Below are 72,089 nucleotides of genomic sequence, written 5' to 3' on the forward strand. Positions count from 1 at the left end.
TAAAAAACACATTTTTAAAAAAGCATGACATACTGGAAATGATTCTCTGTGAAGCAAATTAAAGCTCTTAAAATTTGAAAAATAAGACTGATAGCTTTTCTGTGTAGGGGCCAGTAACCGTAGCAATTCCATGGTGTCCTGAAATGACATAAAACAGGTGGATCAGTGGTAAAGAATCTGCCTGCCAAGTAGGAGATACTTGTTTGATCCCTCGGTCAGGAAGATCCCTGGGAGAAGGAAATGGCAGCCTACTCCAGCATTCTTGCCTGGGGAATCCCTTGGACAGAGGAGCCTGGCAGGCTACAGTCCATGGAGTTGCAAAGACTTGGACGTGACTTAGCCACTAAACAGCAGCAGCAGCCTATATAAACAAGGATCAAAGAATACCACGGTATGTATTCAGTCTATCTAATAGGCTGCAATCTAACAATAATTCATATTTGCTTTGGATAATTACCTCTTATTACACGCCCCTATAAAATTGGGCTTTCCTTGTTCTTTGCTTAAGAACACATCCTTCCAATCCCCCATGCCATTTAGCACAAAGCTTAATTTGTAGTAGATCCTTGGTAGAGCATCTGTAGATTTGAGTTCACTAAGCTTATTCTCTAATTTAACAAATTACTCCTTTCATCTTTATGTATGTACAGCAATGTGTTGCTTATTTATTAACACTGTCAGTTGTTAGTACAGCTGGTACACTTAATATATATAGGTAGTCTTTTAATTAATTTTCACACTATTATGATTTAACTCTTTTTTATGATGATGTACAATATGCAAAAAAGGAAAATCAATCTTAAAGAGTTTAAATGACAGAACTGGGGCCAGATGCCCAGGGTCAATGCTTGTTACATTGTATCATATTCTAAAAAATTTTTAATACCTAAGGAATAAGCCCTTTGGATTCCTCCAGCTTGTCCTAAATAGGAAGCTGAATCATTCCAATTCAAAAATGAAGTCAGTAATTACTTGTAATTCAGTTTTAAGAATATCTACTCTATCCATCAGAGAAGGCAATGGCACTCCACTTCAGTACTCTTGCCTGGAAACTCCCATGGACAGAGGAGCCTGGTAGGCTGCAGTCCATGGGGTCTCGAAGAGTTGGACATGACTGAGCGACTTCACTTTCACTTTTCACTTTCATGCATTGGAGAAGGAAATGGCAACCCACTCCAGTGTTCTTGCCTGGAGAATCCCAGGGACAGGGGAGCCTGGTGGGCTGCCGTCTATGGGGTCACACAGAGTCGGACACGACTGAAGCAACTTAGCAGCAGCAGCAGCAGCAGCAGCAGCAGCACTCTAGCCATAGCATTTTTTTTAATCCATAGCATTGAATGTATATCCTGCTTAGAAGTCCAGTGGTAATAAAATGTTTAATTGAAGTCTGAGTTATTATATCATGAGAAATGCTGGGCTGGAAGAAGCACAAGCTGGAATCAAGATTGCCAGGAGAAATATCAATAACCTCAGATACGCAGATGAAGAGGCAGAAAGTGAAGAGGAACTAAAAAGCCTCTTGATGAAAGTGAAAGAGGAGAGTGAAAAAGTTGGCTTAAAACTCAACATTCAGAAAACAAAGATCATGGCATCTGGTCCCATCACTTCATGGGAAATAGATAGGGAAACAGTGGAAACAGTGTCAGACTTTGTTTTTTTGGGCTCCAAAATCACTGCAGATGGTGACTGCAGCCATGAAATTAAAAGACGCTTAGTCCTTGGAAGGAAAGTTATGACCAACCTAGATAGCATATTGAAAAGCAGAGACATTACTTTGCCAACAAAAGTCCGTCTAGTCAAGGCTATGGTTTTTCCAGTGGTCACGTATGGATGTGAGTTGGACTGTGAAGAAGGCTGAGCACTGAAGAATTGATGCTTTTGAACTGTGGTGTTGGAGAAGACTCTTGAGAGTCCCTTGGACTGCAAGGAGATCCAATCAGTCCATTCTGAAGGAGATCAGCCCTGGGATTTCTTTGGAAGGAATGATGCTAAAGCTGAAACTCCAGTACTTTGACCACCTCATGCGAAGAGTTGACTCATTGGAAAAGACTCTGATGCTGGAAGGGATTAGGGGCAGGAGGAGAAGAGGACAACAGAGGATGAGATGTCTGGATGGCATCACTGACTCGATGGATGTGAGTCTGGGTGAACTCCAGGAGTTGGTGATAGACAGGGAGGCCTGGCGTGCTGCAATTCATGGGGTCGCAAAGAGTTGGACACGACTGAGTGACTGAACTGAACTGAGTTATTATTAAGCATATAAGAAGGCATTTATTTATTGCTGTTGTTCAAAAAATTAGCATATACTTCAATTCTCCTCTTGCCCATTCCTTTCTTAGTTTTTTTTTTTTTTTTTGATAGGTAAGAAGTGGATTTGTTTAGAGAGAAACACACTCCACAGAATGTAAGCCATCACAAAGGGCGAGTGTGGCGGCCCCTTTCTTCTTTTTAAACAGACTTTATTTCTAAGAACAGTTTTAGATTAACAGGAAACTTGAGAATATAGTACAGATTCTCATTACCCACCCTGAGAGTCCCCTGTTATTAACAGGTCATATTTAATATGGTACATGTGTTATAGTTACCTATCCAGTATTGGTCACTATTATTACTTAAGGTCCAGAATTTATTTACATTTTCTTAGTTTTCAACCTGGTCTGCTTTTTCTCTTTCATGATTCCAGTCTTGATACCGCATTACATTTAGTTATCTCTTTAGGCTCCTCTTAGTTAGTTTCTCAGACTTTCCTTGTTTTGATAACCTTGAGTTTTGAGAAGTACAGGTCAGACATTTATTAGGGTTCCTCACTGTTGAAATTTGTATGATGTTTTTCTCAAGATAAGTTTGGATTTATAGGTTATTGGAAGGAAGACCACACAGGTAAAGTGCCATTTTCATCATACCATATCAAGTATATACAATATCAGCATGACTATTAATATTGACCTTGATCACATGGCTTAAATACTAATGGTCAGGTTTCTCCACTGTTAAGTTACTCTTTCCTCCACTCCTTAACATACTGTCCACTTTGGAAAGATGTCACTATGTCCAGCCTACACCTAAGGAATAGGGAGTTGTGTGTTATGCTTGCCCCTTCCTTTTTGTTTAATTCATATCATCTTACGTTTCTCTTTCAGATATTTTAAAGTAGTTCTTAAAAAAAAAACCATAAATCATAAGGAGCCCACACAAAGTTATTTTTTACATCCTAAGTTCAATCTCTAATCAAATTTTGAATCTGCCTTCAAAATATATGCAGAATCCAGTAACCTCTCACCACCTCCATTGCCACCATTCCAGTTCAAGCTGTCAATCTCTCCTTTATGTCATTGCAGCAGCTAACTAGTCTCCTTGCTTCTGCCTTTGCCCCCTACAGTTTATTCTCTATGTGGCAACCATCAGTTCAGTTCAGTTCAGTCGCTCAGTCGTGTCCGACTCTTTGCGACCCCATGAATCCCAGCGCGCCAGGCCTCCCTGTCCATCACCAACTCCCGGAGTTCACCCAGACTCACATCCATCGAGTCAGTGATGCCATCCAGCCATTTCATCCTCTTTCGTCCCCTTCCATAGTGATGCTTTTAAAACCTAAAATCAGATCTTGACAGTCCCCTATTTCAAATCTTCCTTTGGCTTCCTGTAGAACTCAAGACTGTAGCTAAGTCCTTGAAATGCCCCATGATCTACCAACACCTCCTGTCCTTCAACTGTTGACAGTCTTCTAACCCATTTTGCTCAGCACAGACTGGTCTCCTACCCTTCCTTGAAGATGTCAGAAAATGCTCACCCCAGGGCCTTTGCACTTAATGTAAACCATGGCAGCCATCAAAGTGTGTCACTTGGATCTATCTCTAGAAAGAACGTGACAATTAGCAGCAAACAATACACTTGGCTGGCAGCCTCTTGTTGTGGTCTTCCAGATCTGCCTTAACGATGGTGCTTGCTCTTTATGGTAAGTTCCAGGCAATGACTGGGCACAGCAAGGGTTCTGGTCATTTCTGCCTAATGTGGGATTCCTCTCATGGGCAATCTTTGCTGTAGAGTTCTCCACTGGGTCATCCAAGGCTTTGTCAGACATGCATCACTGTCTGAGGCTCTTCCTGCTCATACACCAGATCTGAGGAACTCACCAGCATTTCTCTTAAAATGTGTTCCCTAGATTCTAGGAATTTTTCCAGGAAAGCAGAGATTGACACTGGAGCACATATTTCTTGGCTTGTTTGATACATTTTTCAAGATAGTGTTTTCACTCTCTCAAAAGGGTGGATGCACAGTCATACAAAACAGCCTACAAGTGCAGTTCAGACATTAAGACACTCCCACATTGCTCAGGAAACTAACAAAAGTCTAGAGAAATGTAAGTGACATTTCAAATCTGGACTCTGCACTATCTACCTGTGTGATCTTCTACATGTCCTCCCTTGTTAAATAGGGACAATAATACCTACTTCTGCTATTCAGACAATCGATTAAGATAATGGCGGTGAAGGCGCGATTATCAACACTTGTGAAGATAACTATAAATCATCACACTAATACTAATATCATATGTCATATATACAATACCAATACCATACCTAATACCAATATTCATTATGGAGGGTGGTGGTTTAGTCACTTGTGTCCAACTCTTGCAACCCTATGGACTGTGGACTGCCAGGCTCCTCTGTCCATGGGATTTCCCAGGCAAGACTACTGGAGTAAGTGGCCATTTCCTTCTTCAGGGGATCTTCCCAACCCAGGGACTCCTGCATTGCTGACACATTCCTTACCAACCGAGCCATCAGAGAAGCCCATTCATTGTGAAGGTAAGTATAAATAGCTTACAAATGGCCACGTTCTTTTCGGTTCAAACAGGAAGGAATTAAAATCTTTTATGTTGAGAGGCGAGTATGATTCTTAGGAAAGAAATTGGAAGAAGTCGGAACTTCCCCTCTTTTTGTGCATTTAATCAAGGCGTTTGGTTCGCTTCTAGCCGCCGAGAGTGAACCAGAGAAGCCAGTACTTCCGGCTTCCTCTGCCATCTCATCCGCCCGGCGGGGCTTTTTCATTGCGCGTGCGCAAGTCCCGCCCCACCCCGGAACTTAACCGTTGACGAAATTGAAGTGTTTAAATCCTCCGGAATCTGATCCAGGAGCGCGGGTGGCGCCCTTCTTTCTCCACGGAGGTTTAGGATTGGTCGGCGTCGGACCGGTGCAGGGCGCTGATTGGCTGTTGCACCATAGCGTCGCGGAGACCGGGAGTGTCAAGTCCGGCACCGCCCCTTCTCCCTGATGGGTTGGGCTTCCGACCAGTCAGCAGGCGTGGCGCGGGCTTCGGTTTCGCGAGCTTGTATTTGCCGCCCCGGTTCCCGCGACCCTCAACGTCCCAGAGGCGGGGCGAGTTGGCAGAGGTTCTCCTTGGACTCTGTTCCGGCCCAGCAAACAAACCTCAACTCGGCGGAGATTGCGGTGAGTATTTTTGTGCTTCAGTTCCCCCGGGGGCCTCTGCGAGCCTGGGGGACGAGGGTGGGCAACCCTCTGCTGCCTGTTTTGGGTTCAGCGGACTAGGAGCCTGGACTAATGACGCAAAGGGAATCGGGACGATGAATTCCTTGGGAATCATTTGTACTTAGGTATGTGAACAAAGTTTTCAATCGATAACATGCTATCATATTAATTTTTTACTGTAAAAATGTCTGGACGGAAGCCCAGTATGCTCGGACAGCTACATAGTAATGAGTGATAGTTGCTCAATCTTGCCTGACTCTTTGCAACCCCATTGACTGTAGCCTGCCAGGCTCCTCTGTCCGTGGAATTCTCCAAGCAAGATTGCTGGAGTGGGTTGCCATTTCCTTCTCCAGCTACATAGTAAGGGATCGGTTAACGTTTAAAGTTCGTGGTCGGCTGGAAGTGATTTATAAATAACAAAGCGTGAAAATGCTGTGGGTGTGAACACAGTCGGTAGTAACACCACCATGGTATCTAGGAGACGGTTTCACAGAGGAGTTGATATTCGGATTGGATTGTGAAGGATGATGAGAGTTTACCAGGGCTTTCCCAATAAAAGGGACAGTAGGTGTGCGTGGATACTGCCAGTATCCACTGAATGTGATGTAGGAGTGAAGGGATGTGTGGGATAATAGGATGGGGCCAGGTTCTGAAAGTCCTTTATTCTGCAGAAGAGCCGGAGCTTCCCTGGTGGCTCAGACTGTAAAAAGTCTGCCTGCAAATCAGGAGACCTGGTTCAACCTCAGGGTCAAGGAGGATCCCCTGGAGAAGGGAATGGCAACCCACTCCAGTGTTCTTGCCTGAAGAATTCCATGGACAAAAGAGCCTGGCGGGCTAGTCCATGGGGGTCACAGAGTCGGACACGACTGAGTAATTGGATGGACATTGAAAGAAGACGTAAAGAAAGCTGAATGCTGAAGAATTGATGCTTTTGAATTGTGGTGTTGGAGAAAACTCTTTGAGAGTCCCTTGGACTGTAAGGAGATCCAGCCAGTCCATCCTAAAGGAAATCAGTCCTGAATATTCATTGGAAGGACTGATGTTGAAGCTGAAACTCCAATATTTTGGCCACCTGATGTGAAGAGCTGACTCATTTGAAAAAACCCTGATGCTGAGAAAGATTGAGGGCAGGAGGAGAAGGGGAAGACAGGGGATGAGATGGTTGGATGGCATCACTGACTCAATGGACATGGGTTTGGGTGAACTCCGGGAGTTGGTGATGGACAGGGAGGCCTGGCGTGCTGCAGTTCATGGGGTTGCACAGAGTTGGACAGACTGAATGATTGAACTGAACTGAATTGAAAGAAGAGCCATCAACTCTTTAAGCCAGAGAATAACTTGGTCAGATTTATATAGCAATAATTCCCCGGTGGCTCAAATGGTAAAGAATCTGCCAGCAGTGCAGGAGATCCAGGTTCCATCCCTGGGTCGGGAATGGCTACCCACTCCAGTTTTCTTGCCCGGAGAATTCCATAGACAGAGGAGCCTGGCTGGCTACAGTCCTTAGGGTCACAAAGAGTTGGACACGACTAAGCAACTAATGCTTTTCAACCCTTTTTGACTGAGCACAAAGGCAGCCCTTCTGGTAGCACTGTGGAGACTTTTCAGTAAATCTGGTGAGAGCTAATAAAGTCAGGAACTGAGGCAGTGGAGATGGACAGTTTATATTGGGGAAGAGGGGGAAAGGAGAGATAAGGATGACTTGATGGTTTCCATTTGATACACAACTATGCCATTATCCAGGGAGAATATGTTTTGCTAGGTATAAGTGTTACATGATATTACTTTCACTACATTAGCTTTAATTGCTTGTGTGTTACTATCAATTAACTGTCTCCTATGGGTTTTTTTTTGAAATGAGAAATAATAGGTCAACATTTTTTATTTATCTTAATGCATAAAGGAAGAAGAGACAGATAAGGAGTTTTAAGACTCTTGTTTAATAAAGAAAAACGGCACTTTATTACTTCTGAAAGTTACAACTATCAATCTGAATATTGTTGTCCATGACAACCAAGTAGCATAGAAGGACTTTAAAGTTTAAAACATGCATTCCATAGAAGCTGCATGAAGTCCAGATACCTCTAAGAGGGACATTTTATCAACCTTACAAGGGCACTTTAAATAGGATTTGGTTTTTGTAAATATTTCCAGATTCTGACTTTAACTTAAAAAATTTTCTGAATGACTTCTGCACCAGAATGAATAACTCTCTCCTTCCTTACCTTGCTTTTAAACAATTCTTGTTAGGATTGAAGTAGAATACACAGGGCCTAAAGATTCTAACTCTAAGATTTGATAAAAAAACATAGCAAATAATGAGCTGTGAAGAAAGGACTTTGGGGTCTGTGTTTTGCTTTTATAATATTTAGATGTCGATATCCAATGGGTAGGACTTCCCAGCGGCTCAGTGGTAAAGAATCTGCCTGCAATGCAGGAGACCTAGGGTCTGATTCCTGAGTGGGGAAGATCCCCTGGAGAAGGAAATGGGGACCCACTCCAGTGTTCTTGCCTGGGAAATCTCATGGACAGAGGAGGCTTGTGGGCTAGAGTCTACAGGGTTGCAGAGTCAGACTTGACTTAGTGACTAAACAGCAATAAGAATCCAGTAGGCAATTAGAAATACAGATGTGAAACTTGGAAGAGAGGCAGACAGAGTTTGGTATGTTTGCTTCGGAAGCAATGGGAGTGGATGAGATTGCCCAGAGAATGTATGAGGAGCCAAGAAAAGACCACTGACTTGGCACTAATACAGGTTAGTTTGTGGGTATGCAGTATTTGTCTCCTATCTCCACAAACTTGAAAATTTGTTGACTTTATTATAGACCAAATAAATATCTAGCCCAAATTGTTCCTATTTGCTGTTTTGTGGTTTTCTGACTATTATGAAGCTTTTGGTTAAAGTCTCATGTATTAAATACTACCTGCCCTACCCAGCTCACTAAATTAATACAAGGATCTTGGTGCAGAATCTTAATAAATAGATAGTTGGTGGGATTTGCTGCCTAGAATAAATATTAACATTAATTTATAGGCCAAATACTACAAAGTAGTGATCCGAATTCATAAGCACTTTATCTTATTCATCTATGGATGAAGACACTTCATATAAGTAACCTAATTTTGTCTGTTATTTTGCTAATATGTGGTTAAATCATGTTTCTTTTTATTTTTTGTCACTCATTAGTAATATTCTCTTTATTTCTTTAGGTTCCTGAGCATGTGAAATTGAATAAATCATTCACCAACTATCATGGAGTCTACATATCCTCTTGCAGGGCCCCAGATAAATACCAGGTATAGAAATATTTTTACAGAATGTGCTTTTCATAGTTACTCACATAATTTGGGTTGGAAGAGAGGAGAAAAAAATAATCTTTAGAATCAGGAAAATCTGGGTCCATATCCCAGCTTTACCATTTATTAGGTGGGTGACCATGATTAAGTTATTTAACTTCTCTAAGCTTCAATTTCCTCATCTGTAAATTGGGGACAGTAATCTCTATCAGAAGGTTATTGTGAAGGGTTAAATAAGACTACTAAACTAAAGGGTCTGGGACATTGTAGACATTCAGTAAATCTTAGTCTCATTTCCTCCTTTCCTTATTTTAGTTTCACAGAGGGTCTTTGTATTGATGAAAAATAATACCTGAACTTTTGAGGCTAAAGATCACATACATATTTATTTACATCCTAGACAAATGGGAAAACGGTTGAGTTCCTTCCCTCTTATAAACTCTAATTATTTGATCGGAAAAATTTCACACTGAATGTACCTAAGCCTTTTCCCACTCAGTGTGGTGTGAGGAGGAGGAGCTTGCCACCTGTCTCCTAATTTTCTCAGTCTGTCACTACTTTGAGGAGCAGACAAAATGGCTTGAGTTATTTGGCTCTTTGGATCATTTATTGTTCTTTTTTCCCCCTTGAGAAGAACAATTATTGCTGACATGTAAATTTCTTTTCTTCTAAACTAGAATTGCATCCATGAGTTACCTTTATTCTCTGTGTTATTTTTCTTTGTGCCAGATGTTCTTGATGAAGACAATGGGAAACATGACCCAAAGAGGCTATCATATTCTTTTGCTTAATTTTGGCCCTTCTGTTCTCTCCTGTTGCTACCTCTTACTCTTTGAAACTTTATCAGCCTTTGTTCTTCTCTTTAATTTTATTATTGGGTCAAATCCATTCCTTACATTCTAGGGAAAATAATTCATTTATTGAACTCTGGTTTTCAGTAATCTGTGGGCTTTTAGGGCAGCAGTTTTGAATTATTTTTGTTTACAAACCCCTTTGAATGTCTAATAGCCATGAATTTCATTCCCTAAGGAAAAGTACTTTTATACATACATGCAGAACTTTGCACCCAATTTCAAGGTGTTTTTATCTTTCTTGCCTCTCAAGTCTGTCTCCCTGTATACTTTAGATTAAGGAAAAAATTAATAACAACCAGGTTCTGTGCTAATAGGCACTTTGCATACATTATTTTTATTTAATCCTCACAACAAACCCATGAGGAATGGGTACTATTATTATCCCCCTCTTTTTTTTTTTTTTCAATGAAGAAACTAGCATAGAGATCTTAACCAACCCAAAGTTATACAGTTGGTAACTGGTATAGCCAGTATTTACAGCTGAAATGATTTCTACTGTGCACTATAAAGAAGTAAACCTGAAGTAGTGCAGGTTGGATTTTAAACCTGCACTACTGCTTACAGTGAAAAGAAATGGACTACTTACAACAAAAAGAAATAGCTAACCTTGAGCACTTACTGTAAGCCAGGATTTTTTCTGAGCATTTTATATATATTGACTCATTTAATAAGTATTCACTATAACTCTCCCAGGAGATACTGATATTATTTTGTTTAACAGTTGAAGAAACTCAGGCACAGAGACATTGATTGGATCATGGTCACAGAGCCAGCAAATTTTGAAGCCAGGTTCGAAAATCAAAGACCTAAGCAGCTGATAGCCAGGCTTTGCTTTTAACCCTTAAATCATTCTTCCTCTCTCCAACTGGTAAATAATAAATATATTAGATGTAGAGACATAGATAAATTGACAGTTTGTCACTTAACTACCTTTGTGACTTTGAACAAATTTCTTTTTTTTTTTTTTTTTTTAAATATTTATTCATTTATTTGGCTGCACCAGGTCTTAGTTGCAGCATATGGGATCTAGTTCCCTGACCAGGGATTGAACCTGGGCCTCCTGCATTGGGAGCTGAGAGTCTTAACCACTGGACCAGCAGGGAAGTCCCTAAACAAATTTCTTAATTTCAGATTGTGTCTTTATTTCAAATAAAGAGAGATTAAAAATCCTTATAAAGATTTGCAAGCACATAGCTAAGATCGATGGCATCCCACTCCAGTACTCTTGCCTGGAAAATCCCATAGACGGAGGAGCCTGATAGGCTGCAGTCCATGAGATCACTAAGAGTCAGACACGACTGAGCGACTTCTCTTTGACTTTTCACTTTCATGCATTGCAGAAGGAAATGGCAACCCACTCCAGTGTTTTTGCCTGGAGAATCCCAGGGACGGGGGAGCCTGGTGGGCTGCCGTCTATGGGGTCGCACAGAGTTGGACACGACTAAAGTGACTTAGCAGCAGCTAAGATCGTGGTAGAGCTAGACTGAACCATGGTCTAAAGCATTACATCATTCAGTTTCTAGTAGTACAAGCTTTGAAATCAGCCACACTTAGATACACATTCCAGCTCTGCTACTTAGTTGTTGTATCAAGTTGTAGAAGTTGGAGTTTGTTATCTCTAAAGTGGACAATAAAGTGTCTGAGAAAGTTTTAGTGAGAAATATTGTACATGTAAAGTGCCTAGTAGGATGCCTGGTACATAGCAGATGATCTGTGGATCTGTGATGATCTATGGATCATCATAGTAGATGACTGGGGCCAGTATTTTAGTTGGTGAGTTTTATCAGGTGATACCTGAAAGTAAGATCTAGAACAAGATATTCTTAGTGTGTGATATGATAAATAGTTTTTCAATTCAACTATTTAATAGTCTACCACCATGCAAATGCACTTTTGTACGTAGCTCACTGTCAGAGCTTTCTTGCTTTAATTACATGTGACTTTAGCTGATATTTTCTCCTAGTGCTTTCTTTGCATTATTTTTCTTATTGTAGTTTTCTCAAATTACTCACTTATACAAAATAAAAACTCTGTGATGGTACTCCATATGATTTAACATTGCTTTATGTTGCTTGCATGATCTTTGTTGAGGAATTATTGATGTTTTTCTGATGCTTCGGTAATTAAACATATGTGTGGGACTTCCCTGGAAGTCCAGTGGTTGAGACTCCACTGTAGGAGGCACAGGTTCAATCACTGGTCAGGGAACTAAGATCACGCATGCCATGTGATGCTGCAAAAAGAAAAGACCTCATGTGACAGGGCCTAAAATACCAAGTTTGAAAGCCCTGAAAAGGTTTTGTGTTTTTCATAATTTTTTAAGTGTTACCCTGAAATTAGTTCAGAAAGACAGATATTAATTTAAAATTTAAATTCACGGTTTATATTCATTTTCTGTTACTTAAAGAAGATTTTATAGAATTTATACTCAGTTCTTTTTTAAAAGGCTCATGTGTATATAAATGTATATGTGAATAGGAAAAAAAGGACATAACTTTTGAGTGTTTATTCACTTGATAGTAGAGTTAGAAGAGATTTTTCTTTTACTTTTTAAAAATGTTTTTCAAATCTTCTAAAGTTAAAAAAGTAATCAGAAAAGCCCTGTTATTTAAACTGTTTCTTGTAAGATTTGTCTGTTTCTCATTGTGCTTTGGTTTTTTTTAAGGTTTTCTTCAAGCAGGATGGTGCCTTTCTATTTTCCTCCATCAAAATGTGCACTTTGGAACCCAGTGCCAATTGGAGATTTCATCTACTTACATCTCCGTTACTACAGGTATAAGATGCTTCTATTTTCAAATTAAACCAGTATAAACAGGAATCTAAAGAATATGTAAGGCAGTGGTTACTATGAATAATTATTTTTTTAACGTTTCCATCTAGGCTCCCCTGAGGCAAAATATTCTTTCTACTTCTTCTTAAACCTGTTCCTTATGATTTTGAGAAGTAGTCCTAATTTCACAGTTAAAATATTCTGTAAATCTAAGGTACTAAGTATTATAGGACTTCAAGAAGCAAAATATAATAAAAACTGAGTTTTTCATCATACTTCAGCATGGTATTTGAATAACATTGAGAAAATTGAACTGATTTTGAGTGGATAGACCATTTAAAAGGAATGTAAAATATTAGAGTTATGACCAGGATTGTGAAAGAAAGACATAGAAGCTTAGGCTTCAAGTAATAGAAAATAGAGATCCATTGAAATATTGTATATAAGAGAGTTACTTGTTAAAAGCAGAGTTCTAAGAAGGATAGATCATAGTGGGGAGAGCTTAGAGTCAGCCCTAAGCGGGAGATGCTTTTCTGTAATCTAAGTGATAGATTTATACCATAGTGATTTAAGGTGTTAAACTAGAGCCAGACTTCTGGAGGGTCAGATCCTGATTTACCCTTTCTTATTAAGTGACCTCAGTAAAGTAGCCAAGGATCAGTTTCCTTATTTATAAAATGGGGGGCTTCCCTGGTAGCTCAGTGGATAGGCATCTGCCTGCCAATGCAGGGGACAGGGTTCGATCCCTGATCCGGGAAGATTCGGTATGCCATGGAACAACTAAGCCTGTGCGCTGCAACCACTGAACCCAGGCTCTAGGGCCCGCAAGTCTGTGTGCTGCAGCAACTGCAGCCTGCATGCCTGGAGCCTGTGCTCTGCGACAAAGAGAAGCTGCCGCAGCGAGAAGCCCAGGTACTCCAAGCAGAGTGGTCTCTGCTCACCACAACTAGAGAAAGCCAGTGCAAAAAACAACAAAAACCATTGCAGCCAAAACTAAACTAAAATAAAATGGGACTGTGACACTTGTTTCACAGTACTCTTATAAGTATTAAATGAGACAGGTTTTAAAGCAGCAGTTGGCACAATGCTTGGGCATAAGAGGTAGTCAATAAATGTTAGGTATTATAAGGGTTTAGAGCAGTGTAGCAGCATTGAGACCAAGAGGAAAGGATGAAACAAGGTGTTTTGAAGAAATGTTTTATAGCATTTGGTGATCAACTGAATAGAGGAACTAAAGGAAATTACATGTCAAAAAGTTTTTAAGTTTTAAACTAGTTGGCAGAGAAGGGTGATATCATTGAATATGTAAGGCAATGATTACTATAAATAATTTTTTAAACAATATCTTGTGGAAGTTCCGTTAAATATTTGTTAGACCTGTTGATTCTTTTCTACATGTCTCTTAACCTATGTTTTCTATTGCTATCTTTCTGTGCTACATTTTGGGTATTTCTTTTGTTCTTCAGCTCTCCTAATTTACTCTTTAGATGTGCTACTTATTAGTTGCCGTCTAACCTGTTCATTTAGGTTTTTAAATGTATATACTATACATGCCAAAGGTAATATATAATATATATACATATATATAGTTTATATACATATATAACATGTATATAACATATATATGTGTATGTATATAACGTGTATATAACATGTATATAACATATAGTTATATACATATATAACACATATAGTTTATATATACACATATATAGTTTATAGAATAATAAATTTGGTCTTTTTTAATAGCATCTTGTTTTTAATGTATATACTTGTATATACATTATATATGTATATACATTTATATACTTTTTTTATAGAATAATGTATAGAATTTTTATATAGAAGTTTATAGAATAATAAATTTGGTCTTTTTTAATAGCATCTTGTTCCTTGTTCATATTTTAGAGTCCTTTTGATATTTAAGCATGTGAATTGTATTTACATTTTGTATTCAGCAATGCTGGTAACTGAAGTTCATAGATAATATGTAAACAAATGGATGTGACTATTTCAATCAAAGTTTATTTACAAAAATAGGAGACCTCATAGTTTCTTGATCTCTGCTGTGGTTCATAAAATTAAGCAAATGCCTCAAGAATAACTGTAACCTCAGTGTCTGCTTATTGCAGTTTTGCTTTCCAGGCAGCCCTCCTTACACCTTGCCTTTGACCCTAGGATTTCCCAGCAGTGATCTTTCTGTACATTTTAAAAGATATATATAGTACCTTAGGCAACATTTCACTACAGAAGGATTTTTTAGGTATCAGATCCATCACATTCATAAAAGGCTTGTTATTTTTCAGAAATCCAAGGCTTGTGGTAACTGAAAAGACCATTCGACTTGCTTGTCGTCATGCTAAACAGAATAAAAACAACTTGCCATGCTTTTTACTTGGTTCTCTCACAGTAGATGAAGGTAACATACTTTGAAAAATTATTTTTATGACTATAATAGACTCTGTGTTTACTGCTTCAGCCAATTATTGTAATACACTTTGACCATTTTTTCTTTTTTTGCTGTATACCAATGTTAGGAAGATGAGTTAAAGTTGACACTGCTTATCATAGACGTTGCAGTCTGGTCATGTTGATGAATATATATGCAAGTTATTTTTTTTAAATGCAAGTTTACATATATATATATGTATGGCTGAGTCCCTATGCTATTCACCTGAAACTATCATATTACTTGTTAATCGGCTATACCACAATACAAAATAAAAAGTTAAAAAAAAGTTTTTTTTTTTAATTTAAAATGAGAGTTTAATGTACTGTTAGTATGAACAAAATGCTTTCCTATAATCTGGGCTTGCTTGGTTGATTTCACATTTCATAATTGGCGTTCTAAATAATAACTGCTGGGCTTCCCTAGTGGCTCAGTGGTAAAGAACCCACCTGCCAATGCAGGAGACGTGGGTTCAGTCCTTGGGTCAGGAAAATGCCCTGGAGGAGGAAATGGCAACCCACGCCAGTATTCTTGCCTGGGAAATCCCATGAACTCTAGCAGGCTACAGTTCATGGGGTCACAAAGAGTCAGACGCGACTTAGTGACTGAGCATGCATGCACACATAATAACTGCTGTTTTGTTCTACAGATGAAGAAAGTATGACATTGACAGTAGATCGTTTTGATCCTGGTCGAGAGGTACCTGAATTATTGGAAAGAATCCCTACTGCTTCTCTTCCTGGGGACTTTGTAATCCCATGCAAAATTCATACTCAAGGACTTTGTTCAAGAGAAATAATAACTCACAATGCAGATGACTTTAATTCATCTTTCAAGGTAAGATTTGTTGATAATGTGATTATTCCTAATTCAGCAAAGAATCAAATTATGTGTACTATGTTGTATTTTAATAAACCCATATTTAATAGATATTCATAAAAATTTCTGACTAAATGATTGTTGACCTAAAGTGCAATTAACTGTAGTTTCTGAGGATGGAAATTGTAGGTGGATAACATGGGTAGCATTCTGGAAGAGGAAGCAACATGACTAAGATAGCAAAGTACAAGGGTAACATTGAGGGTGGAGATTTTTGCTGGATTTGTGGGCAGTCAGACTTCAGAACTAGTGTGTCTAGATCAGAGAGAGCCCTGTCTGCCAAGCTAAGGAATTTTAACTTTGTCTAATGGGCTGTGTTTTTCATTGACAATTTCTGAAAAGGAGATACTGTTAAATCAAGGATGATTAATGTGATAGGGCAGGCTGAATAGAGTCAGAATAGTTAGGCCTTGCAATAGTCAGGGATGTATTTGCCAATAGTAGAGTGGTGGCAGTGAGACCAGAAAGGACAGTGTACATGAGCAACTACAGAGGAAGAACTAACTTGACCATATGGGGTAATAAGAACATAATCAAAGAGGAATGGGACTTCTTTATATAGATGGAGTATAGAAAATCTTGTACAGTATAGTAAATCTTATTTGATTTAACATCATTTTTCATGTAACCTTCTGGTCACATGGAAGAAATAAGAGAATTGAAATATTGCAAATCAGAAATTTTTTTGTTAATGCAAGATATATGAAACAAATACTTTAGAGATGTGTACAGATTTCAAAATTTTAGAATAATCGTGTGATGTTGATTCCTCAGGCTCTGCAGCATCATGTGTGTAGCAAAGAGCCCTTGGACTGTGGAAAACTACTTGCCCTGAGAGCTCATATCACTTCCAAGGAGAGTTTGGACACTGTGGATTTCGACTTGGATTGGGCAGCAGTAACTCTAGCAAACACCTTTAAGTGCACACCTGTGAAACCCATCTCCATCATTCCAACAGCTCTAGCAAGAAATTTGAGCAGTAATCTGAATATTTCTCAAATTCAAGGTACCTATAAATATGGGTAAGTAAAAGACATATTCATCCAGAATTTTAAATATTGGTCACATTAGTATATTTTCATGTTATTCATGTAATATGAAATAATTGTTCAGTCACTTTACATGCCTGATATGTGATGGCTAGAGAAATAACCAAGGAAGGTGATAAAGTGGTTATTTTTTTAAAAATTGCTAATTTTTTTTGCTTGTTTATTTGGCTACACCGGGTGGTAGTTTTGGCATATGGGACCTCCGATCTTTGTTGCGGGAGGAAGGATCTTTAGTTGAGTCATGCGAACTCTTAGTTGCAGTTTGTGGGATCTAGTTCCCTGAGGAGGGATCAAACCCAGGCTCCCTGCATTGGAAGTTTAGAGTCTTAGCTTCTAGACCACCAGGGAAGTCCCTAAAATTGTTAATTTTTGCTGAATTAATTATTTTTCTGATAATGAGCCTAACGGAGGCTAGAGAATTATTTGTAATATGCAGTTTTACTTGTGGATAATGAGCACAGCAGATAAAGGAGATAATTAAATTAAAATGTTACATACTCTTGCCTCCTAAATTGTCAACCACTTGAGGGTGGAGTTTCCTCACATTGCTGCAGCAGCATCCTCTCCAGCCTCCTATCCGCCACTCTTGGTTTCTTAGGAAATGCATGCCAAATTGCTTGCTTTCTGGTCCTCAGCAGGGCTGCTTCCCTGAATCCTCATCCACTTTCTTTAACCATTGTCTGCTGACCTAGGTCAGACAATGTAAGCACCCACTGCTTTAAAGTCTAAGCAATTCCTTTCTGGCTTCCTTTCCCACTGACTCCACCCTAGTTCCTGTTAGGTCTCCAGAGCTGAAACTGTTCGGCAAGGTAAACTCAACTCCAAGTCTTGTCTACCAAAATGCCTCTTCAAAAAAAGATAAGAAAAAGGTTTTTCTTCTCTGAGTGTCCCTGAAATAGCAAGAAAATGCCTACATACTGATCAGAGCACCTTTCTGGTTGTAGTGGCACAAAGGAAAAAGTGTTCCAAAATGATGGAATGGTCAAAAGACAAAGTGATTTTTAAGTGTTTGAACTAAATTGAACATTTAAATTCTCTTGGAGGAATAAAGTACTTCTCAATGGGGACACAGAAATGTGTGTTAAAATTAACCAAAAAATTAGTTTATTTTCTTTAATATCTGTGTCCATCTAGTAGTGAAGCAGAAATTTATCAGGTTGTCAAGGCAGAAGAGCTCTCAAAGCAGGTGTAAGTGTCATTTTACTAATGTAAAACTCTTGCCAACTCTGGCTTAATCATCATGGTTTGATACATTCATCATCTTTGTGTTTTAAGGTTATTATAGCAATAAAACCCACTCCAGTATTCTTGCCTGGAGAACCCCAGGGACAGGGGGAGCCTGGTGGGCTGCCGTCTGTGGGGTTGCACAGAGTCAGATACGACTGAAGTGACTTAGCAGCATAGCAATAAAATGTATCTTCTGTGGTATTGTCAAGACTTTACATCACAAATGGAATTGTTTTTACTTTGGTGTTTTAAAGCCATAACAGTAAAGTTAACTTTTTTTTTTTTTTTTAAACTTTACAATATTGTATTAGTTTTGCCAAATATCGAAATGAATCCGCCACAGGTATACCTGTGTTCCCCATCCTGAACCCTCTTCCCTCCTCCCTCCCCATACCCTCCCTCCGGGTTGTCCCAGTGCACCAGCCCCAAGCATCCAGTATCATGCATCGAACCTGGACTGGTGACTCGTTTCATACGTGATATTATACATGTTTCAATGCCATTCTCCCAAATCTCCCCACCCTCTCCCTCTCCCACAGAGTCCATAAGACTGGTCCATACATCAGTGTCTCTTTTGCTATCTCGTACACAGGGTTATTGTTAGCATCTTTCTAAATTCCATATATATGCGTTAGTATACTGTATTGGTGTTTTTCTTTCTGGCTTACTTCACTCTGTATAATAGGCTCCAGTTTCATCCACCTCATTAGAACTGATTCAAATGTATTCTTTTTAATGGCTGAGTAATACTCCATTGTGTATATGTACCACAGCTTTCTTATCCATTCATCTGCTGATGGGCATCTAGGGTGCTTCCATGTCCTGGCTATTATAAACAGTGCTGCGATGAACATGGGGTACACGTGTCTCTTTCCCTTCTGGTTTCCTCAGTGTGTATGCCCAGCAGTGGGATTGCTGGATCATAAGGCAGTTCTATTTCCAGTTTTTTAAGGAATCTCCACACTGTTCTCCATAGTGGCTGTACTAGTTCGCATTCCCACCAACAGTGTAAGAGGGTTCCCTTTTCTCCACACCCTCTCCAGCATTTATTGCGTGTAGACTTTTGGATCGCAGCCATTCTGACTGGCGTGAAATGGTACCTGATAAAGTTAACTCTTGACAGTTGTACTGTAGTTATCATATTCTTCAAACTTATTGTCAGTAAATAAGTACAATAATGAAGTATAAATGTAGTATAATGTCCTTTTAGGGAAAAGTGAGCTTTGGGGTTCTATCATGATTTGCAAAATTCTTTGATAGCAGTTGGAGGAATATAGTACAAGGAAGATTGAATACCGCTCACCTAATTCAGTGTCCTTCGTTGACAAGTCACATTTGTTGTAATCTTGTCAAGTCACCTGGATGCTTGATCACTTCCAGCAACAGGAAGTTCATTTCTCTCAAGGAAATCTATTTGGTTCTGAAATTGTCAGCCTTGATTTTAATACTTTTGATTTTTAAAAAGTTGACACTTTCAGAGCAAGCTTTTTCAAAAGATGTGTAATCTTCATTGACCATTTTAATAGATAGAAATTTTAAGATATTAAATCTGTTCTATTTTGTCCTTGGAATTGCTGGAGTCTTTTTCTACACTTTGAACTCTTTTCTTTGTGTGTACGTGAGAGAAATTATTCATTTGAATCCTTTTCTCTGCCTGAAATATACTTCTTTAGCATTCAGATGATTCTCTTTTAGGTAAAGTACATAGTTCCAATTGTTTTTATATGAATGTCTCTTGTTTAGATATCTCACCATGGATGAGACACGCAAGCTGTTACTTTTGCTGGAATCTGATCCCAAGGTCTATTCTCTACCATTAGTGGGAATGTAAGTATTGCATTATTTATAAAAACCTTTTCAGCCATATATGTATTTAAATATATATGATAAACATGTGAATCATTTGTACTATAAATATGTCATTAATACTTGGATCAAGGGAAAGGCTACCCACTCCAGTATTCTGGCCTGGAGAATTCCATGGACAGTCCATGGGGTCGCAAAGGATCGGACACGACTGAGCGACTTTCACTTTTACCTTATAAAATTGTGAATGCCAATGATGCTTAAGCTTTCTTATTTTAATAGCTGAACCAATTAAAGCAAGATTTTTGTCCAATCTTAGGAAGAATTCTAGTATATAAAGAAAAGCTGAATTCTTCTGGTTGAAGCTGAAGCCCTAGAGCCCTGTTTCTTTAACCTTACTCACTATTCCAGTCCTTAAGGCAATTTGAAGAATCCAGGACTCAGAATATAACCTTGTTTAAAATGTCAGACAATTTTCCAGAAATTCTCAGTATTTATGGCTGTCTCTTTCAAGTTAGTGGTTAATGACATTTCGGCAGATTATTCAGTCAGAAATTTATCTTAATTCAGTATTTATTGAGTGCTTACCCTATACATAGTCTTGTGTTTCATACTGTGTTGGGATTTAAAGCTCAAGGAATTTATAATTTACTATGAAATAAACAGTTTAGAGTGAGCACTATTGCTGTTTTTAAGAGAGATGATGGGGAAAGGCAAACTTGAGCTGGACCTTACGTGTGTGGCCAATAGAAGGAAGGACTGATGGGGTAAGGAACCCATGTGTGGGAATGGTATGTGCAGAGTTAAAAAATAAGAGTGCACAAATGTTTTGTGGACTATGAAATCTGTTTACTGTCTGTTCACTCTGGTCTTGGCAGTGGCTGTGTGTTGGTCCTGCTAAGTGAGTATCTGTTAAGAATTTTCTGTGTTTCAGGCTACCCTGTATATTTATAGAATTCAGTCCTTTCAATAACTATGGTTTTAGGCTGCTAACTTCATCCTCCCTTATTTTAGAATATTCTTTCTAGTGCAGGCTAATTGATTAATTCTTATTTTCACCTCTGTTGTTAACCATTTTCTCTCTCACCATTTGACTACCATGTCAGGTGGAAAAGGACAGAAAGTAGTGCTCTCTCTATAAGTATCCATCTATAGTTACAGCTATATCTATAGTCTTCCCCTTAATTATCACCATGGTTTAATGTTCATAGATTTCTTAATTATGAGCCCTTTAATTTATTCCTGGTGAATGCCAAGAATCTCTGCCACATTACCTTGAGAAGAACATAATCTAAAGGATGTTAAATGCTAATTTGTAAATGACTATAGTTCTTAATTTCTATTTTTTGTTTTAGCTGGCTGTCTGGAATTATACATATCTATAGTCCTCAGGTATGGGCCTGCTGCTTGCGATACATGTTCAGTTCTTCTATTCAAGAAAGGTAAGTGATGTTTTTATTTTGATAGGGTTTTATTTAGATCTTTTCCTCTACTCATGTTTTATTGGTATCATTTAAGATTCATGCAATGCCTTAACCTTTTATATTATTTACAAACCAGAAGAACAAACACACCAAGGAAAAGAAGCCTTACATTAAGTAGGAATAAAACCAGACAAAAAAGATGATGTTGTGCTAAACTTGGAAATATCAAGAAATTCACTTGCCTAACAACAGTACTGTAACACAAAAGATACATTTTTAATGAGTGGAGGGAAAAAAACCCTTGGGATCATCTACTCTAGCATTCTATTTTATAAAAAAGATTAATTTTCATTGATGTGACTGAAAATAAGTTAGAATTTTTTTACCTTACAAGTGTTTTATTTACTCAGTGCTACTGATAGTACCCTAAGAAACACTTGAAGTTTAATGTTCTTAGAACTAAAGTATAAGCTTTGGAAGTAATAAACTTTCTGACCTCACTTCCTCATTTTATTTTGTACATGATACCACTGTTTGCCTCTTACTTTCTTCGTCTATTAAATGAAAATCCCATATTCTCTTTCTGTCTGCTTTGGTGGCTATAATGCACTTAAAAGAAAATTTAATGGAAAGCCAGTGCAAGTACATGACAATAAATCAGACATACATAAAGATGCATAATAAAAATGTCTCTTCCACCCCATTTCCCCAGATACCCCATCCCCAGAGACAACCACAGTTCAAGGATTGCTTCCTTCTTGAAGCATAGACAAATATCACCCTTCCTGACCTATAAAAGTTAAATCAAAAATGAGATCACACTGTTTACCCTTTTCTCTGTTGCTTTTTTCTTTATGTCATTACAACTTAGAGATCATTACTAAATCTTGGCACATATAGATTTAACACGTATGTTTTACAACTGAATAGTAAATAATAGATACTACATTTTTAAAACTGCTCCTTTTGCTTGCAGATAACTTTGTGTTATACATCTTTGTGTGCAGATACTAGTATATTTGTAGAATAAATACCTAAACGTGTTTTTTTTTTTCTGGGTGAAATAGCATATAATTTTAAGTTTTGGTGCATGCTAAGTCGCTTCAGTCATGTCCCACTGTGTGAGACCCTTCCAGGCTTCTCTGTCCATGGGATTCTCCAGGGAAGAATACTGGAGTGAGTTATCATGCCCTTATCCAAGGAATCTTCCCAACCCAGTGACGGAACCTATGTCTCTTGCATCTCCTGCGTTGGCAGGCAGATTCTTTACCACTAGCGCCACCTGGGAAGCTTTGGTAGATATTGCCAATTTGCCCTTCAAAGGCTACCAATTTATAATCTTTCTGACCGGGTTTGAGAGTGCCTGTTTTCTCCATCCCCTCACTAACACTGTGGAACAAGTATTTGTTGAGCGCCTACTATGTATCAAGCACTATTTGTGATATTGGCAGTAAGCAGTACACAAAATAAAGACCCTATAGAGAAAAGCATTAAATAGGAAAAGTAAAATAAATAGTAGTTTACAAGGTGATAAGTGCTGTGAAGAAAAACAAGCAGGGGAGGCAGATGTTGTGTTGATACACTGGCAGGTAGGGTTGCAGTTTTAAACAGGCAGTCAGGCAGGCGAAGACCTGAAATGAGGGAGTAAGCCGTGTGGCTGTCGGGGGCAGCGTCCCAGACAGATGGGTGCAAAGGCTGTGCGTGAAAGATCACCTTGCATCTTTAAGGCACAGAAAGGAGGTAGTGTGGCTGGAGAGGAGTGAGGAAAGGGAAAAACAATAAGACCTCAGAGAGGTAACTGGAGGGCCGTCATTGGACTTTGATCTTTGCAGAACTGACAGGGGAAAAATGGCCTTTTCTGATGTTTTATCACATCAGCTTCTTGGAACTTCCTAATCATGTCTCTTGCCTTTATTCTATTGGATTGTACATCTTTTTCACATTGCTTTACAACAGCTCTTTTTCTTATTCTCTGTATGTATGCATTTATACAATATGTAAAGTATACAGAGAAAATGGGCTTCTCTGGTGGCTCAGCAGTAAAGAATCCGCCTGCAGTGCAGGAGACATGGGTTCGATCCCTGGCTTGGGGAGATCCCCTGGAGGAGGGCATGTAACCTACTCCAGTATTCTTGCCTGGAAAGTCCCATGGACAGAAGAGCCTGGCGGGCTAGAGTCCCTAGGGTTGCAAAGAGTCAGACACTAGTGAAGCAACTAACCACACATGCACACACAGAGATCTATGTATTTATTAAAATATATGTGTTATATGCTACAAAGATTTTATATATGCATATAAATGTGTTACAAAAAAGTGCATATGTATATATGTATTGGTGGGATTCTCAGGTGACTTAGTGGTAAAGAAGCTGCCTCCAGTGCAGGAGACACAGGTTCAATCCCTGGGTTGGGAATATCCTCTGGAGAAGGAAATAGAACCCACTCAAGTATTCTTGCCTGGGAAATCCCATGGACAGAGGAGCCTGGTGGGCAACAGTCCAGTCTGTGGGAGTCACAAAGAGTTAGATATGACTGAGCTCTCTATAGATACATAGGCACAAGTTTATTTCCCCCAGAATGTCATTTTATTTGACTTTGGTTAATATTTTTTCCCAAATAGATGTTTTTTTAAAGTCAGATTTATCCTTCCTTTTTCTGCTTTGGTTAGAAAGGATTTTTATTAAAAATCTCCTTAGAAGCTTTTACAATTCTACTTTTTACATTTTATTTTAATTGTAAAATAAAATTAGTTTTCCTTGCAATAAAATGGAAAGTAAATTTTCATTTTGGCATATTAGTACAATTAAGTTTTATTATCAGTGACTGGTCTTGCTTTAATTACTTACTGATAGTAAATGCTCGGTAAAGTTAGTTTTGAAGCTCTCTCTGTTAGTCTGAAGCATTAGGCAATTTCTTTGATACCTGGACTGTAATGCCACCCTTTAACCAAAGAGGCATCAGTATTGCTTGACATAGCTTAGGTTGATACTTAACAGCATTCTGATCAGTGGTCTTATCTGACTCTCAAGCGAGGAATTGAACAGAATGGGCATTCTGCCTCCTGAATCCCCACTGCCTTATTTTGTTAATAGTATAATATATCCCCAAATCATTTTCATTCAACATTTTACAGAGTAGAGAATTACTAAAAGTATTTTTAAATGCTGGGTTTTGGTGTGTGTTTTAAGGACTCTTGATTACTTTACAAATATTTGTTGAGTCATGTAGTGAACAAAATGAATATTCATTTTATCATTGTTTACAATAGTGAAATACTATAAATAATTTAAATATCCACTTTTAGAAGTCTACATGAATCAGTAATAGCACATCTATATGTTATATTACTGGATAGTAACTAGCAAAGAATCAGAATATCAAAGGTATAGTATAGAATATACTGTATAGTATAGAATAGTATAGAATATAGTGACATGGAAAGAAATCCAAGATTGTCAAATAAGAACTAGCAAATGCAATTAAGGAAACAGTTCCATTTACCATTGCAGCAAAAAGAACAAAATACCTAGGAATAAACCTGTCTAACCTGACCTGTACTCAGAAAATTATAAGATACTGGTGAAAGAAATTGAATATGATGCAAACAGAGAGATGTGCTATGTTCTTAGACAGGAAAAATCAGTATTGGTAAAATGGCTGTACTACCCAAAGCAATCTACAGATTCAGTGTAATCCCTCTCAGATTACCAGTGGCATTTTTCACAGAATTAGAACCAAAAAATTATAGAGCCAAAAAATTATACAAATTTTATGGAAACACAGAAGACCCCAAATAGCCAAAGCAATCTTGAAAAAGAAAAACTGATCTGGGGGAATCAGGTCCCTTGTCTTCAGACTGTGCTACAAAGCTACATTAATCAAGACAGTGTGAAAAAATATGGTACTGGCACAGAAACGGAAATATCAGCCAGTGGAATAGGATAGAAAGCCCAGAGATGAACCCATACACCTATAGTCATCTAATCTATGACAAAGAGAAGAGTATACAGTGGAGAAAGGACAACCTTCTTTAATAAGTGGTGCTGGGACAACTGAACAGCTACATGTAAAAGACTGAAATTAGAATGCTCCCTAACACCATACCTGGAGAAGGAAATGGCAACCTACTCCAATATTCTTGCCTGGGAAATCCCATGAACAGAGGAGCCTGGCTAGCTACAGTCCATGGAGTCGCAAAGAGTCAGACATGACTGATTGAGTAAACAACAACAACTAACAGCATACACAAAAATAAACTCAAAATAAAGACCTAAATGTAAGGGCGGACACTGTAAAACTTAGAAGAAAATATAGGCAGACCACTCACTGACATATATTGTAGCAAGATCTTTTCTGACCCACCTCTTAGAGTTATGAAAATAAAAACAAAAATAAATAGGTGGGACCAAATTAAACTCAAAAGCTCTTGCACAGCAAAGGAAACCATAGACCAAACAAAAAGACAACCCCTAGAATGGAAGAAAATATTTGCAAATGAAGTGACTGACAAGGGATTAATCCCCAAAATATATAAACAGTTCATGCAGCTCAATATCGGAACCAAGCAGTCAGTATCAGTTAGTCTCTAGTTGTGTCTGACTCTTTGCAACCCTGTGGACTGCAGCACGCCAGGTTTCCCTGTCCATCACCAACTCCTGGAGCTTGCCCAGACTCACATCCATGGAGTCGGTGATGCCATCCAACCATCTCATCCTCTGTCGTCCCCTTCTCCTGCCTTCAGTCTTTCCCAAAATGAGGGGTTTTTTCCAATGAGTCAGTTCTCGTCAGGTGGCCAAAGTATTGGAGCTTCAGTATCAGTCCTTCCAATGAATATTCAGGACTGATTTCCTTTAGGATTGACCAAGTAACCCAGTGGAAAAATGGGCAGAAGACCTATATAGACATTTCTCCAAAGAAAACATACAGACCAACAAACACTTGAAAAGATGCTCAGCATCACTTATTAAAGAAATGCAAATCAAAGCTACAATGAGGTATTACCTCACACAGGTCAGAATGGTCATCATCAAAAAACCTACAAACAATAGATGATGGAGAAGATGTGGAGCAAAGGGAACTCCACACTGTTGGTGCGGATGTATTATAAATTGGTACAGCCACTGTGGAGAACAGTATGGAGGTTCCTTAAAAAATTAAAATTAGAACTACCATATTACCCAGCAATCCCACTCCTGGGCATATACCTGGAAAAAAATTGTAATTCCCAAAGATTTATGCACCCCAATGTTCAGTGTAGCCCTATTTACAATAGCCAGGACATGGAAGCAACCTAAATGTCCATCAATAGAGGAATGGATAAAGAAGACATGGTACATATATATAATATAATGGAATATTACTCAGCCATTAAAAGGAACAGAATTGGGCCATTTGCAGAGATGTGGATAGACCTAGAGATTGTCATACTGAGTGAAGTAAGTCAGAAAGAGAAAAGCAGATATCAAATAATATTACTTATATGTGGAATTTAGGAAAATGATACAGATTAATTTATTTGCAAAGCAGAAATAGACAGATGTGGAGAACAAACCTCTGGATATCAAGGGGAGTGGTGGGTAGGATGGATTGGGAGATTGGGATTGACATATATATACTACTATGTATAAAATAGATAACTAATGAGAATCTACTGCAGAGCACATGGAACTCTACTTAATGCTTGTGGTGGCCTAAATGGGAGGAAATCTGAAAATGAGGGGTTGTATGTTGTGTAACTGATGCAATTTGCTGTACAGCAGAAACTAACACAACATTGTAAATCAACTATACTCCAGTAAAAATTAATTGCAGGGGGTGTGGATTCAATACCTGGTCAGAGAAAAGTAAGCATAGGTGTGCTCTTCAGTTTTTTCCAAAAATTGGACTGTTTAGTCTGTTAACTAAGTTGAGAGACTCAAATAGAATTCTTTGATGTGCTTTTGTTATTTTCAATAAATTTTAAGTAAATGGCATTTTTTTTTTGTCCAGGGTTTTTTCAGAATCTGGAAATTTCATCATAGTTCTCTATTCTGTGACACATAAGGACCCTGAATTTTATGAATGCCTCCCTTGTGATGGCAGGTTACCTGACCTTCGATTCCAGCTACTAACCAGCAAGGAAACATTACGCCTTTTCAAAGTAAGTGTGATTGGACCACCTAGCACACTAATGACTACTTAGTTATATGTTACTGTATATTGGCCTTTTAAACCCAGTGGTCTCTACCCTTTAAAATAGTAACTCAAAGTGTTAGGCTTTCTTTATTTTTGATCAGTCTTACTTAATATTAATTTTATTCATTTATGGTTAATTTCATTTTGTAAATTTTAGGACATACCTCCAGAACCAAATTCTAATACAGGATCAAATGTTATCCACAGAGTAACTTTTCCCTGTTTTTCTAAAACCTTTTAAGGCTATATCAAGAATTTATGTATTGTTTCATTTTATGATGTTGAGAGTTAATTTGTGATCTTAGTGTTTCCTTTGTCCTGAAAGTTACTTTTTTAATTATGGGTATAAAAAATGATTTCTCATAGTTAAAAATCAGCATCTATAATATGTAATCCTTGGATTCAGAGTGGATTGTTGCTGTATCCAATAACATACATAAAAATACATTTAGGTGACAGTCCCAGAAAAAGTAGGTCTTTGAAACCATAAGTATCATTATGTAAAAGCATTCTAAGGCTGGGAATTGCCTCGTGGTCCATTGGCTAAGACTCTGTGCTCCTTCCTGGTCAGGGAACTAGATCCCACATGCCACAGCTAAGACACAGTATAGCCAAATAAATGAATAAATAAAAATATAATGTTTTTTTAAATGAAATATATTCTTTTAAGAAAAACATTCTAAGGCCAATAAAAAATAATTCTAAAAAAAAATTATGTATCTTTTTACAAAAATATTGACAATCCCTAAATAACAGTGTGTTTCCACTCAGATCTTATTTTGTGCCTTTAATTTCATTTATAGGTTGTATTGATTCATGAATTAAGTTTTTGTATTTTAATTATAAGCATAATCATCTTTGAGGTATAATTACTTATTTCCATTTTAGAGACATATATCATTCACTCATTTTATTCTTCAGATTGTATCCTCAGTTTAAAGTTACTATTTAACTGAATCCTGGTTATTAAGTTGTAAGTTATATAGCAAAATTAAGTTTTCACTTTCATTTGTATAGTAAGCAGATAGTTTTTTAAAAGGTTGAATAAAAATAGAATTACCATATGATTCAGTAATTCCACTTCTGGGTGTTTATCCAAAGGAAACAAAAACACTAACTCAAAAAGATACCCACACCACCATGTTAATTGCAACAGTATTTACAATAGCCAAGGCTTCAAATAACCTAAGTGTCCATGGATGGATGGATAAAGAAAATATGATTTATATTATATCACGTTTATATAATGGAAAACTATTCAACCATAAAAAAGAAAGGAAATCTTGCCATTTGTGACAACATAGATGGACTTTGAGGGCATTATGCTAAGTGAAATTAGTAAAACATAGACAAACACCGTATGTCACTTGTATGTGGAATATTTAAAAAAAATTAAAACATTTTATTGAACTCACGGACAGAGAACAAATCGGTGATTTGCAAGAGAGTGACAAGGGTTAGGGAAGGTTTGAGGGCGGCCAGAATGGCCAAAGGTGGTCCAAAGACACAGACTTGCAGTTTTAAAGTAGTGAGTCATGGAGATGTAATATACAGCATGGTGAATATAGTTAACAATACTATATTATATTTTGAAAATTCTTATCATAAGAAAAAATTTATCATCTGTATGGTGGTGAATGTTAACTAGACTTAATTGTGGTGGATGTTTAACAATATATTCAAATATCAAATCATGTTGTATACCTCAAAGTATTATAATGGTATGTCAATTATATCTCAATTAAAAAATATTTTTTTAAAGAAAGATTACAGTTACAGAAATCATAATTCCCCTTTCCACCCAGTGTTTCAGAGCTACTTTTCATCTATATAGTGTTCTCTGGTGTTTATTTAAGTCACATCTCAAAGTATGACCTACTTTATTTCAGAATGTTGAACCTTCTGACAAAAATCCAGTCTGTTTTGAACTGAGCGCTGAAGACCAGAATGCAGAAAGAGAGTTTTTTAAAAAAGTTTCTAAGAATCTTTCAATTAAGAGGTAAAAGATATTTTTATTATCATACTTTTTTTATTACTTTCATTAGTTTTTAATAATAAAGTAAGTCCCCAGTTATTTCTGAGGGAACTGTTGGTAAATCTTATACCACAGGTGTCCTTACTATAAATGCATTCCTTCATATTTGTAAGTTGGATGATAATTTTAATGAAGTGACAACTCTAATGTGGTTCTCATTTGACTTGATTTATTACATAGGGGAACAAAAGTATTTGTCAAGAAATTATCTTACTTAAGAAGAAACATCCTGTTTTTGTTTAGTTTGCCTTCTGTCTTCCCTTCCTTGTAGTATTAAACCTAGGGCTATCAGATAAACTACTATAAAAATAACTCCTACTATAAAAATAACTCTTCTACCTAAAACAGAAAACTTTTAAAGCAAATGTACTAGGAGAATATTAAATAATGGCTTGTGACTTTTTGGGTCCAATATCTACTTTTGTGATAAACTAAATATTCCCTTTGTATTAGGGTTCTCCAAAGAAATAGAACTAACTAGTGCATAGAGAGATTGGTTATTGGAGTCTGTTGCTATTCTAACAGATTACCACACACCTAGTGACGACAAACAATACGGATTTATTACCTTCTAGTTCTAGGAGTCAGGAGTCCACAATGGGCCTTTGCTGCTAAAATTAAAAGTGATGGTAGGGGCTCTGGCCATATCAGCCTGAAGGCGCCCGATCTCATCTGATCTTGGAAGCTAAGCAGGGTTGGGCCTGCTTAGTAAAAAAAAAAAAAAAAAGTGATGGTAGGGCTGCATTCTCTTTGGAAGTTTTAGTGGTAAATCCATGTTCCTTCTTCCAGCTTCTAGAGGCCGCCTGCATTCCTTGTTGTCTGGTGGTCCCTTACTGCACCTTCAAAGCTAGAAGCATAGCATCTTCACATCTCTCTCTGACTTCTGTTTCTTTCCTCACATCTCCTTCCCTGACTCTTATCTTGACTCCATCTTATAAGGACTCAATTGTGTTTACATTGAGCTTATCTGATCGTCTAGGATAATTTCCACATCTCAAGATTCTTACCTTAAGGACATCTGTAAACTCCCTTTTTCCTTGTTCACTAACATATTCACAGATTCTGGGGATTAGAAAGATGTCTGAAGTAAACTCTATCTTTGGGCATTTAAGTTATCCTTGAAACAGGCTAGGTCACCAGAAAACTATATTCTTATAGACTTGCAGGAACACCACCATTGACTGAAGGTTTAAGGCTTTTTTCAAGATTTTATTGAATATTTGTGAAAGAAAAAGACAAGTTAAGGGGACGCTTGGTAATTTCTTTAACATTGTTGAAAAACAATGTCTGTTTTCAGCTCTGACCAAAGCTTTGATAAGGATCAGTCATTTTTAGATTTGAATGTTAGTGAAATGTTTATCCCTAGATAACTTTTGTTGAAATTATACATTAAGTTTTTTTATTTTTTGTTTGAGTGCTAAAAAAAGCTCACAGTGAATCTTTTTTTATTTTTGGCTGCACCACACAGGATATGGGATCTTAGTTCCCCAACCAGGGACCGAAACTGTGCCCACTTGTTTTCTTTTTAAAAGTAATTGGGGGAATTCCCTGGTGTTCCAGTGGTTAGGACTCAGCACTTTCACCGCTGAGGCCTGGGTTTGATCCCTGATCAGGGAACTAAGATCCACAAGCCATATGGCATGGCCAAAATTAAAAAAGTAATGTACTTAATTTCCATTTTGAGCCCCTCTTCATTATGCGCAGTTATGGAAGCCAAATTTCAATCAATTCAAGGTCTGTTTATCCTGTTTCCTCTGAGGTTTCATGTAATTTAGAGGGGACTAATGCTATGCCCTGGCTTCCCTGGTGGCTCAGAGGTTAAAGCGTCTGCCTGGAATGCGGGAGACCTGGGTTCGATCCCTGGGTTGGGAAGATTCCCTGGAGAAGGAAATGGCAACCCACTCCAGTACTCTTGCCTGGAGAATCCCATGGAGGGAGGAGCCTGGTGGGCTACAGTCCATGGGGTCGCAAAGAGTCAGACAGGACTGAGCAACTTCACTTTCACTTTCAATGCTCTGCCCTATGCTTCTCTGGTGGCTCAGATGATAAAGAATCCGCCTGCCAGTGCAGAAGACCTGGGTTCAATCCCTGGGTTGGGAAGATCCCCTGGAGAAGGGAATGGCAACCCACTCCAATATTCTTGCCTAGAGAATTCCATGGACTGTAGCCCACTAGGCTCCCCTATAGGCAGACTACCTTCTGTGTGGTCACAGAGTCGGACATGAATGAGTAACTAACATTTTCACCAACCCTGTGCCACTACTGGTGGTGTGGGGTGACGTGATTCTCATCCACCCACACCACTCGGCCACCTGCTGAGATGTTTTCTTTTGCATCTGGTCTTTGGCAGTTGGTTTGTGCAGGTTCCTGCCGCAGCCTCTTTAACCTGTTCAGGTCACTGGTTCTCTGTGTCTTGTCCATGCTGTGCGGAGGCATATGGAATATCATTCTGTATTCTCCATGTCCTTCTCGGGTATGGCAGGAGAGCTTTGTGGGATTGTTTCACTGCAGCCCCTTGGCACAGAAAGAACTCTGTGTTTGCCTCTCCAGACTGCCAGGGTTTGGGACAAAGGTCTGTTCGCTGTCAGATCTTCCACATCTGCCTAAGGGTTTCTGTTGTTCAGCCTACTACAGAGACAGGACCCTTTCTTCAAAATTCCATTAATGTCTAAGCTCTCTTAGCTTCCTTCTAGCTTTTCTGTCATCTTCCCTACCTCATCCTATTGAGATTTTATTTAGTTTAAGATGCACAAAAGCTTGATGTATATAGTCTTTCAAATCGTAGTCTTAAACTCTAATTTCAGCATTTGAAATTCAGTACCAACACTCAAAACTTTTTCTGTGTTCTATTGAGGCATGATACTTGTGACGCAGTAACTACAACTGACTAAATGGAGGAGGTACTTCAGTTAGTCTCAGAGTAGATTACCATCACAGATATAAGTACATAGGAAAAGGTAATTCCTTACTTGATTTTTCTTTATAACACAGTGAGTGTTTAATGTAATATGTTTAATATAGTGAGTATACATCTCTTTCATCAGATGATAGATTTTTTTTTATGGTAAATTCTGTATCTTATGTATTTCTATGCTCCTTAAAGTGGTTAATCAGAAAATGCTCAGTAATTTGCTTAAGAATAACTGGGTTATGGATGCAACTAGAGATGATCATACTAAGTGAAGTAAATCAAAAAGAGAAAGGCACATACCGTATGATATATGTGGAATCTAAAATATGAAATAGATGAATCTGTCTGTGAAACAGAAACAGAATCAGGGACATAGAGAATAGACTGGTGCTCGCCAAGGCGCAGGTGGGTTGGAGAGGGCTGAATTGGGAGTTTGGGATTAGCAGGAGCAAACAGGTATATACAGAATGGGTAAACAACACAGTCCTACTGTATAGCACTGGGAAATATATTCAATATCCTGTGATTAAACTATAGTGAAAAAGAATATGGAAAAGAATGTGTATGTATGTCTATGTATATATGTATGTATAACTGAGTCACTCTGCTGTACAGCAGTAATTAACACAACATTGTAATTCAACTACACTTTAATAAAAAAATAAGTTAAAAAAAAGAATAAGTGGGTTAAACTTGCCATGGTCAGGAGAAGGGGATACATTATTAAGCATGAGTCTGACTGGCTCAACTTTCCTGATCATCTGACCCTGGCTTGAAAAATAAAATAATTTGTGGTTGTCAGATACTAAATTAAGTGATAAAGTACCTTCGGATCAGATCAGATCAGATCAGTCGCTCAGTCGTGTCTGACTCTTTGCGACCCCATGAATTGTAGCACGCCAGGCCTCCCTGTCCATTACCAACTCCTGGAGTTCACTCAGATTCATGTCCATCGAGTCAGTGATGCCATCCAGCCATCTCATCCTCTGTCGTCCCCTTCTCCTCCTGCCCCCAATCCCTCCCAGCATCAGAGTCTTTTCCAATGAGTCAACTCTTCGCATGAGGTGGCCAAAGTACTGGAGTTTCAGCTTTAGCATCATTCCTTCCAAAGAAATCCCAGGGCTGATCTCCTTTAGAATGGACTGGTTGGATCTCCTTGCAGTCCAAGGGACTCTCAAGAGTCTTCTCCAACACCACAGTTCAAAAGCATCAATTCTTCAGCGCTCAGCCTTCTTCACAGTCCAACTCTCACATCCATACATGACCACTGGAAAAACCATAGCCTTGACTAGACGGACCTTTGTTGGCAATGTCTCTGCTTTTGAATATGCTATCTAGGTTGGTCATAACTTTCCTTCCAAGGAGTAAGTGTCTTTTAATTTCATGGCTGCAGTCACCATCTGCAGTGATTTTGGAGCCCAGAAAAATAAAGTCTGACACTGTTTCCACTGTTTCCCCATCTATTTCCCATGAAGTGATGGGACCGGATGCCTTATTCAGCTTCAAAATGAAAGAAGAGTGCTCACTTCAGCAGCACATATACTAAAATTGGAATGATACAGAGAAGATTAGCATGGCCTCTGCACAATTGTGACATGCAAATTCATGAAGTGTTCCAGATTTTTTTAAAAAATAGAAAGAACAAACGAATACTGATTACTGAAGACTTACTTTTTCTCCCATCTGTTCTTTAGCTCTTCCCAGAAGTTACCTCCAGGGAAAATGCCAACGAATGATCATGACTCTGGTGTTGAAGATGAAGATGTTTCTCCAAGACCAATTCCTAGTCCTCATCCAGTGAGTCAGAAGGTATCACTGGTCTTAGAACTCACCTTTGTAATTAGAAACCTAAAAGTCTCTTCATGTTAAAGCACTCAATAATATATAAAGATAAATATCATATATTCCTCACAGGTACATTTAATTATTATATGTAATAATATTAATATGTACACATATTGTAATAAGTAAGTATAGTATTTCCAGAGAAAACCAAGGAAAAGAGGTTAAGTTAGCTCCCTAGGATTATATAACTAGGAAGTAGTAAAGCTGGAATTCAGGAAGTTTAGGATTTGGTAGACTAGTAGTTTAAGAGGTTTAGTTTCAGAATCTGGTGCTTTTAACCCATGTAGAATCAACATTCTATACTATCACCAGCACTTGACATTGTTCTTATCACCATATTTTGAGAAAACATTCTACTTGCTTTTGGAGATTGCTAGCAACCCATCATTATTTTTTTTATTGAGGTGAACTAGTGGGTTATTTTAGAATTTTTCTGTTTTAATTGGACTAATTACTTATTACAAGAAAAAGGAATGGGAAAGTTTTCTTAAATTAATATTATAACCAAATTCACCACAGCGATACTTTACTTACTCTATTTGGCTCTCCTCCAGCTCTTTTACTAGATATCAATAAAAAGAATAGCAGTGAATAATTTCACTTAGTATGATATTTTTAAATACTTACTGGAAGACCCTTTCTTATTAAGATGAAAAAACACTATTCTTTGCTAGATGTATTGAAGCATCTGGCCTGATGATTTTTTGTTTTTGCAGAGAGGGTAAAAAAAGTCTGTTTCCCATGTCGAGTTCTGTAACCTAAGCAACGTCAATCGGTGTTCCAGTGAAAAGAGTTTCATTGGTAAACAAGTTTGTGAGGGCAAGGACCTTATTTATTTTGTTCACAGTTGTGTTCCTGGTACTAGCACATAGAAGATGCCCAGCAAATATTTGTCAATTGTCTAAATAATCAATACTTTTTAATTAATAACTGGATACAATTTGGAAAATACTAGCTTAAAGGAAAATGAAGCATATATCATTCTCCTGAAAGGCACTTTTTCTTCTTTCATTTCTTTCCCACTTATAGGTTTCTAAGATCCAGCCATCAGTTCCTGAACTTTCACTTGTGTTGGATGAAAACTTCATAGAACCAACCCCTGTGCCTAACCCATTGGAAATGGTGAATAATGAAAATCCTCCTTTGTTGATTAACCATGCTGAGCACCTTGAGCAGTCACAACCCCAGCTTTGTGATGAGAAACACAGACCAGAAGCAGAAGCTGGAGAGCCTTCCTTCAGAGGGCTACCAAATCCATTAAACCAAGACACTGCTCCTTTGAGACACTGCAAAGTAAGACAGCTGTCTACCTGTAAGAAAGGGAACTCTCATATCAGGAACAGTAGTAAGCCCTCTTTTAATGGACTGTCTTCAGATACATCTGAAAAGCTTCAAACAGTTTCTGCTGCAAATGTACACAAAGAAGAGTATCCTGTAAGATCCTCCACGTTTAATTCCAAGCAGTCTTCTCTTGCCCCACAGTCCCACCCACACAATTTTGTTTTTTCACTCCATAATTCAGGAAGACCGATGGAATTTCAAATACCTACTCCCCAGCCACCCTCTTACTATTCCACAAATGTTTGCAGTTGTTGCCAGCATCATGGCCATATTCAGTATAGTCCAATAAATTCTTGGCAGGGAATGAATACAGTAGGATCTGTTCAAGACCTCAAGTCTGAAACCCTTCACAAACATTCATTATTTCATCCAAGTGGATGTCCAGCTCAGTACCATAATGCATTCTTTTCTTCAAGTAGTCCTATAGCCTTGAGACCTCAGGGAAACATGAGGGGTTGTTCTTCCGACAGCAACGTAGAACCATCACCTGCGGCAAGACTGCCTCCACACGTGGACTTCTGTAGCCCATGGCCTTGTGCAGTATGTATGCACACACCCAAGACTGGGTCAGATGATGGGATGATGGGACTGTCTCCAGATGCGTATAGGTTCATCACAGAGCAAGACAGACAGCTGCGACTACTTCAAGCACAGGTTTGCTAGCTTTCTTCTGTTAAATTCTTGAATTTTTAAAAAGTAACTGGCAACTCTTCAGTAACTATAGTTTATGAAGTGGAATTGCAGAATGTCAGAATTAGAAGAGACCCTGGAAACTGGATTCTAGTCCCTGATGTTTTACACATTAGGGAAATGAGGATTTGAATAAGGAAATGGCAACCTACTCCATTACTCTTGCCTGGGAAACCCCATGGATGGAAGGAGCCTGTCAGGCTACAGTCCATGGAGTTGCAAAAGAGTCAGACACGACTTAGCGACTGAACAACAACAATCAGGGTTTTATTTGTTGCTTTATTTTATTTTGTTATACCAGATAAAATATTTTTTTCTTTTTATCCTTAGATGACTGACTCCATATATTTACTGAATAATGTATCTTTTTGTTAATGATTTAAACATGTATTTTTTATTTTATAATGAAAGTATCATGTGTTTGTATCTATTTCTATACTGCACTCTCCATTGATCTGCCTATCTATTCCAGCACTACTACCATTTAGTTTAATCTCTATAACTTTGTAGTAAATGTCTTATCAAGTATTTCATATGCAATTTCTCTAAACCTCACTTTTCTCAGCTGTAAATTGGGAATGCTGCTGTTGCTGCTAAGTCGCGTCAGTCGTGTCTGACTCTCTGCGATCCCATAGACGGCAGCCCACCAGGCTCCCCCGTCCCTGGGATTCTCCAGGCAAGAACACTGGAGTGGGTTGCCATTTCCTTCTCCAATGCATGAAAGTGAAAAGGGAAAGTGAAGTCACTCAGTCGTGTTCAACTCTTCTCGACCCCATGGATTGTAGCCTACCAGACTCCTCCATCCATGGGATTTTCCAGGCAAGAGTACTGGAGTGGGGTGCCATTGCCTTCTCTGAAATTGGGAATAATGATTGGTGTTATTAATATATGTAGCTTTGATAGTTAAATGAATTTATATGTGTATATACACACACACACACACACACATCTGTCTATCTATCTAAAGTGCATAGTGTAGGATGAAGCTTTAGTAAACAGTCAGCAAATTACAATTATCTTATTTGTCTCTTAGTCCTTACAACTACCTTAGTTTTAGGTAATATTGAATCTCACAGTGGCTAAATAGCTTTTCCAAAAGGTAACAGAGTAGGAGTTAAGTTATGTCCTCATGACACTAAAGTCCATGCTCTAAACCACTATAAGTACATATTCCTTTTTGTATTATTAATGCAGGTTGTATTTCTACTGATGTCAATAATTTATTGATAATACTTATTTTCCTATATTAATAAAGTTAATCTGGTAAAATTAATGAGATGAGTTGAATTCAGCAGTGTAACTTATGGGCTTCCCTAGTGGCTCAGATGGTAAAACATCTGCCTGCAATGCAGGAGAACGAGGTTCGATCCCTGGGTTGGGAAGATCCCCTGGAGAAGGAAATTAATCTGCTAAAATTAATGAGATGAGTTGAATACAAAGTGTAACTTATAGGGAAACAAGATTACAGTGTTTAAAAAAGGAGGCTTTTCCACTCCTAGGTGTATATGCAAGAGAAATGAAAAAATATGATCACACAAAAGCTTTTACACACGTGTTTGTAGCAACATTGTTTACAATAGCCAAGGGTGAGAACAATCCAGAGTCCATCAACTGATGAATAGATGAACACAAATGTGACATTATATATACAATGGAATATTTCAATCATCAAAAGGAGTGAAGTACTTATAGGTACTGATAGGTACAGATGAACTTTGAAAATGTTATGCTAAATGAAAAAAGCAAGATATAAGGCCACGTGTTGTTTGGTTTCATTTCTATCAAATGTCCAGAATAGGCACATCTGTAGAGATACAGTGGCTTCTCAGGTGGCACTAGTGGTAAAGAACCTGCCTTGTCAAAGCAGGAGACATAAGAGATGTGAGTTCGATCCCTTGGTTGGGAAGATCCCCCGGAGGAGAGCATGGAAAACTCCAGTATTCTCTGGAGAATCCCTTGGACAGAGGAGACTGGTAGGCTACAGTCCATAGGGTTGTAAAGAGTTGGACATGACTGAGGTGACTTAGCACACACACACACACACACACACACACACACGTATAGAGATAGAAAGTAGATTAGTGGTTGCCAGAGGCTAAATTGTGGAGCCATGGAGAGTGACAGCTAGTTGGTCCAAAGATTTTGCAAAGGTTAATGAAAATTTTGTAGAGTTAGATGGTGGTGATGGATGCAGACTTTGAGAATATACTAAAAACTATGGAATTGTATACAGGAATAAGTTGGTTTTTTTTTTTTTTCTTTTAAATTGGAGGCTAATTGCTTTACAATGTTGTGTTGGTTTCTGCCATACAACATCATGAATCGGTCATAGCTATATATTCCTTTCCTCTTGAGCATCCCTCCCACCCCCTATAAAGGGATAAGTTTTATGGTAGGAAGGGAAGCTTTTAGTGCTTGAACTTCAGCTTTGCTACTTGTTAATTATGTGACCTGGGCAAGTAACTTTATATTGCCTCAGGTTTTTTCTCTGTAAACTGTGCTTACTAGTAGTACATATTCACGGGGTTGTTGTAAAAATCATACATAAAAGCTCTTATTGTAATGTCTTGTAAACAGGAAACACTCAGTGTTAGAGATTGTTATTAATATTTCCAGTTTCAGCATGACCAAACATGGACAATTCTGGGTGACCTTTATAAAATGAATCTTGTGTAAAAAAATTGTTCACATTTGATATGTAGAATTAGAGAATCTCCTCTATCTTACTTTTGATTGATAAGTGAAATAGAAATAAAATGTCAGAGTGTTAACAAGGCTTTTCTACATGAGTGTCAATTTATGAATGTTGATCTAAGCACCTGTGTTTTTACTTTGAATAGGTAGCCCATTTAAATGCTTCTTAATAACTAATGACAATGATTTTCAGCATTGAATAAGTTTTATGATTTAATCTAGTTGAAATGTGAGAAAATGCAGTTAAAAGTCAGTTACTTATAACTGGGGCACTCTGTAATTCATTTTTAAACTCTTCTGTCAGTTTGGTTGTTTACTTCACTGTCATAAACATACATAAAAAAGTGTTTTTAATTGATACAGATTCAGCGTTTGTTAGAAGCACAGTCTCTGCAGCCCTGTTCCCCTAAGACAACCACTGTTGAAGACACAACGCAAGCTGCAAGACAAATGGAGTTGGTTTCCATGGAAGCACAGTCTTCCCCTGCTTTGCACATGAGAAAAAGTGTAAGCATTGCTGTGAGCACAGGTAATTTCATTTTTCTTAATTTGTACATAGTACACATAGAATTTAAACCAAGGTGATGAGTATGTAACTTAACTCTTTGTGTGATTTTACTCTTTATGAAATAAAACTCTACCTGTAAACAGATTGGAAACCACATAACGTAATGTGTTGTTTGTTTTTGCTGCTTTTCCAAGCTGGACCCAGTTCTAATGAGAGAAGTCATCTGTGGTTTAGGGGATCAGGGAAGATTTCATCCATGCAGTGTTACTGATTCTGGGCCTTGAAGGGAATGTAGGATCTTGGTGGAATTGAGAGATGGCAGAACAGATTAAGTAGAGAAAATACAGGCTCAGAGAAACAACACAGAGTTCTGAGTTGTCTAGTACTCTACCCATTACTATGTCACAGAGAGCCATTACTACATCTTTCACAAAGCTGTGTCTGTTTCATCTTGTAAGCAAAATAGAAGGCCTTTTTAAAAAAATCAATAATATAAATGACATCTATGTGTTTACATATTTCCTCACAATCAGACTATGAGATCTTTAAGAACATTTTCATGTGTTTAGTATCTAACAAGATGTTTAGAATATAGTGTGGTGGTTATAAGACTGAAGAGGAAGAGTCATGTACAGTGTTGATAAAATTTGAAAACTAATTGGATATGGCAGTTGGAAGAGGGAAGATTCAAGTTACTTTAGTTAAATGCCGTGTTATTATCCTGGATTGGATCCTGAAACAGAAAAAGGATATTAGTGGAAAAATTGGTGAAATCCAAACAAAGTCTGGAGTTTTAGTTAATAGTAATGTACCAACACTGTTTTCTTGATTTTGAAAAATGTACCATGATAATGTAAGATGTTAACAACAGGGAGAACTAGGTGAGGAATACACAGTAACTCTCTGTTTTATCTTCTCTGTGAATCTAGAATTATTCCAAAATTAAACATTTATTAAAGGTGAAAATAAAAGTTACTTCATGATTTTGAGCTTGGATGACAGAGGGAGGCAAGTTAGAGAAGCAGAGGAGAGGAGATGAGTTCAGTCTAAATATCTGTTCAGATTGAGCTACTTTTGGAAATGTAGATAGTAATACTCAAATGTTAGGAGAGTGGAGTGGATTGATGACATAAGAGTTGTGAAAGTAACAGATGAAGGTTTGAACCTGGAGAATACAAATTTGAGAGAGAGCATTAACAAGGAAGACAGATTGCTGTATTCTTTATCTGTACCCAGATGTTATCTAAACTTCATGAAGAGGGCAGCAATGAGGGAGGGTAGTGGGAACCTCATGTACGTTTATTAAATTCAGGTGTTACTCAATATTAAGAATTTTTTAGCAGCAAGTAACATAAGCAACTTTGAACTAAGCAAGGAGGGGGAATTTACTGGAAGGATATGGGGATGTTTCATGAAAACCAAGGCCAAGAATTGGGCTGGACTTCAGAGAAAAACTAGACGTAGAAACTAGAAAATCACTGGAGTATCCAGTTATTACACGTGGCTGTTTTATCAACTCTATCTGGAGTCTTCACTGCTTTACATTTTAAAATACAGCTCACCCAGAGCCTCAGAGTTTCTGTTACGCAGTTCTACCCATGTACACAAACACATTATGATCCTTCAGTCTCAACTTCAAAATGCAGAGAACCTGAATGGTCTAGTTTGGATTAGATTTTAATCCCTGGTTCAGGGATAAGGGGATTGAGAAGCATGTAATAGGGGCATATCTGTTGGAGTCCCGTCTTTGTTAATTGCAAGGATGACAATTTCCTGCATATGTGTGTTGTAGAGGGTGGTGGTAAAGGAGTATTAGGAGATAAACAAACCAAAAAGTGCAGTTTCCTTCTATGTCCTCTTGTGAAGTGCTGTACTTACTATATTCCAGTTGTTCATCATCTGTATCTGTCACTGGACTGTAAACTTTTATTGACTGTTGTATCTCATTACCTAACCTGATGCCTAAATCAAACTGATATCCTGAAATTATTTGAAACAAGTTTTCAAGCATGATGTATATTTCAAATATTTTGAAACCTCATAGAGTCATATTTAGAGCTTTGACTTATATGCAGAAAAATGAATTATTAGTCATTTGAATTAAGAGGCTCTCTATGATAATACTTAATTCCTAAGGGTGTACACTGGTGGGTATTCAGGAAGAGTGGCAGCACTCACATAAGTTTTCTAAATTGTCCTTTTATTTTTGGGTGGGCTGTGCTGTGTGGCTTGCAGGATCTTGGATCCCTGACCAGGGATTTTTTTAAATGCTTAATGAATACAAAAATAAATCATCCTTTTATTAATTTATGTTTATAAAATCACCCGAGTTGATGCTCAAAGTGGAAACAATTTTGACTTGAATTTAGTCTTTGGTTTTAACTTTATTTCTTTAAATCATGTATGTATTGCAATATTTCTCAAAATGTAGAATGCATATTGCTCAGATTCAAAAGATGATTTGGTGTAGTATACAGATTACTATTTTATACTGTGTAGATTTATTTGTTCCTATAAGTATTAGAAAAAAATATAACTAGCACATAAAATGGAGAAGGCAATGGCACCCCACTCCAGTACTCTTGCCTGGAAAGTCCCATTGATGGAGGAGCCTGGAAGGCTGCAGTCCATGGGGTTGCTGAAGGTCAGACACGACTGAGCGACTTCACTTTCACTTTTCACTTTCATGCATTGGAGAGGGGAATGGCAACCCACTCCAGTGTTCTTGCCTGGAGAATCCCAGGGACGGGGGAGCCTGGTGGGCTGCCGTCTATGGGATCACACAGAGTTGGACACGACCTAAGTGACTTAGCAGCAGTAGCAGCACATAAAAATCTATGATTTCACAGAAATGATGCAGCTCAGTAAAACAGTGAGTTGATTTAAAGAAAATCAGTAAGCAAATAATAATACATGCAAATAATTGTGCAAATGATCTATAAAATTTGGGAAATATTTGGTTTTTACTTGCCTTATATTACATATATCTGATATAACCCTGATATAGTCTCATACATATTGTGTTTAAGAATCAAAATCAAAGAGCCCAGGGATTTGCATTTTATATATTTTCTCCTGTTTTTCAGAACAGCAGTTTTCAAAACACACATATACTCCAAATCATATTCAGAACCTTGACAGGTAAAACCCATCCTGAGAGCCACACCTCTTGGAGAGTCAGGGCCTGAGAAGTCCTCTTTCCCTTTGTACTCAGTTTCCTCTCTTTACTTGTCATTTATTTCTTCATGGCATTTCTGAGAAAATACAATCTGAAAACAGTTCTAGGTAATTGTGTTAAAATAATATAGCTAATGTTACTTACAAAAGTTTGTCAGAGAATTATTTTCTATAATTGAGTGTCTGTTTCTGCATCTTTTAAATCATCTGTTCTCCAGGTGCCAGCTTGTTTTGGAATGCGGCAGGTGACCATCAAGAGCCTGAATCTCAGCTGAGGCAAGATGACACCAAGATTTCCAGTGAGGACATGAATTTTTCTGTCGATATTAATAATGAAGTCACAAGTACGCCAGGTAGTGCATCTTCGCTAAAAGCTGTTGATATTCCCAGTTTTGAAGAGAGTAACGTTGCTGTGGAAGAAGAATTTAATCAGCAACTTTGTATATCCAAGTAAGATCTCTTCAATTCAGTATTCATCTTCTTTTTTTCTTTTTAAATTCTAATATTCCTCTGGTATTCTAACTCAGAAACAAGTTTGTTTTGTAAAAGTATTTCATGGTGTCTTTCCTAATGCGATTCCTATGTAACAGACAGTTCTTTGGCTGCACCACTCGTCATACGGGATCTTAGTTTCCCCGACCAGGGATCTAACCTATGCCCCCTGCAGTGCAACCATGGAGTCCTAACTACTAGACTTCTAACCACTGAAATGCCAGGGAATTCCCTGTAAAAGACAATTCTGAGCCTTCTGTGACCATTCCCAGATGTCAGTCATTGGATGTATGAAACAGTCTGACTGAATCAGAACAGTTGAAGATCAGAAATATGTATGTCAGGCCTCACTGGAGAGTCTGACACTAGGTCCCAGATGGAGCCAGGGTCCTGAATTTTTTTAATTTTTATAAAGATACATACTGCAATTATATGTGTATAATAACAGAGTCTTTATTTCTGAGAGATGTAACCTGTTATTCAAGATATACTCGGTAAGCTAATGGGGATGAAATGGTAAAGGGTAGAGCTGAAATAAGATAGGCTCTGAGTAGATAATTTTTAAAACTGATTGTACATAGTGGTTTGTTAAACTCTCTTGTGTTTGAAATTTTTCATTCTGAAATTTTCTATTAAAAAAATAAGGATTCTGAAGTAATTCAGATCATTTGCAAATTTGTAAACAAATTCAGCAAATATTCTTTGAGCTTCTGGTATATGCTGCCAAAAAACTAAGCCCTAGAAATTGAGCAGTAGGTCAGACAAAGCTCCTAACTTCATGGAATTTCCATGAGTTCTGGAGACAATAACCGCATCAGCAGGAAACATAATTTCATATAAAGACCACTGCCTGAAGAAAATAAACCAGGGTGACCAAGTGGAGTGTAACTAGGAGAGTGGCATGGGAGTGAAGTGGGTATATTAAGTAAGAGGGTGAAAGAAGCCTTCAGATTACGTAGGGCTTTGGAGGATGTAGAAGTTCTGAATATATTCTGCATTCATTAACATCAGGGAGGATTTTTAAATGACATAGTGGTATGATCATTTTTGTTTCTTAAAGGCCATTCCAGCTGTTTTGTGGCAAGTGAACTGAGGGGGTTAAGATTAGAAGTAAGGAGACTGGTTAGTAGACTGAAGACCAAGTGAGATGAAGGTGCCTGGGAATTAGAAGTGGTGGCAGGGATCAGGTATAGGATAAATTTTGAATGTAAAGGAGTAAGGTGGGTTAAAATACCACAGTGTAGTATCACATGAAATAGTTTTAAAAGAGGTGAATTCAGTGGTAGGGGTGGCATGGGCAGGCAGTTGATTACTTTTTAAAATTTTAAGCCTTTTGGTAATATTTGATATTTTAAATTATCTGATTACAATAATGATTAGAACAAGAAACACACCCATCTAGAAAACCAGAAATATTTATCTGCTTTGCTCAGTAGAGAGTATGTTTTAACCTTAAAATTCAATTAAGTATTCATAATATGTACCACAGTATATTAAAAAGATCTGTATACCTGTCTCAACCCCCACTAGACTGAATTCCTTCTGGTTGTGGATCATACTCATTTCTGTACCTTTAGGACTTGAACAAGTGTCTAGTTCCCCACATCAGCTACTTCACAGATGTTTGGTGATAGGAAGAGCAGTTTGGGGTAAGCCCCCAAGATAAGTTCACATTTCACTTGGAATAGTTACAGAAAATGAGAACAAAGAGACATGAACCGTGGTTATCCTTACTTGTTCTCCCTGTGGTTATCCACATTTATTCTATCTGTATTTCCTTTTGTAAATTGTAGACTACTTTCAAGGATTAGTTTTTCCCTCTGAAAGTAGAACTTTAAAAATCTCCGATCCATTGTGGTTCTTAACTTCAGAAACAGATCTGAGTTAACTGATAGAATGCAATTAATTGCTTTTTCAGGGTGATTAACCAACTCTGTGGATTCCAACATATAACTATAACAAAGATCTGATCTTTGTTCTGCATAGATTATGATTCGGATTAAATAGTATCTCCAGTGTTGTGTACGGTGGTTTCAGTGCTTTTCTAGGATTCTTCCCAAACATCTGGTCTGATTCCTGCTGTGGTTCGTGCTGCTGAGTATTCATACATGGCACCTGGCCACCTGAGTCCCCTGTCCCCTTTGGATGTGTTGCTGGGTTAGTCTAATGTTAAAGCAGTTTGTGAAAGGTAGATTTGACTTGCAGCATATATGGTAATCGGTTGCTTTTTCCCAGGGAAGAACCATGTGTGATATCCATAGATTTTCTTTTGACACAATACTTTTTCCCTTTTTTTACGAAGTCAGGCTTTGGACATGCCTGCTAATACTTGCCATATTAGAATCATCTTTAAACAATTTTTAAAATTTGAAATTGTTAATGTTTTAGTTTTTTCTTCTGGAATTTTTAGCTTTTATTTTTGTTTGGTAGGTTAGACACCAAAACAGGTATTTTTAAATTCTTGAAAAGGCAATATAGCAGAGTGATTAAGAGCATGGAGCCAAACTGCCTGGATTCAAATCACAACTGTGTGACCATGGGCAGGTCTCATAATTTCTGAATGCTTCTGTTTTCTATATATGGAGACAGTGAAAGTACCTATCTCAGGATTGTTGTAAAGATTAGATGAGTTAATATATGTAAAACACATAGAATAGTACCAGATTAGTACCTTAAAAATTAATTGTCATCATTTAGCTAAAGGTAGAATAAGTCTAACTCAGTGACTGACGTGAACTCTCTTTAAAAAATAAAGAGCTTTGCAGATGTTTGCATGATAAAAATCCTGCTCGGTACAAGTACTTTCCCCAGAAGCCATACAATCTCTGAAGCCTGGCTTTCTGCTTCTACATTTGAGTTTTGATGTCTTCATTAAAGTGCAATCAGTTAACATGATTGAAGATAAAGGTTCAATGTGCTGTTTAGGAAGTAAGGGGATAGCAGCAGGAGATGAAGAAAACTAGCAATTACAGACCCCCACTAGGTTTATCTGGTACCGTGCTAGGCACTTTGTATCTCCTTTAGTCCTGTCTCATGTTTTTCAACCCAGGGCGGTAGATGCTGTTTTTCCCATTTTATGAATGAGGAAGCTGAGGCCAAGAGAGATTAAGATATTTGCCCAAGATATAATGAACACACAGATACCTTTATTATAAATGAGAGTATATCTTCCCTGGTGGTGCAGAGGATAAAGAGTCTGCCTGCAACGTGGGAGACCCAAGTTCAATCCTTGAGTTGGGAAGATCCCCTGGAGAAGGAAATGGCAACCCACTCCAATATTCTTGTCTGGAGGATCCCCATGGACAGAGGAGCTTGGTGGACTACAGTCCATGGGGTCGCAAAGAGTCGGACATGACTGAGCGACTTCACGTTTTTGTATGTTTATAGGCTTCCCTGGTGGCGCAGAGGTTAAAGCGTCTGCAATGTGGGAGACCTGGGTTTGATCCCTGGGTCGGGAAGATCCCCTGGAGAAGGAAATGGCAACCCACTCCAGTATTCTTGCCTGGAGAATCCCATGGACAGAGGAGCTTGGTGGGCTACAGTCCATGGGTCGCAAAGAGTCAGGCACGACTAAGCAACTTCACTTTCACTTTCACTTTAAGAGATAAAAGAAAGTGCTAATGGAGGTTGAAAGAAGCAAGAGGACATATCCAATTAACGTTTTAGAACATCGTAGAGGAAGTAAACTTTTAAAATGTCCCTTGAACAGTGGATAGGATTTTGATAAGAGTATGTCAATTTAAAAGCATTAGAACAGTAACTCTTGGCTCCAGGGCATTTGAAAATACAATAAATTGGGGCACTCCACCAGTTGAGAATCTGTGTGGGGAGAAGTCCAAACAGTTGTGTTTTTAAAAACTTTACAAGTAATATTGATGGTGTAATTAAGATTGAGAACTAGCGCATAGTAGACAAAATTTATGGGCAGAAGAACTCAGAGTATTGTTCGTAATCCAGTTTGTTCAGAAGATAAAACAGGGAGCACTGATCGAAAGGGACTGGCTGAAAAGCCAGGTTGACTATCAAATTTCAGAGAGCTTTGACTGGCATAATAAGGAATTGTTTTTGTTTTAATAAACCATTTACGATTTGTTTGTTTTGTTGTTGTAAAACAAAATAACAGAATTAACTAACAGTTACTTTATGTCCTTTCAAGCAGCTCTTCTCCACTTGAGAGAAAAGAACCTGATGTACCCGTATTCTTTCCAAATCCCCTGCAAGCGGAGTGTGGAAGCATGTGCTTCCAGAGTGGACCAACAGAGGGTGCCACTAATAGCTCTGGAGCATCAGGGGAACCCCAAACCGAGCAAGTAATGCAACCCTTGCCTCATCAACCATCAGATAACCAGCAACTATTCCAGGACGTGTTGGTAAGAAAATGTAAAGCATTCTGTCTTTTGTGAGATGGTGATTTAGTCTAAGGTACACTAGTTAAGCCTTTCCCATCTTTAAACTGATGGGGACCTTGCTAGGAAAAGATTTTCCCCTAACTCAAGTTCGAAGTTAGTACTAGAAAAAATAAGCAAGAGCTTGCAGGAGGTTTGAAAATTGGAAAGTAATAGAATATTTATGATAATTTTTGCTGATTTCAGCTCATATAAGCAGATTTTTATGGAATACTTAGCTTAGTCTAAGAAAATGAACTGAGTAAAGTGGGTAATATAAAGATGAACATGACAGTCTCTGCCTTTGAAAACTTAAGGGAGATAACACATGCATACCAGTAACAAACGACTAAAGTGAATAGTACTGTAAGCAAAAGCAGCACACAGTAAAAAGGAGTTGATGTGTGGCAGAAACCCGCACAATATTGTAAAATGTAGACTGGGACTTGGAGGTCAAATGACTGTGGCTGTCACTTACAATCAAATTGTAGATTTTAGAACACTTGATTTTTCCATTTATAATTGAAGACTAATTAAACATACTTAGGCCCCTAAGTATTCATCAGTTAACTCAGATTTGTTGTTTGCCTGCTAGGTCCTACACTGGTGCTGGCAGCCATGTGCTCAAGGGAATGAAATATGCTTTAATGTCAGGAAGGCAGAATTACAGGTCATTCTCATTCAGAGTGAGAAAAGCGGAGTCAAATTCTGAAAGTAACATAAAGGTTACACTTATAACTCTAAAACATTATCCTTTTTCAAATGAAAGCATGATTTTAAACTTTTGTTTATAAAGATTTCACAATAAATCCTTGAAAATACTTGAAATATTACTCAAATGGTTTTAAATCTGTTGGCTTTAAAATGAACAAGTTCTGAACAAACATTCTAAGTTTTCTCTAGGATCTTCATTCATTAGAATGGACTTCTTTTATAAAAATTCCATAAAACTTGGGAAATGTACTTGATACTTTGTAGAATTTAGCACGATAGTTTTTTACTCTGGCATTACTTAACAGTATTATTTCTATTTTTGTTTCCTAATAGTGATTTTCAAATACGTCCTTTTTCTTCTTTCATCAGAGTCAAGGGAACCACCTACTGAATAACTCCCCCAAAGTAACTGAGGAGCCATCTACCAAAGCAGTAATTATCAGTGATGAGTGCACCAAAAACCAGAATGTTTACCATACTAAGAAAAAAAAACATGATCCAGGATCAGTGGACAAAGAATGTGTTCTTAATGCAACTCTTAAGCAACTTAGAAGCTTTGGAGTAAAAATTGATTCTCCAACTAAAGTGAAGAAAAATGCACATAAAGTGGATCATGCAAGGTAAGTTTAAAATTTGTTTTAAAAGATTTAAAAAAAAATGTAAATGCATTGCAGCTTCCTCTTGAGAAAAGGTATAAGCTTGCCATTCAATTCAACTGGCTTATGATTTATTCAGGGTCTATATTAATATGTATGTAGTGAATAAGAAGAAATCATATCTACCCTATAGAGGTTCCATTTTAGTAGAAGAGTAGGTTATATACTTAAGTAATTTGAGAGACATAGGGATAGCTCCTGAGTAAAGATGCCAACAAAATGCTCTAGGAGTCTTAGAGAAAGAGAAATGAGCTGTTAGTTACTTTTGGTGTCTAGAAAAGTTTTCCTGGAGTGACGGGGTCTGTGTCAACTACTGGACGTACAGTTAATGCAGTTGTCATCTAGAAGGCAAAACCCTTCCTTTTTGTAGGACTGTGTTTTGAAGACTATAGTTATGTGAACCTTACTTATTTCTCACCAGTTCCAACTGGCCATGTTCTTCTGTTCAGATTTCTCTTCATCAAAGATCAGCTCAATATACACTTGCTTTTAAAGAACATAAAATCTGGAAATTCTGTAATTAAGCCTGCTGCTGCTGCTGCTAAGTCGCTTCAGTCATGTCCAACTTTGTGCGACCCCACAGACGGCAGCCCACCAGGCTCCCCCATCCCTGGGATTCTCCAGGCAAGAACACTGGAGTGGGTTGCCATTTCCTTCTCCAATGCAGGAAAGTGAAAAGTGAAAGTGAAGTCGCTCAGTTGTGTCCGACTCTTTGTGACCCCATGGACTTCAGCCCACCAGGCTCCTCTATCCATGGGATTTTCCAGGCAAGAGTACCGGAGTGGGGTGCCATTGCCTTCTCCAGTAATTAGGGCTAGTGCTGTGCTTAGTCACTCAGTCATGTCCAATTCTTTGCGACCCCATGGACTGTAGCCCACCAGGCTCCTCTGTCCATGGGGATTCTCCAGACAAGAATACTGGAGTGGGTTGCCACACCCTCCTCCAGGGGATCTTCCCAACCCAAGGATTGATCCCAGGTTTCCTGGATTGCAGGAGGATTCTTTACCATCTGAGCCACCAGGGAACCCAAAATAAGGCTAGTATGTTTTCTATTAATTATTTTTGGTGTTTTTTAATACAGTCTCAGCAGCAGCAGCAGCATGATTTTAAAAAATCAAATAAAATGCATGAATATCAAATAAAATGCAAAAAAACCCACTTCCCAAACTCCTCAGTCTGACTCCTTCTAAGTTATTTCTCTTAACTATTTCTTTGGTATTCTTCTAGAAATGCTCTAGGCATGTTCAAGTATGTATCTGTGTGATGTGTTGCAATTTATGGGGTTTTTTTGCATAACATAGATACTTTCTGGGTATATGCAATTCTTCCTCAGGCATTTAAACGACTACAATATTCTGTTGTGCCCATGTACTATGATACAGTGAACCCCAGTTCTCTACTAATGGGTTTTTAGGCCGAATCTCTTATTCCTTATCTCAAACAGTGCTAAGTGAACATCATTCTATGGGCACTTGTACAAGTGTTTTTGTAGGGTGAATTCCTATAAGTGGTGGGATCAAAGGAGGTGTGCATCTGAAAGTCTGGCAGATGTTGCCATTGCCCCCCAAAATAGCTGTACTAGTTTATATTCCTGCCACCAGTGAAGTGAGGCTAGCATTTTTGAAGGTCTTATTTCAGTACTCTTAGGATAGAGGCTTTATGACATCTATTAGAATGCTTAAATCAACCTGCTATCTTTGTGGAACCCTTAACATTTGGTATGGCTGCTTGTGAGGAATAGTTTTTAAGTAATGTATTTCTTCATAGTGGCCACCCTATTTTAATGTCTTAAGTGTCAAACATTGAAATTAATGAATTTTCAGTATACAATAAACTTGATACAGTTTTTACATGCCTAGAATGAAATGGAAAGTAAAGCCATTTGCTGTATCAGTATGGGGTGGTCAGATTGTTTTAATCAATTCTTCTGTCCTTTACTTAAATGAAAATTCATATTATAAATTTATACTATAAAAATGATACAAACTCAGGGTTGGAATTTTAGAAAATGAAGAAAATGTCATTTGAACTAATAACACCCAAAGGAAATTAGGAAACATAGTTGAAGTTTTACTGTATATATAATTTTGTTTATTTTTCTTTACTTACCATTATAAAATAGACATTTTCATTTAGTATTGTGGGCTATCCCCATTTTTGAAATTCATTTATCTATATGATTTGAAGAATCCATATACACCCATAGATAGGATTTTAGTTTCATGTAAGATGATTTTCTCAAGGAAATGAAAGCTAAGGTGAAAAAAAATTGTTTTCAAAAGCAATATGTTAAATTAATTATTTCCATAGAGGGGTAAGCTGGCTAAATGTTAGAATAACATAGCTATATCTTCACATGAAAACTTTTTTTCCAAAAATTTATTTTATTATATAAATTGGGTAAAATATTATAGAGCTTCGGGAATAGAGTTTGATATTTGTTTTGTTTCCATTACCAAAGTAATGTAAGTTTATTTTGGACACCTTAGAAAATTTAGAAAAGTAGACCAAAACAAATAAACAAACCATATTCAGAGAAAGTCCTTGGCAGTCCAGTGGTTAGGACTCTGCTTTCACTGCTGAGGGCCTGGGTTCCTTCCCTGATGGCGGAACTAAGATCCCACAAGCCTCGAGGCTAAAAAAAAAACAAACAAAAAAACATATTCATACCAACCAACGTAATTTATTATTAAAGAATTTGTTCTTGTATTTCTTTTTATTTTTCTAAAATTATTTTAACAGCAGTCATTTATTGAGTGCACATAAAGTGTGAGGAACTGTGCTAAAGGTTTATGCAGCATTATTTCAGTTGATCCTTGCAATAATCTATATGATAGATACTCTTATTATACATGTTTTATGAATGAAGAGGGCCTTCCCTGGTGGCTCAGATGGTAAAGAATCTGCCTGCAATGTGGGAGACCCGAATTGGATTCCTCGATCAGGAGTAGGCAATGGCAACTCACTCCAGTATTCTTGGCTGGAGAATTCCATGGAGAGAGGAGCCTGGTGGGCTACAGCCCATGGGGTCGCAAAGAGTCGGACACGACTGACCAACTAACACACATACACACAGACATCAATGAAAAAATTAAGCACCAATTTATTCAACGCCCAACACCTGTAATTTTAAACCTCCTCTTCTAACTCCAAAGTCCATAGTTTTGTTTTTGTTTTTTTACTGTTTTGCTCTATGCTTACTGCTTGTTTAAGTCTTTGGTAGGATCTTACAGTATGTACATTTTACTGCTTTGTGTTTTGACCATACTGTATATACCACCCCCCCAAAAAAATTGGTCTTATATTGGAAAATAAGCATGTTTTCAAAGTTGTTATAATGTTTTCTAAGCATCATCTTTAATGGGGATTTAATAAACCAGTAAGTGGAACATAGTATTTGTTTACTTCACCCTTTCCCTCTTGTCAGAACTGAGTCAAAGTGTTTTCAGTGTCTTACTGTATTAAATATTGCTATGATAAACATCTTTTTGTAAAGATTGCATTTTTTAGGTTTAGTATTATTTTTTCAGAATAGAATCTCAGAAATGGAAAGATTAAGCCAAATAGTAGGAAAATTTTAAGGCTGTCACTATACTGCATTCTGAAAGAGTAAGATTTACAGTCCTATCAGCTATATATGTATTAGTAGTTCAGCAATTGGAGAAGGCAATGGCACCCCACTCCAGTACTCTTGCCTGGAAAATCCCATGGATGGAGGAGCCTGGTGGGCTGCAGTCCATGGGGTTGCTAAGAGTTGGACACGACTGAGCGACTTCCCTTTCACTTTTCACTTTCCTGCATTGGAGAAGGAAATGGCAACCCACTCCAGTGTTCTTGCCTGGAGAATCCCAGGGACGGGGGAGCCTGGTGGGCTGCCGTCTGTGGGGTCGCACAGAGTCGGACACGACTGAAGCGACTTAGTAGCAGCAGCAGTTCAGCAGTACTTTCACTCATTTTACTTTAGTAAATATATTTTATATTTTACTCATTTTACTTCAGTAAATATATATATATATGTGTATATATATGTGTGTGTATATATATATATAAATATATATATAGCTTGTACTGTGAGCCAGCTATAAGAAATATCATAGTATATAAGATAACCTAGGAAAACTGTCTTTCCCCTCATAGACCTTAAAGTTCAGTAGAGAAGATGCATAGGTAAATAGTCAATTATAACATACTCTGATAGGAGAGGTACCTAGCATATTTTCATACTGTTTTATAATTATCCTGTATTAAAATTGATGATTTTTAAAGATTTGTGCTAATTTAGACCAATAATTGTTAAATTATCTTTAATTTATATTTTATTGATTATAAGTGGGTTCTATATATTATTGTGATTAAAAATAAACTGCACTGAAACTATGTCTCTAACACATACGTCATATATTTTTATTGTCGATAGTCTTGGGCTGAGAGGAGACTCCAGGTGTAAGACTGTCTAAAACCCGCCTAATTAATTCCTGTTTCACGGTCTGTCTTGAGCTTAGTTTTTTAGTGTAATCTCCTACCACATTCCAGTTTACCCACCTTTAGCATCTGCAAAATTCCTTGCTATTACTTTCACCTGGGATGTTCTTTTTCATCTTACTGCTTGCCACAGTCCTCCTTATCCTTTAAAGTGGAACTCAAAAAAAAATAAAAACTAAAGTGGAACTCAGATGTCACCTTCTTTGTCAATGTATCCAGGACCTCTCACCAGATTATTGATGGTTTGTATCTCAGAATACCTAGTTTCTAATAGATTATACAGCCTGTTCTTGTGATCGCCTTTCCAGCGAGATGGTGAGGTTTTTATCTATCTGTGAATCCTCATGGCCTCTGTCACACTTGGTGGGCCTTCGTGGATTGCCAAAGGAATGAAATCCACCTACTGGGGTCATCACTGAAGTTTACAATGAATGCTTTACTCTTAATACCTCTGTAATACTTATTGTCAGCATTTACGGCCTTGTGTTATCTTTTCTTTTTTTTTTTTCTTGTGTTATCTTTTAACACATATTGGTGTACTATAGCTGATGTGCGAAAAGTTCAAAAGGCAGTTGTTCAATAGATTTTTCCTATGAAATCGTGTATAATTTGTAGTTTAGTATTCCAGGAAAGTAATCTTAGAATCCTTGTATGCCCATTGTTTTTCTGATTCCGTAAACCAGCTAGCCTTTGTCATTGTACCTATGTGAAAACTTACTTCACGTTCCAGTTCTGGACCCCAGGAGCATTACCCTCCAGCCACAAGAGTAGCTGAGACAGGGGAAGCAAGATTTCCTTTCCGCTTTCCAGATCCAGAACACTGCAGATTAAGAAGGTCCAAAAGCAGGGAAACAAAAGAGGGTCCCAGACCCACCTAGAAACTGTAGGGAAGATGGAGGACCAGCAGCAGCCTCTATGGGCATATTCCCAACCGGAGTGACGTTTTGAATTCAAAATAGATCTTAAGCAGTCTCTGTAGTTACTTCTTTGCTCTCTACTTGGAAACCATATGTGTTCTCTAGTGGAATACCCTACACAGGGTAAGTAGGAGATAACTAATCGGGATTCAGATAGGACAATAAGTCAGGGTTGGTTTTCATCCTTAAGTAAGTTGGAATAATTCCCTTAATTGTTGGCATGTGACTCTCATACTCAAACATAAATGGACTTTATCCTTTTGTAACTGCACATCTATTGAGATTCTTAATATAGTATATCTGTGATCAGGGCTTTTAGGACTTATCAGTGGAGTGTCTTACTTTTGCTTTTCGTCTTAATTACCCTAGCATTTCTATGCGTTGGTTCCACATATTATTGATTTGTTTTCAAAGTCAAGGTGTTTCCTCCAGCCCCCAAATTGAAACTAGCTGGCTGTGTTAGTGAAGCTTGAAGAAACTTGTAAACTGATATCAATTGTTTTCATGGATTTATATAGATCTTTTAACCATTCTATAAAAGAAGATCTGTTATTACTCAGCCATAAAAAAGCAATGAAGAAACTTCCCTGGCGGTCCAATGGTTAAGAATGTGCCTTGCAATGCAGGGGGCACAGGTTCGATCCCTGATTGCGGAACTAAGATCCCACATTCCACGTGGGGCAACTAAGCTCTTATGCCGCAACTACTGAGCTCTCATGCTGCAAATAAAGTCTGTGCGTCACCCCAAAAGGTCCTGCGTGACACAGTGAAGACCCCACAGGCTGCAACTAAAACCTGACAGCCAAATAAATGTTTTTTTAAAAAAAGAGTGAAATACCGCCATTTGTAGCAGCATGGATGGACCAAGGGATTATCATATTAAGGAAGGTCAGACAGAGGAAGACGGGCATCATATGGTATCATTTATATGTGGGATCTAAAAAAATAGGAGAAAGGAACTTATTTGTGTAACAGACTCACAGACATAGGAAATAAACTTATGATTACCAAAGGGGATGGGGGAAGGAGATTGGAATTTAGGAGTTTGGCATTGATGTATACACATTACTATATATAAAGCAGATAAACAACAAGGATCTACTGTACAGCACAGGGAACTATATTCAGTATCTTGTGATAACCTATAATAGAAAAGAATCTGAAAAAGAATATAAATATGTAAAAACTGAATCACTTTGCTGTACACCTGAAACTAGCACAACATTGTAAATTAACTATACTTGAGTTTGAAAATGATTTTTTAAAAAAGATTTCATTCAAATTAGATCTACTATTTCTCAGTATTTAACTTTTTTTTTTTTTTGGCCGTGCCATGCAGCATGCGAGACTAGTTCCCCAACCACGGATCAAACCATTCCCCCCACAGTGAAAGTGTGGAGGCCCAACTGCTGGACCACCAGAGAAATCTCTCAATAATTAACATTTTGAATTAGAAATTTGTTTTAATTTGATGTGTTTATTTTTGGCGGCACTGGGCCTTCCCTGCTGCTCAGGCTTTCCTTCAGCTGTGTCAGGCGGGGGCTGCTCTCTAGTGTGGTGTGCGGGCTTATTGCAGTGGCTTCCTTTGTTGTGGAGCACAGACTGTAGGCGCACAGGCTTCAGCAGCTGTGACACGTGGGCTCAGTACCGCGGCTCCCAGGCTCAGTAGTTACGGCACAGAGACTTAGTTACTCCACGGCATGTGGGGTCTTCCTGGACCAGGGACTGAATCTGTGTCTCCTGCAGACTTGGCAGGCAGGTTCTTTACCACTGAGCCAGCAGGGAAGCCTGAATTAGAACTTTTTATTTGCCTTTTCATGTATTTACATTAATGATATCTATAGATATTATACTTAGATATTTTTAATATGTACAAATCTGATTTAATATTGCAAATAGCTTATAATTTAAAGGAAATGGGCAAAGAAAGTAGAAAAAAGACTTTATATTCATATTAATGCTATGAATGTATCATAAAAGAACATGTCTAGATAGATTGGTAGTACCTCTTCCATCTTAGTAAGACAGTCTCCAGACTTCCCTAGCTGTCCAGTGGTTAATACTCCATGCTTCCAAGGTGGGAAATGCAGGTTCAATCCCTGGGTCAGGAAGATTCCCCTGGAGAAGGAAATGGCAATCCGCTCCATTGTGCTTGCCTGGGAAATCCCATGCATGGACAGAGGAGCCTGGTGGGGCACAGTCCTTGGGGTCACAGAGTCAGACGTGACTGAGGAACGAAACAACAACAAAAGGAGAGATGCAGGCAGTCTCTGACTTATGTAAAACAGCCGAACTGCTTCGTTGGGTGCTATGGAAAGTCATAGTGTATTCACTGACTAGGGTATGATAATAATATAGTATATAATAACATATAATAGTGCACAGAAGACTCAAGGGAATAGAAAAACTCTGATAGCAAAATACAAGTTGCTGAATACAGTACAGTGAACCAGTGGTCATAGAGGCCAAGAGAATAAGGCAGACCTGGTCTCAGCTTGCCAGTTACTAACTGTTCAACTTAGGGAAATTTGTTAAAGTCTCTATTGCTTAGTTTTCTCAACTGTAAAATAAAGATGATAATAATAATACCTATTTACTCATTCAGTAAATATTTATTGAATGCCTGCCTTGTGCCAGGCACCACAGATGCTGCAATGGCAGGAGAAACAGAAATCCCTTGTCCTCATGGGGTTTCATGAGGGAGCTAGACAATAAACAAAAAATGTGAGTTAAATATATAGATAGCCATAAGGGCCCAGGAGAAAACAGAGAAGTTGAGGAAGGGGAATGTGAATTGTTGTAATGGTGAATAAGGTTGAAATACATGATTAACCTCCCAGAGGACTAAATGAGGCACTAAATGTTTAGCAGAGTGCCTGGCACATAAGGCACCAATAAAAAACTAGCAGCTATTATAGTATAAATGATATGAAGGAAAAGGCAAGTCAGTTAATTACTGTTAATAAAATAACACCAACCAAAGAGAGTGAGGATTATATCTAACGAAAGAAAATTAGCGTGTACACACATACACGCATGCACGCACGCGTGCATACACCTTCATATCCAGAGACTGGTTAATATTTTTCATTCATTACAAATGGAATCTCTTCTATGAAAATGTAATATTCTGAGCTACATCAAATCTTGTAATGTTACATTGTCAATTGTGTTTTCTGTTTGATTTTATTTTTGTTTTACTTTACCAATATTAAAAAGCTTTACATTGTAAGGTCTTATATATGGTCTTAAAACCGTAACATGTTAATTTAGGAAAATTAATTTGTGTTCCACTTTTAGTCTTTGAATCATAGATTACCTTCTAGATTATTGTATTTATCCCTTGAATGTATCTGTATCATCAAGACTTAGATGTCGAGCACTCAGATAAAAAAGCACCATCCAGCTTAAAGCTGAAGACCTTTTGTTACTTTCATAAAGTGAAACATATTTACAATAATACTGTTTAGTACTCGGAATAAGATAAATGATGGCCTGCCCTGTTCTGTCTTTCAGTGTGTTGGCATGCATCAGCCCTGAAGCAGTGATCTCTGGATTAAACTACATGTCATTTGCTAATGTTGGCATGAGTGGCTTAAGCCCCAGTGGTGTGGACTTGAGCATGGAAGCAAATGCTATAGCTCTGAAATATTTAAATGAAAATCAGCTGTCACAACTGTCTCTCACACGATCAAGCCAAAATAATGGTGATTCACCTTTTAGCCTTCTACATATTAATACAGACAGAAGCACAGTGGGGCTTAGTTTAATTTCACCAAACAACATGTCATTTGCAACCAAAAAATACATGAAGAGATACGGACTCATACAAAGCAGCGACAATAGTGAAGATGAAGAGGAGCCTCCAAACAATACAGATGGCAAGAGTGAACATTTAGTGAGTCAAAACCTCACATACATAGCTGAACAACTTGATTGTCAGAAAGAGCCTTCCAGGAATGCTGGTGAGATAACTGATTGCTCTAACTGTGACTCCATGGGCACCCACACAGGTACGCCAGTATTGAGAAACATCACAAATGAAGCTGTTCAGCCAAAAGCAACACAGCAGTTGAATGAAAACCCCACTTTCTTATTAAAGAACCTTAAACCAAGCCCTGCAATGAATCTCCGAATTGGAAAAGCAGAATTTACCCAGCATCCTGAGAAAGAAAATGTAAGGGACACTCCAATTTTTCCTGAAAGTTTGAAACCTTCTGAAACCTTAAAGCAAATGAATAGTATGAATTCAGTAGGCACCTTCTTAGATGTAAAGCGTCTTAGGCAGTTGCCAAAATTATTTTAAACTTTTAACTCCCCACCCTCCTGATAAGAGGATGGGACATCTGAAGATACTTACGGAAGTCAGAGCCTTTTGACAGTTTTGGAATTCCTAATCACTCTAGGGATCACTCTGTTGATAGCAGCTTATGGCAAAGAGCTGAACAAGTGGCCTGACTGAGATGGCTAACTGGTAGGAGGCCTAAGTGTTCTTTGTTCAGATAGAGTTGTTAAGCATCACTGGATCTTTAAAAAAAAATCCTGAGATCAGTTATTTCAAGAAATTTAGATAAGCAGATGCTATCCAGCTATGAATCGGAGTTGCCCTTTTATACTGTACATTTTGAAAAGTGTTTTCCTAGCATTTTGCATCTACCCAGTACCACCTAAAAGAACATAAAGTTATCATGACCCTGACTAAATTAGCTAAACAACCCTTATTGAATTTAAGGGGGGAAAAGTTTTGTTTTTTTTAAATAACTTGCAATCTTTTATACAAGGTGTATATATATATATTCTCTTCAGATGCACATTTGTTAAATACTGTGGAAGTAAACTTTTGCACTCTTGTGGGTTGATGTTAATGTAACATTTCAACATGTAGCACTAGCTGTCACAGAATAAGAAAATTATGAGTATGAGTGTGTTTTATAAACTTTGTGAGTTTTTCAAATGTTTTACTATTTTTTTAATGGAACTTAATAAAAATGTCTAGATTGACTGCTTTCCTTCGTCCTCCGTTATAGCATATCCTTGTCCACTTAAAAAAAAAACCAAAAACTTTGTAGACTCCCCTAAAATTCCAAACATGATACACAGAATTCAGGTGTATCCTTCATCTAGCAACGCCCAATAATGCTATCTTACACAACCATAGTAAATGATCAAAACCAAGAAATTGACATTTGGTGCAATATCAGTAACTAAACCACAGACCTTTCAGGTTTCACAAGTTGTTGCACTCATTTATTTACATTTTGGTGTATAACTATGAAATTTTATCACATAGATTTACATAACCACCACCACAATCAACATATAGAACCATCCCATCATCACAAAGAAATTCCTTAGTTCTACCCTTAAAATACAGCCTGCCTCCAACTCTAACTCCTGACAACCAATGATCTGTTCTCCATCACCGGAGCTGTGTCATTTGGAGAATGCTAATAAAAATGGAATCAGAGTATGTAATTTCTTGAAGGTGGTTTTCACTTAGCATAATGTCCTTGAGATCCATCCAACTTTTTGAGTACATCAATAGTTGCTTCCTTCCCCCACCTTCTTTCAAAATAAATTTTAAATTATTTCTGAATATAAATGAAAAATGTCCTCATTCACTTGAGTGAGAAAATTCTTCTGCTAAAGTTAAATTAAGACATCATAGCCTTGTATAAAAATTTGAGATGTTAACTGCAAAGAAACGGACTTTCGGTCTCTAAATACCCAGCTTGGGCCCTCTGAGATGATAATCTGATGAGCCAGTTTAGCTAGCCAGCAGAAGTGTGGTAGCATGACAGCTGTCTGCTGCTCTCAACAGGAGCCAGGGACCAGTTAGTGCACATTTTCCTGTTGCATTGCTCTTTGAGGTTAAAATTCAGATGTAGAAATGTCACGTGATTCTCAGTGTTTTGTCCCCATTGGTCATCATTTGGGACTTCGGTTATTTTAATAAATATTTTCAAAATCCACTTATAGGTTTCACTAGAGTAAAATTTTAAGTAATGGAATTGTGATCACCACTTCAAGTGCATTGTTTCATTTTAGCCATCAGTGTTTCACCTAAGAAGTGAGTGTAAGTACAATTTATATTGCATATTATTTTTTAAAATCTGAGAGAATGCTAATTTATGACAGCCTCATTAACTCTACCATTATCACTGGGAATCCTGTAATTGTCACATGAAACAAGAAACTATCCGAACAATGAAAACTGAAGCTGAGACTTTATTTTTAAAATAATTTATTTTTGGCTGAACCAGGTTTCACTGCTTTGTGTGGGCTTTCTCTAGTCGCAGTGAGCGGGGTCTACTCTTCATTGTGGTGCTCGAGCTTCTCGTTGAGGTGGTGCCTCTTGTTTTGCAGCACAGGCTGTTGGCTTCCAGGCCGGCTTCAGTAGTTGCAGCTCACGGGCTCTAGAGCTCAGGCTCCGTAGTTGTGGCACGTGGGTTTAGTTGCTCCACGGCATGTAGAATCTTTCTGGACCAGGGATCAAATCTGTGTCCCTGCATTGGCAAGTGGATTCCTAACCACTGCACCAGCAGGGAAGTCCTGAAGCTGAGACTTTTTAGGCAAAATCTAATTCTATCACTTCTGTTACCACATTTAATTTAGGATTTCTGATAAGACACTTTAGCAGTTTTGGAGATTGAATTTAGACTGAAGATTAATTCAAAATACTAACTAAATGGGCTTCCCAGGTAGCTCAGTGGTAAAGAATTGCTTACCAATGCAGGAGATGTGACTTCTATCCCTGGGTTGGGAAGATCCCCTGGAGAAGGAAATGGCAACCCACTCCAGTATTCTTGACTGGGAAATCCCATGGATAGAGGAGTCTGGTGGGCTACAGTCCATGGGCTGCAAAAAGAGTTGGACATGACTTAGCGCCTAAACAACAATAAAAACTAAAAACACATCTAGAGAAAAGGGACCATTACTGAAGCCTCTCTAGAAGTTCTCTAAGAAGATGTTTCACTTCGCAAGCTATTTGACAAATTAGTATCTATGATAGCTTTTTGGCATCTTTGGAAGAAGTATTAGTACTGGAAAAATTGGATTAAGGACGAGATGATTGCCTCTCAAGTGACATTTGTCTGAATTTCTTTGATTCAGTCCCACACAACACTGTGTATAGATATATGGGTGTTACGTCAAATGGAATAAGGAAACAATGGAGTTTCTATTACCTGGGAAAGGAACCTATTAGTCTAGGTCCTAGCCGACTGGCACCTCCACCCCTCTTCATCCAATGTCCCTTCACTCAATCTCTGAGCCCCCTCTACGCTTCATGCTCTCTTGTCCTCTACCTGCCCTGCCCGTGCTAAATAAGCTCCACAGAAGTGGATGTAGACATATGAGACATAAGCCTTGCCTTTGCCAGCTGTAAAGGCTTCAGAGAAAATAGATACACACTGGAAACAGTGGCACAACAGTATGAGACAGCGTATGATGAAATGCCATAACCAGTGACCCAGACTGAGGAGACACAGTGGAGCGATCGCGATAGCTTCCATCTTTTAAGACTTAACCACGTGCTCACAGGGCACTGTGCAGAGCACTTCACACCTTAGTGCATTTAAGCCTTCTGGCTGACCCCAGCTGGTAACCCTCAATACTTGAGGGACTGACCTTAGGGAAGTAAATTACACAAGTAAACTGTAATCAGATTCAAGCTCAAACTCCTATTAAGCCACTGAGAAATGCAACTTATCTGAGGCCTGAGGACTGCAGGAAGAGCTTCCTACGAGACCCAGATCTTGAATGAATGCTTTTGAATACTACAGCCAGTGCTATTTCAGATATGTGCTGACCTCCAAGCTACTGGCCTTATTTTCCCACCCCCCGCCCCCAAAAGTCCCCCTGCCCTTTGGCCAAGACCAGAAACCACTACTTTTATAGACAAAGTCCTGAAGTAGGCAACCCCAGCACTGTTAATGTTATAAGGAGTTCGATGATTTTACATCATGGTACTACTATCAGGGCCCCAGGAAGTTAGAGGAGCAAGACTTTTCTGTGCCCTTGTTTTCTAGACGTTACTCTTGTGAGCATAACCTAGTTTAACCGAGAGACCTTTATGCTCGCAAAATAAATTTAATGGTAATGTCTTAGGTTTGCAGACTGCTTCACACTCTTCAAAGTGCTTTCCCACACATTTCCTCATATAATCCTCACAACCAAAACCCAACGGGAGTATGTGTGGCTGACATCATTTACCTCTTTGTACACATGATGAGACAAAACACAAATGAGGTATAACTGGGCCAAGATCACACCTTGAGAGTTAACCTGGTCCTTCCATAGTATCCAGTCCAGCATCAGCCTTTCCATCTGTTCTTCCTCTCCTCACCTGCACTTCTTTTACCCTTCATCATTCAGCAGGTGTTTAATGTTGATTCTGCTGGGCTCTGAGCTGGATGCCAAGTCTAATGTGATGAACAAGACAGCTTGTCCTGTAAGATCTTGATCTAATGGGGAGACACATGCAACCATTAGCCATACAGAGACATAGAGTTTATAATAAAACTATATGATGTGTGAGGATTTATTAAGAGAAGCTGGGGGGATGGTTATCTTGAGAATGCTCCAGGTTTTTCCAGAATCTTGCAGGAGCAATATGGAAGAGTAGGGGAAGATGTGCTGTTTCTGAAAGAGGGAACAGCTTGTTGGAAAGCATGGAGATCTGAATAGGTATGGCATTGGAAGAGGGGGCTGAGGCAGGAAACCAAAGATAGGAAAGGAAAAAAATATACGTGTAAAAAGAACACTGAATTAGAAGTCAGCAACAATTGGGTTCCTCTTGTCCCTCTGCTCCAAATTCCATGACATGGGCAAGTCACCTCACATCACTAGGCTTTAGTTTCCGAGAATTATTGAGGTGAAGGGGTTAGCTGTGTTTCTCTAACATGCTGTAATTATAAGCGTTGATGCAGAAAAAGAAATAGAAGTCTAGAGGAGGGAAAGGAGGGAAAGACAGAGTGTTAGAACCAGGCCTTGAAGTATTTCAAAGGGTTTCTACAATCGTCGATGAGGAAAAGATTTCCTTACTATTAATAATACCTACTATTTAACAATTTAAAAAGAAAAAGAATCCTGTTTTCACCAACAAAATGTTGAGTAATAATATCTGTTTGAAGAGGTACTGATGTGTCTTCCTCCAGTTCTGAATTAACACATTCCTTGCCTTTAAGGAGCTCAAATTCCAGTGTGAAAACATCAAACCCAGGGAAAGGGGTTTAAGGGTTTGGAAGCCTGGGAGATGTTCCCTGTCTCCTCTCTGCTCCCCAAACCGGAACTGTTTGGATCACAAAAAACATCCTCACAGGAAATCCTGCTTTCCCACCTCCTGGTAAGAGGCTGAGCTCCAGGAAAAGGATGGATTTGGGGAAGAGCCCTGTGTCCTGCCTCTTCACGGGAGGTCTGGGACCAGGAGGACAGGAGGAACTAATTAAAAACACAATGGAAACGGCAATGTCAGGTTTTCAGAGCTGCTGGGGCCCTCAGAAATCACTTGGTCCTCACTGTACAAATGAGGACACAGGGGCTCCAAGAAAAGGGACTCGCTCGAGTTCACACAGCTTAGGAAGCACAGTGCTTGGGCTGGAACACGGGACTCCGGCCTGAGTTCACATCATATGCTGTGGTATTTGAGTCAGTAAATCAGGTGCCAGACAATCAAACCTAGCTTCCCCTCCCCCGCCCCATTACCCTTTATACCATAAAGGAAGGAAAAGGCTATGTGTGCACATGGGCACGTGCACAAACACACACACTCCAACTGCTCCCTTTGCCGCTACACCCTCCAGGAGCTTAAAGCCCTATGAACTCATAAAACGCAGCTTAGAGGCACCCCTGCCCCACAACTCCTCCCCACCCTGCAGGAAAGTGAGTTTTTTTCCCCCTTTTGACTTCCCATTCCCCTTTCTCTAGTCTTCCTTTTGTCCTCTTGCAAATGATGACAGCCAGCTTGAACGCTGGTTGTGAGTACCCAGGGCTGGGAGGTTCTTAAGGGCCAGGACCACGTATGCTAGCCTTATCCAGGTCTGCTGAATGTCCCCGCTCTGTCTGGGGCCTTGTGCTGGACTACTGGAAACAAAAGGAAAAAAAGAGAAAGTTCTGGCAGACCCCGCCATGGTAAACATGCCTCTGCGCGTGCCGCATCACACTCATCAAACATTTATCTTCGTCCTACTCAGAGTCTCATCAGGCCTCACCCAGCCCTGCAAGGTAACAGCGGCCAAGGCCGCAGCTTCACACACAAACACTCACAGAGGTTCTCGGGATCACAGAAAAGTGGGATCAAAGCAGAGGAAAAGACTGCCCCGAGTGACAAGATCCTGCTTCAGGGCTGTGGGAAGGGGGAAAGGATGACAGGATTATCCTTAGAGATCCTTCTGAAAATCAGAGACTGCTTGTTGCAGAGTCAGTACAGTTCGCCTGCTGCCTGGCCGATCCTTCAGGTCACAGACGAAAGCACAATTATATTTGTTTTCTCATCTAATCACCATAATGACTCAGAGACTGAAGAACAATAGTTAACATTTACTGACTACATCTGCTGTGTTCTAAGCCCTTTTACATTGTTAGCTTACTTCTTCCTCACAACAACAACAGTGTGAGGTAGATACTCCTAGTATCCCCCATTTTAGGGAGTGGGAAATAAGAACAGGGAGGTTAAGAAATTTCCCCCGAGGTCACACGGCCAATGTGAAGAACCAGGATTCGAAGCCTGACAATCGCTCTTCACGCAAGCATTATGTGGGACTAGACTTGGTGCTAAAGTGCTGTGGCTGAGGGCACACAGGTGAAGCCAGGGTTTAAACTTGGGCCTGTCTGGCTTCAGAGCACATGTTGCCTTCTCTCCTTTTTCTCCTCCTTCTCCCTAAGAGCAGAGGGTTGATTGAAGGAAGCCTGTGTTTCCTTTCCCTAAAGCTCTAGTTCCTACCTTGATATGGTGATACTAGCTGATGGATGCTGGCTGGGAGGGGATCAGGTCCATGGACCACAGCTGAGTCACTCCCGATAAGTGGCTTGCTCCAAACCCCCAGAATCACCCCAGGGGTTGGGTGTGCTGTGACTCTTCCCTCCCCTCCCCTTCCCCAGCATGGACAGTACCTTGGAGCCAGGGAGAGTCCAGCACCCCACCCCCATCAAGGCCAGCATTCCCTGGGCCACCCAGGAAGGGGCTGCGAGCCACAGCTTGCGTAATCACGGAACAATTTCTCTCTCCTACAAGGGCCGTATAGGACTCACTTGCACGTTTTCTGGCATTGGTTTCTAGAACCAGGAGGACTGGTCAGTTCTCCCTGCTCTAAGCTCATCGCCCCCTCCCTCAATTTCTTCCTCCAGCTCCATTTCTGTTGCTCTTGTTTCTTCAGCATACATTTGTGTGCCTCCTGCTCTGTCTCCATGATAAGCTGGGACGTGGACAAGCCAGACAAGGTCCCTGTCTTTGGGGGCCTCAGTAGGAAACACAGAAACCCAGACATGTGTGGTCAGAACCACAATGAAGGGATGTTTAAGGACCATAGGAGAAAGAGCTGAGGCAGGAACCCCTGGTCTGCTGGAAATCCCAGGCCAACCAGGGTCCCTGGCTCTCCCTGTCTCCCTCGGGGAAATTTACTTGGTGTTTTTACCCACCAAGTAAATTTACCCACGTCTCCTCTCCCCCTGCCACTCCGTGCAGCAGGGCCCCAGGGCCCAGTCCCGGGAAAAGAAGACAGCGGAGGCACAAATCCAGGAGAAGCAAAGCACCCAGCTGTATGCCACCAAAGGCCCTCGGTCATGGGTGTGATTTCATTCAATGCCTCTCCATTCTCTGAAGAGTGAGCCTTGGCTCCTTGAGGGTAGCCCAGGTGGGGTATGCCTCCTCTCCCATCCCTGGCAGCCAGCACAGGACCCAGGACTACTGCTCCACAAGTGTTCACTTAAGATGGACAAACGAGCAGAGGCTATGCCCACTGTGCAGATGAGAAAACTGAGTTCCAGACAAGGAAGGTACTTGCTCCGCCACCATAGCTTTTAATAACAGAATGAGAAAGAACCCAGGTTTCTTAACCTAGTACAGGGACTTGCTGTCCAAGAAAGGGGAGCATGTCTTTTTGTCACCCAGACACCGAAGACATTCAGTTTAGTTGCTCAGTCGTGTCTGACTCTTTGCGACCCCATGGACTGTAGCACACCAGGCTTCCCTGTCCATCACCAACTCCTGGAGCTTGCTCAAACTCCTGTCCATCTAATCGATGATACCATCCAACTATCTCATCGTCTGTCGTCCCCTTCTCCTCCTGCCTTCAAACTTTCCCAGCATCAGGGTCTTTTCCAATGAGTCAGTTCTTTACAACAGGTGGTCAAAGTATTAGTATACCTAAGACATTGCTTGGCACAAACTAGATGTGCAGTCTGATCCTTCCAGGCTGAATCAACACACACACACAGTCTGCTCCCAGCACACTTTGCACACCCCACCCTAGTAGTGCACCGATTAAACTGCACTGTAATTCTTTGCCTCTATCTTAAGATCTCTAGGCATGAATACAGAGCTGATGTGGACTAGAGACTCCTCATAAAAAATAATAGCTTCTATTTATTAAATGGTGGTAAGCTCTTTGCAAAGCTTTTTATATACATCTCATAATTTTTCCAACAATCCTGTGAATCATGTGTTATTTTTGCCTCCACTTTAGACATGAGGAAACTGAGTTACAGAAAAGTAATGTAACTTTCATAGTAACACCTACTGAGGAGCAGAGGAGTAAGTCTAGCTTAGGGTGGTCTAACAATCAGTCACATAATTAACCACACCATCAGGCTCTGTCCTGTGTGTGGGAGGCATTCTGAGCTGACATACAGGACCCAGCCCATGTGGACAGAGGGCTCCTGCCATGGTGTTTCCTGGTGACTCAGGAGCTGGTGACAGAGTCTAGTAGGACCATGTGTGTCTTTAAATGGTGGGTTTACAAACTTTCCCCTTCACTTTCTATCCTCCTTTCCATCACCCCATCACCCTGGCCCTGGAGAGCTCACAGACCTGCTTATAACTGTCAGGGCTGACTTGTTAGAAACATGACAAGGGACCCAGGATGCTCTGCTCGTATAGGTACCTGTGGGAAACTGGAGTTCTCATCGGGAGCTGGAGCAGAGACTGAAAAAGAGGAAGGAGGCAAAGATGAGAAGCACAGAGACAGAGAGTAAGGATCAGTTCAGTTAAGCTGCTCAGTTGTGTTCGACTCTTTGTGACCGCATGAACCACAGCACGCCAGGCCTCCCTGTCCATCACCAACTCCCGGAGTCCACCCAAACCCATGTCCATTGAGTTGGTGATGCCATCCAACCATCTCATCCTCTGTCGTCCCCTTCTCCTCCTGCCCTCAATCTTTCCCAGCATCACGGTCTTTTCAGATGAGTCAGCTCTTTGCGTCAGGTGGCCAAAATATGGGAGTTTCAGCTTCAACATCAGTCCTTCCAATGAACACCCGGGACTGATCTCCTTTAGGATGGACTGGTTGGATCTCCTTTCAGTCCAAGGGACTCTCAAGAGTCTTCTCCAACACCACAGTTCGAAAGCATCAATTCTTCGGTGCTCAGCTTTCTTTACAGTCCAACTCTCACATCCATACATGACCACTGGAAAAACCATAGTCTTGACTACATGGACCTTTATTGACAAAGTAATGTCTCTGCTTTTTAATATGCTGTCTAGGTTGGTCATAACTTTCCTTCCAATGAGTAAGCATCTTTTAATTTCATGGCTGCAGTCACCATCTGCAGTGATTTTGGAGCCCAGAAAAATAAAGTCAGCCACCGTTTCCACTGTTTCCCCGTCTATGTGCCATGAAGTGATAGGGGAGTAAGGATCGGGGCAGAAAAAAAAAAGAGCAGCCCCAGGGAGAGATACAGGGACAGAGAGAGAACAAGCTTGAGACAGAGGTGGCAGGGATGAGAGGCAGAGTGACAGAAATGATGAGATAAATGGAGAGAGGAATTCTGTGGTTTCCTCACCCCATTACATTCCCATTACAGATGGAGAAACTGAGGGTCAGAGGAAATGACCCTACTTCCTGGCAGATGTGTCTGCCACTTCCTAAACACCATCAATTTAGTTTCTCTTGTGTCCCCGGATATGTACCAGTGCCTCATATGCTGGCCCTGAGCGTCTTTCCATGACATTTTTGGCTATTTGTTTATCTTCTTTAGTGTCACAAAGGATTTAAACTAGGACATATCACAAGATTTTGAAGTAGTTCTCCCAATGTAGCAAATATTTCCTTATAGTCAGCAGGAATGGAAAGGATGTTGGGTCCAAGCTGACATGGGACCCAAGCTGAAATGCCTAGCTGAATCATCTTGGATAAGATGAGCCTGTTTTTCCCATCTCTAAAGTTGGGTCACGCTAGCGGCCCACCAGGGTTATTGTGGAGGATGAAGTAATAGAAGGGAAGCAGAAGCAAGGAGCTGTACAGGCACACACAGCAGGTGCTCAACACCTAAAGTCCTTCTCATCTGTCCAAGGGTCCCACCCATAAGTATTTATGTTACACGAAGGCTGGGGCCCTGTCTGGGTGACCAAGAACAACTGTTTGCTGGTCAGAGAGCTGGTGGCCACACACTTGTTCTGTCCTTTTCTGACAGTTCTGGGAGCAAAACCACTTAACAAAGCTCTGTGGGATTCTCTCCTCATGAGGACAGACACCACTCAGGCACTACTGGCTCTATAATTTTGGGGAGCACTTCTGGTCTTCTGGATGCTCCCATAAGAAGCATGGGTTCAGGGAAAGGGAAATGGCTTCAAAACATCAGGAAACACAGTGCTCTCTTGATACATTCAGTTCTTTCACATCGGCCTTTGAGATAGATGAAGCTTATAAACCAGAGCAAGGGTCCTCACATTTTGGTGCTCATCAGAAATCCCCTGGACATTCTGTTAGAACACGGATTTCTGGGCCTCACTCTCAGAGTTTCTGCTTTAGTAGGCATGAGGGTAGGCCTGAGAATTTGCTCTTCTAACAAGTTCCCAGGTTGTGGTGATGGTCCACTTTGAGAACTACTGAATGAATGAGTGAGGTCTTTTCCATTTGCATTCTGATGGCAGCACTGGGTTTGGAAGCACAGAGATGACTCTCCCCACATCTCAAGCTTGGAATTCTGGGCTCAGATGTGCTTACTGGGGGGCAGAGGCCAGGGTTCTTCCAAGGCAAGGAGTGGGGACCAAAATAGAGACAATAGTCATATGGAAGTGAAAGAGGAAAACAGTGACATCTCAAATTGGATTTTTCACTGTTAAAAGTAAACCCCTAAGAACAGTGTGAAGAACTGACTCATTGGAAAAGACCCTGATGCTGGGAAAGATTTAAGGCAGGAGAAGAGGACGACAGAGGATGAGATGGTTGGATGTCATCACCGACTCAATGGACATGAGTTTGGGTAAACTCCGGGAGTTGGTGATGGACAGGGAGGCCTGGAGTGCTGCAGTCCATGGGGTCACGACTGACCAACTGAACTGAACTGAATTGAAGAACAGTATGATGATGTATAGACAATTATCATCTCCATTCCACAGAAGAAGTGAAAAAGTGAAACTCAGAGAGTAGGTAATTTACCTGGAAACATACAGCTGACCAGTGAGGGAGCAGGGCAGGAACTCAAGACTGCCTTACTCTTGAACTTGCTCTGCTGCCCTTGGAAGCAGCAGAGCCTGAAGGCAGATGGTCCTAAGTGTGAAATCTGGCTCCACCACTTGGCAGATGGGTGTTTTCTGCAAGTTGCTCAAACCTCTCTGGGCCTCAGTTGGCTACCTACAATAATGGAGGTCCTGGTAGGCCCTACCTCACTGGGCTGTTTTAAGGATCAACTGAATTAATAGTTCTGAAGTGCTAAGGCCGGCACCTGACACACAGTACCCCATGTGCATGTGTTGAAAATAAACTGGCTGCTCACCACAGTGCACACACACACACCACATCCCTCCAAGGAACGAGCTCTGGGGAGAAAGCTCAGAGACTGCCTCTTGTACCCAGAGACAGGGGTAGGCAGAAACACTTCCAAAAAATTTAAAGCCTCAAGTTTGGGGAACCCGGCCTTTGGTGGGGGTGGGGGACAGGTCAGAGAGTGGCGACGACGACGCCCTGAGGCCCAAGGCCGGGCTCGCTGTTCACTCCAGGCCTTTTCTCAGGACCAGACTCCAGACGCAGAAGTCTGGGTCCTTACGTCCCCTCCACCTCGACATCCCCAGCCCAGGAGCTCCGGGTTTCCTGCCCGCCCGCGCGAGGCCCCTGCTCGGGGCGGGCGGAGGAGGGGTGGCATTTCCTGGCGGGGCCGCGGGTAGCGTCACTCGCTCCCGGACACTCGGACAGTGCGCTGACCGACAGGCACCAGATGCTATTTCGGGCGGCGCTCCGTTCAGCGCGCCGTTTCCGTTTTTCCATCGACCGTCGGAAACCGGGAAGGGGGGAGAGTGTAGACGTCACGAGCCCCCAGCCCCAGGCGAGGGGCTGGGGGCCGGGTGGCGATGGCTGCCAGACGGTCAGAATCTGGAGCTTCGCGAATAGAGGGGGATGGGGAAACGTCACCTCACCACGCGTCTCTCTCCCCGCGCAGCAGAGCTGACAAAAGCCGTACCTGTTCCTGTTCCTTGCTCACAGCCCTTGGGGTGCCAGACGGGGTCGTATAATGCCCGGTAAAATAATCCAACAGCCTGGCGGTTCCTCCAAGACACCTAAACTGGAGACATTTAAAACCAAATGCAGAATCCCTTCCCGTTCCCTTTGGCTTCCAAACCTCCATCACCAGGAATAACACACCCATCGAGGCAAATACAGCCAGAAACTCGGATCTCTCCTTGCCGCTCACCCTGCCAACCCAATTCTTACAGACCTGATTTGTGTTCTAAATACATGTCATTTACATCTGCCTCTTGCCATTTTCCGGGCAACACCCTAGTCCCCTCTCCAATCCCCCTTCCTTGGATCACTGCATTGTCTTCAGAACTGACCTCCCTACGTCCTTCCCACCCCTGCACACCCTTTCTCCACCTTGCAGCCAAACAGCTTTCCAGAAATGCAAATCTGATCCTGTATAGGACATTACGCTCCTGCACCCAACCAAATAAACAAAATGGTCCCCTCCTCAATTCTTTGAATTGTCCATAGCCTTGCTCCAGCCATTACTGGACTATTTTCTGTTTCTTTTATGAACCTCAAGTTCTTCTCCTCCAGCCCTTGGTTTACCTGGAAGGCTCTCAATGCTTAGTCCTCTAAGCTACCCCTCAGCCCACTCTCCCATCTTAGTCCAGGCATCAATTCTCAGAAAGCATTCCCTGGCTGGGCTCTCCCTTTTTGCAGTTGCTCAGGGATGTGAAATGATTTGCCCAATGGTGCCACAGCCCAAGGGTGGTAGCGCTGGGCTTTAAATTCAGAATTACTTGAATCCCACCCTTTCTATTTAGTGGTGCAGCCAAGCAAAGGCAACAGGAACCAGAGAAGGGAGAGACGATAGCTCACCCCCATTGCAGAGAGGCTTCAAGAAGAAAAGGGCAGGGACTTCCCTGGTGGTCCAGTGGCTAAGACTCCTTGCTCCCAAAGCAGGGAGCCCCGGGTTCAATCCCTGGTCAGGGAACTAGATCTTGCAATGCCACAACTAATACCTAGTGTAGTCAAGTAAATAAATATTTAAAAGAAGGAGAAGAAGAATAAAGGGGTAGAATTTGGTAACTAACAATGGGTGAGGCGGGGCTAGAGCCCTGGGGAGTTGGGGCTGAGTGAACCACAGAGACCTCTCCCCTGAGTCCCTTGCCCAGCAGTTGGTGTGGCTGGGCCAGAAGAGCCCTTGT

General features: G+C 39.5%; 1 protein-coding gene and 1 non-coding gene across 3 annotated transcripts; both read left to right on the top strand.

The window, feature by feature from the left end:
* Window positions 1-5,222: 5,222 nt before the first annotated feature.
* STIL (STIL, centriolar assembly protein) lies at window positions 5,223-59,271 on the top strand. Of its 2 annotated transcripts, none has more exons than XM_027537334.1 (17): window positions 5,223-5,450; window positions 8,700-8,786; window positions 12,306-12,413; window positions 14,717-14,829; window positions 15,509-15,696; window positions 16,513-16,760; window positions 19,758-19,841; window positions 21,176-21,262; window positions 27,233-27,383; window positions 29,308-29,417; window positions 34,059-34,173; window positions 35,239-36,204; window positions 39,298-39,463; window positions 42,838-43,069; window positions 47,268-47,481; window positions 48,580-48,830; window positions 57,782-59,271. In XM_027537334.1, the coding sequence occupies exons 2-17, from the start codon at window positions 8,743-8,745 to the stop codon at window positions 58,569-58,571; spliced, it is 3,867 nt and encodes a 1,288-aa protein (XP_027393135.1). In that variant the 5' UTR covers window positions 5,223-5,450; window positions 8,700-8,742; the 3' UTR covers window positions 58,572-59,271. The 2 variants fall into 2 exon arrangements, with proteins under 2 accessions (XP_027393135.1, XP_027393136.1); XM_027537335.1 differs by having other exon boundaries at window positions 5,274-5,450; window positions 47,271-47,481; window positions 57,782-59,269.
* LOC113890565 lies at window positions 33,883-33,989 on the top strand. The gene has a single exon (XR_003510530.1). It is a non-coding gene; the product is annotated as a U6 spliceosomal RNA (small nuclear RNA).
* Window positions 59,272-72,089: the final 12,818 nt, after the last annotated feature.

Source organism: Bos indicus x Bos taurus, chromosome 3, assembly GCF_003369695.1.
Source record: "Bos indicus x Bos taurus breed Angus x Brahman F1 hybrid chromosome 3, Bos_hybrid_MaternalHap_v2.0, whole genome shotgun sequence".
In the NCBI taxonomy this organism is placed as follows: domain Eukaryota; kingdom Metazoa; phylum Chordata; class Mammalia; order Artiodactyla; family Bovidae; genus Bos; species Bos indicus x Bos taurus.

What these genes read in the sequence shown, in the direction of transcription:
- STIL (XM_027537334.1), top strand. Translation starts at nt 8,743, where the DNA reads ATGGAGTCTACATATCCTCTTGCAGGGCCCCAGATAAATACCAG. An exon ending in ACTTTAATTCATCTTTCAAG is followed by an intron (nt 15,697 to 16,512) that starts GTAAGATTTGTT and finishes TTGATTCCTCAG; the next exon opens with GCTCTGCAGCATCATGTGTG. An exon ending in AAGAATCTTTCAATTAAGAG is followed by an intron (nt 29,418 to 34,058) that starts GTAAAAGATATT and finishes TCTGTTCTTTAG; the next exon opens with CTCTTCCCAGAAGTTACCTC.